The 66,749-nt window shown below is 51.1% G+C and overlaps 24 protein-coding genes across 24 annotated transcripts; 14 read left to right on the top strand and 10 right to left on the bottom strand.

Moving 5' to 3' along the window:
• Positions 1 to 69: 69 nt before the first annotated feature.
• COCVIDRAFT_15046 (hypothetical protein) lies at positions 70 to 921 on the bottom strand (the record flags this gene model as incomplete). Its single annotated transcript, XM_014702197.1, has 1 exon — positions 70 to 921. The coding sequence occupies one exon, from the start codon at positions 919 to 921 to the stop codon at positions 70 to 72; it is 852 nt and encodes a 283-aa protein (XP_014557683.1).
• A 748-nt stretch (positions 922 to 1,669) lies between these two features.
• Positions 1,670 to 5,008, top strand: COCVIDRAFT_96470 (hypothetical protein; the record flags this gene model as incomplete). Its single annotated transcript, XM_014702243.1, has 4 exons — positions 1,670 to 2,479; positions 2,534 to 4,314; positions 4,380 to 4,501; positions 4,638 to 5,008. 4 exons carry the CDS (start codon positions 1,670 to 1,672, stop codon positions 5,006 to 5,008), a joined length of 3,084 nt encoding a protein of 1,027 aa, XP_014557729.1.
• Positions 5,009 to 11,130: 6,122 nt separating this feature from the next.
• Positions 11,131 to 11,403, top strand: COCVIDRAFT_36799 (hypothetical protein; the record flags this gene model as incomplete). Its single annotated transcript, XM_014702242.1, has 1 exon — positions 11,131 to 11,403. One exon carries the CDS (start codon positions 11,131 to 11,133, stop codon positions 11,401 to 11,403), a length of 273 nt encoding a protein of 90 aa, XP_014557728.1.
• A 147-nt stretch (positions 11,404 to 11,550) lies between these two features.
• Positions 11,551 to 12,783, bottom strand: COCVIDRAFT_36798 (hypothetical protein; the record flags this gene model as incomplete). Its single annotated transcript, XM_014702241.1, has 1 exon — positions 11,551 to 12,783. The coding sequence occupies one exon, from the start codon at positions 12,781 to 12,783 to the stop codon at positions 11,551 to 11,553; it is 1,233 nt and encodes a 410-aa protein (XP_014557727.1).
• A 4,550-nt stretch (positions 12,784 to 17,333) lies between these two features.
• Positions 17,334 to 17,552, bottom strand: COCVIDRAFT_96446 (hypothetical protein; the record flags this gene model as incomplete). The annotated part of the gene is made up of 1 exon (XM_014702240.1): positions 17,334 to 17,552. A coding segment is annotated over one exon (219 nt), but the record flags the coding sequence as incomplete, so codon positions are not given.
• A 4,044-nt stretch (positions 17,553 to 21,596) lies between these two features.
• COCVIDRAFT_25662 (hypothetical protein) lies at positions 21,597 to 22,919 on the top strand (the record flags this gene model as incomplete). The annotated part of the gene is made up of 2 exons (XM_014702211.1): positions 21,597 to 22,181; positions 22,233 to 22,919. 2 exons carry the CDS (start codon positions 21,597 to 21,599, stop codon positions 22,917 to 22,919), a joined length of 1,272 nt encoding a protein of 423 aa, XP_014557697.1.
• A 2,014-nt stretch (positions 22,920 to 24,933) lies between these two features.
• On the top strand, positions 24,934 to 26,761 carry COCVIDRAFT_25661 (hypothetical protein; the record flags this gene model as incomplete). Its single annotated transcript, XM_014702210.1, has 3 exons — positions 24,934 to 25,059; positions 25,186 to 26,372; positions 26,425 to 26,761. 3 exons carry the CDS (start codon positions 24,934 to 24,936, stop codon positions 26,759 to 26,761), a joined length of 1,650 nt encoding a protein of 549 aa, XP_014557696.1.
• A 665-nt stretch (positions 26,762 to 27,426) lies between these two features.
• Positions 27,427 to 28,319, top strand: COCVIDRAFT_96250 (hypothetical protein; the record flags this gene model as incomplete). Its single annotated transcript, XM_014702239.1, has 2 exons — positions 27,427 to 27,450; positions 27,504 to 28,319. The coding sequence occupies 2 exons, from the start codon at positions 27,427 to 27,429 to the stop codon at positions 28,317 to 28,319; spliced, it is 840 nt and encodes a 279-aa protein (XP_014557725.1).
• Positions 28,320 to 28,987: 668 nt separating this feature from the next.
• COCVIDRAFT_15040 (hypothetical protein) lies at positions 28,988 to 32,459 on the top strand (the record flags this gene model as incomplete). The annotated part of the gene is made up of 5 exons (XM_014702196.1): positions 28,988 to 29,024; positions 29,105 to 29,179; positions 29,257 to 29,472; positions 29,523 to 32,270; positions 32,353 to 32,459. The coding sequence occupies 5 exons, from the start codon at positions 28,988 to 28,990 to the stop codon at positions 32,457 to 32,459; spliced, it is 3,183 nt and encodes a 1,060-aa protein (XP_014557682.1).
• A 4,153-nt stretch (positions 32,460 to 36,612) lies between these two features.
• On the bottom strand, positions 36,613 to 37,867 carry COCVIDRAFT_96230 (hypothetical protein; the record flags this gene model as incomplete). Its single annotated transcript, XM_014702238.1, has 2 exons — positions 36,613 to 37,332; positions 37,382 to 37,867. The coding sequence occupies 2 exons, from the start codon at positions 37,865 to 37,867 to the stop codon at positions 36,613 to 36,615; spliced, it is 1,206 nt and encodes a 401-aa protein (XP_014557724.1).
• Positions 37,868 to 39,228: 1,361 nt separating this feature from the next.
• COCVIDRAFT_96448 (hypothetical protein) lies at positions 39,229 to 41,709 on the top strand (the record flags this gene model as incomplete). Its single annotated transcript, XM_014702237.1, has 4 exons — positions 39,229 to 39,815; positions 40,080 to 40,336; positions 40,452 to 41,100; positions 41,151 to 41,709. The coding sequence occupies 4 exons, from the start codon at positions 39,229 to 39,231 to the stop codon at positions 41,707 to 41,709; spliced, it is 2,052 nt and encodes a 683-aa protein (XP_014557723.1).
• Positions 41,710 to 43,942: 2,233 nt separating this feature from the next.
• On the top strand, positions 43,943 to 45,674 carry COCVIDRAFT_96481 (hypothetical protein; the record flags this gene model as incomplete). The annotated part of the gene is made up of 3 exons (XM_014702236.1): positions 43,943 to 43,999; positions 44,048 to 44,638; positions 44,685 to 45,674. 3 exons carry the CDS (start codon positions 43,943 to 43,945, stop codon positions 45,672 to 45,674), a joined length of 1,638 nt encoding a protein of 545 aa, XP_014557722.1.
• Positions 45,675 to 45,864: 190 nt separating this feature from the next.
• Positions 45,865 to 46,951, bottom strand: COCVIDRAFT_15036 (hypothetical protein; the record flags this gene model as incomplete). The annotated part of the gene is made up of 2 exons (XM_014702195.1): positions 45,865 to 46,647; positions 46,724 to 46,951. The coding sequence occupies 2 exons, from the start codon at positions 46,949 to 46,951 to the stop codon at positions 45,865 to 45,867; spliced, it is 1,011 nt and encodes a 336-aa protein (XP_014557681.1).
• Positions 46,952 to 47,177: 226 nt separating this feature from the next.
• COCVIDRAFT_96271 (hypothetical protein) lies at positions 47,178 to 47,360 on the top strand (the record flags this gene model as incomplete). The annotated part of the gene is made up of 1 exon (XM_014702235.1): positions 47,178 to 47,360. The coding sequence occupies one exon, from the start codon at positions 47,178 to 47,180 to the stop codon at positions 47,358 to 47,360; it is 183 nt and encodes a 60-aa protein (XP_014557721.1).
• A 23-nt stretch (positions 47,361 to 47,383) lies between these two features.
• On the bottom strand, positions 47,384 to 48,845 carry COCVIDRAFT_96223 (hypothetical protein; the record flags this gene model as incomplete). Its single annotated transcript, XM_014702234.1, has 2 exons — positions 47,384 to 48,602; positions 48,652 to 48,845. The coding sequence occupies 2 exons, from the start codon at positions 48,843 to 48,845 to the stop codon at positions 47,384 to 47,386; spliced, it is 1,413 nt and encodes a 470-aa protein (XP_014557720.1).
• A 433-nt stretch (positions 48,846 to 49,278) lies between these two features.
• COCVIDRAFT_36788 (hypothetical protein) lies at positions 49,279 to 50,578 on the top strand (the record flags this gene model as incomplete). Its single annotated transcript, XM_014702233.1, has 3 exons — positions 49,279 to 49,301; positions 49,543 to 49,856; positions 49,914 to 50,578. 3 exons carry the CDS (start codon positions 49,279 to 49,281, stop codon positions 50,576 to 50,578), a joined length of 1,002 nt encoding a protein of 333 aa, XP_014557719.1.
• Positions 50,579 to 51,274: 696 nt separating this feature from the next.
• COCVIDRAFT_96243 (hypothetical protein) lies at positions 51,275 to 52,012 on the bottom strand (the record flags this gene model as incomplete). Its single annotated transcript, XM_014702232.1, has 4 exons — positions 51,275 to 51,367; positions 51,421 to 51,486; positions 51,551 to 51,795; positions 51,865 to 52,012. 4 exons carry the CDS (start codon positions 52,010 to 52,012, stop codon positions 51,275 to 51,277), a joined length of 552 nt encoding a protein of 183 aa, XP_014557718.1.
• Positions 52,013 to 53,107: 1,095 nt separating this feature from the next.
• COCVIDRAFT_36786 (hypothetical protein) lies at positions 53,108 to 53,725 on the bottom strand (the record flags this gene model as incomplete). The annotated part of the gene is made up of 3 exons (XM_014702231.1): positions 53,108 to 53,387; positions 53,453 to 53,600; positions 53,665 to 53,725. The coding sequence occupies 3 exons, from the start codon at positions 53,723 to 53,725 to the stop codon at positions 53,108 to 53,110; spliced, it is 489 nt and encodes a 162-aa protein (XP_014557717.1).
• Positions 53,726 to 54,103: 378 nt separating this feature from the next.
• Positions 54,104 to 55,774, bottom strand: COCVIDRAFT_96375 (hypothetical protein; the record flags this gene model as incomplete). The annotated part of the gene is made up of 3 exons (XM_014702230.1): positions 54,104 to 54,804; positions 54,857 to 55,490; positions 55,556 to 55,774. 3 exons carry the CDS (start codon positions 55,772 to 55,774, stop codon positions 54,104 to 54,106), a joined length of 1,554 nt encoding a protein of 517 aa, XP_014557716.1.
• A 691-nt stretch (positions 55,775 to 56,465) lies between these two features.
• On the bottom strand, positions 56,466 to 57,824 carry COCVIDRAFT_15031 (hypothetical protein; the record flags this gene model as incomplete). Its single annotated transcript, XM_014702194.1, has 2 exons — positions 56,466 to 56,815; positions 56,870 to 57,824. 2 exons carry the CDS (start codon positions 57,822 to 57,824, stop codon positions 56,466 to 56,468), a joined length of 1,305 nt encoding a protein of 434 aa, XP_014557680.1.
• A 634-nt stretch (positions 57,825 to 58,458) lies between these two features.
• On the top strand, positions 58,459 to 59,930 carry COCVIDRAFT_96423 (hypothetical protein; the record flags this gene model as incomplete). Its single annotated transcript, XM_014702229.1, has 2 exons — positions 58,459 to 58,526; positions 58,577 to 59,930. The coding sequence occupies 2 exons, from the start codon at positions 58,459 to 58,461 to the stop codon at positions 59,928 to 59,930; spliced, it is 1,422 nt and encodes a 473-aa protein (XP_014557715.1).
• Positions 59,931 to 60,503: 573 nt separating this feature from the next.
• COCVIDRAFT_96344 (hypothetical protein) lies at positions 60,504 to 61,915 on the top strand (the record flags this gene model as incomplete). The annotated part of the gene is made up of 2 exons (XM_014702228.1): positions 60,504 to 60,675; positions 60,738 to 61,915. The coding sequence occupies 2 exons, from the start codon at positions 60,504 to 60,506 to the stop codon at positions 61,913 to 61,915; spliced, it is 1,350 nt and encodes a 449-aa protein (XP_014557714.1).
• Positions 61,916 to 63,049: 1,134 nt separating this feature from the next.
• Positions 63,050 to 64,114, top strand: COCVIDRAFT_74268 (hypothetical protein; the record flags this gene model as incomplete). Its single annotated transcript, XM_014702227.1, has 1 exon — positions 63,050 to 64,114. A coding segment is annotated over one exon (1,065 nt), but the record flags the coding sequence as incomplete, so codon positions are not given.
• A 567-nt stretch (positions 64,115 to 64,681) lies between these two features.
• On the top strand, positions 64,682 to 64,993 carry COCVIDRAFT_70001 (hypothetical protein; the record flags this gene model as incomplete). Its single annotated transcript, XM_014702226.1, has 1 exon — positions 64,682 to 64,993. A coding segment is annotated over one exon (312 nt), but the record flags the coding sequence as incomplete, so codon positions are not given.
• Positions 64,994 to 66,749: the final 1,756 nt, after the last annotated feature.

Here is a 66,749-nt window from a genome sequence, read left to right as displayed (position 1 = left end):
AAATCATTTTCGATGCAGACTTCTTACTTAATGAAACAACAAATGTACAGCGCATTATCTTGGTTCCATTTATATTGAGCTGGCAAAGCTCGTCTTTGTGCTATCAGCCTGCAATTTTGCCTTTGCCTCTTCTATCCAAGTCTCGAATCTCAAGACGCCTAATTGCACACTGCGTATGGGCGTTACCTTTGCACCGCCCAAATCCCCTCCCTCCTTTCTTATCCGCCTGCCGCTCTCAAACTCTTCTTCCTCCAACTCTTCTCGGATGGTTGCCGTTCTGCCCGTCTTCTGTAGGCTGGGTTGGACTGGGATCCACGGCTGTGGGTGTCCGATTGGCGGATCTATATCACCTTCATCTTTGAGCTCCATGCTAATGTTGAAGGAACATTTGGGCGGTAGAGGAGCGAGCGTGGATGTGCGTGTGGTAAGGGCAATCAAGGCCGCGCGAAACTGCTCAGAGAGATTGACATGTACATCCGTATCCAACGCCTTTGTCTTTCCTCGCTTCAAGATGCCACTCTCGTCTTCATTATCGGACACATCAGGTGTTGTTCCTTGCCACTCAATTTCCATGTTGCGATCTCCCTTGTCCACGATTGGGAAGCTACTGACATCAAACATGTATCGCTCCATTATTTTTGCACTGCCCGCTGCACTTGCTTGATCGCCTTCATAGCTGAAAACTACAATAGCAATTCTAGCGACGCTGCCGTTCAAGAGCTCCTCGCCCACGGCGGCGATGGCGTCGGTTATCCATTCGCAGACGAGCGGATGCCGTGACTGGAAGACGGAGGTATTGTGGAAGCGCGATTGGACAAACGAGGCGCGCGGATAGAGGGTGCGTAGGTAGAGAAGCGTATGTGTGTAGGCTGTGAGGAAGGTGGTGAAGTGGTCGAGGGTCTCGAGATAAGTTGGGGCCATGGCGGGCTCGGATACGACAGGACAGGCAGTGTAACCACCACTCGACAGGGCGTTGTACACCTAGCAGGCGTTCCGACTTGTCTATCCCATATGTCTTGTAGTGGGGGTATAGTGGACAAAGGGCATGACGCAGACGCGTCTCGTCGCGTGTCAAGGCCGCTAGGCTATCGATAGGCGTCGGTAGGCGTGCATAGGCGGGCAGGGCTGGTAGTGCAGTGGCTGAACGGTATGGCGACTGTCGTGTGAATGCTGTGTCGAGAGCCCCTGGCACTGTTGGGGATAACAGCGTGGCAGGTAATACCTGGCCTTGGGTGATTGAGATGGGGAGAAGGAGACATCAAGTGCCTGGTTTCTACTCGCCCCGGAGGTGTCATGACGAATCTTCTGCACAGTGAGCCAGTGCAGGTGAAGCCATTGGTCGTCTTCCACCTCGCCACCACTCAATTCAGCCCTTATCCATATGCTCAGCCTTAATTTTCTCTATCCAGTCGTATTGTATTTACTCTCGAGGTGAAGGCGTCAAGACACTGCTCTCCCGCCACAGCAGCCGCTTGGCCACCCCGCTACACACAGATTCACGGAGCTGCCCCGCATCCCCGAGCGCGTTCTTTTTCCTCCGGTTCAGTCGCCCAGCAAACACCAACAACAAACGCGTCACCCGCCAAACAGTTCCTCTCGCCAACCGAGTTGGGCAACGCTAGACGTGCTGACTAGCTCTGTACGCGCATGCCCCACGTTGACCTTGACCATGGAGGACCAACTAGTGCAGCTGCTTTCCGCAACCCAGACGGCCCAAGAGGACACGCGCAAACAGGCTGAACAGCAGCTGCTCTCGCTCTATGGCCACCAGGAGCTCCCACTGGGCCTGATTGGCATATCCTGCCATGAGAGCGTGCCTCTCAACATCCGCCAGGCTGCCCTGCTGTATCTCAAGAACCTCGTCCTGGCAGGATGGAGTGACAGCCTCGAGGGCTGGAAGGGACAGGTCCTGATCACAGACGAGAACAAAGCTATATTACGACAGCAGCTGCTCGCCCTCGCCACGTCCGACCAGATCGACCGCAAGCTCAAGGCCGCCGCAGGCCTCGTCGTCAGCAAGATCGCAGCCGCCGACTACCCCATCGAATGGCCCGACCTGCTCGAAAACCTGCTCAATTTGATACCCAATGCGACGGAAGGCCAACTACACGGCGCCCTCAGGGTGCTTGGCGAGCTGGTTGAGGACTCGTTCAACGAGACTACCTTTTTCAGCGTGGCACCGCAGATGATCAAGATTCTATACGATGTGGCTACCAATGACCAGAGGAAGCCGACATTGAGGGCGCTAGCATGCAAGGTCTTTCACGGCTGCTTTGACATACTCGAGATGGTCATGGATGATCACAAGGCCATGGTCAAGAATTTTGCCGACGAGGTGCTCAAGGACTGGATGCCTTTCTTTATCAATGTCTTGAACACGAGGTTACCAGGTCCGCCTTCAATTGAGGAAGAAGAGCAAGATGCGCCCAATGCCACGCTGTACAAGGGTCAGATTGCTTTGAAGCTCCAAGTGGTCAAGGTACGTCATGGAGAATGAAGACCAGCGCCTGTCGCAATACTGAACATTCTACAGGTCCTCATGCGCATCCGTTCCATCTTCCCCGCTATTCTATCGCCTCAAAGTATCGTTCTCTTCCAAGCATGCTGGCAAGAACTTTCATTACTCGAACCCGCATACTCTCTCATGTACATACAAGAAGACCGCCAGAGCAGGCTGGAAGACGCCGATGGACTCCCGTACACCCTTGATTTCCTCATTCTCGAAGAGCTAGACTTTATGCAAGCATGCCTTCGCGCACCGCCAGTCCGCAGTCAGCTCGAACAGGAACTTCAGAACCAGGCACCCGAGAACTCTTGGGTTACTCAGGTCATGAAGCTGGCCGTGGCCTACGCACAAATCACTACCGAAGAGGAGGGACTGTGGGACGTCGATGTCAACATCTTCTTGAGTGAGGAGACTAGCGTTACAGCGAATTACACACCTCGAACGGCTTGTGGAGACCTCGTTATCAAGCTCGGTGAATGGCTGACAGAGCCTACGGTCAATGGCTTGTTGACCTACACCAGAGCGCTTTACTCCGAGTCAAAAGGCTGGAAAGCAGAAGAGGCCGCCCTGTACGTTCTCAACCAACTACTGGGCGACTTCCAGGACGTGGACAAGCAAATCAGCCCCGAGGCTGCGACTGGCTACGTAGATTTCATCCGTTACGCTATGCAGCAGCCTGATGCGTTCCTTCGAGCACGAGGCTACCTGGTCGCTGGAAGCTTGACAAGAACATCTGGAGACGCTCTCCAACAGCTAGCTACATCCTTCCTCGAGGCGAATCTGCAGGCTATTCCAAATGACGAGTCCGACGTTGTCCAGGTTTCTTGCATCCGAGCTCTACAACACTACCTCCAGGCACTCCCACACTCGGTTACTCAGCCCCTACAAAGCCCGATCATATTGGCGATTAGCAATTACCTTGCCGCACAGGACATGTCAGAACTCAACGACGGTGACGATATCATGATCACTTTGGTTGAGACCCTGAGAGACGCTATTCTCATCGACACTCGGATCTGCATCACGGACAACGGCCTCGATATGCTATTCCGAGTGGCTAGCCACCAAGCCTCCAACTTTCAGTTGACCATGCTGGTTGTTGAAGCGTTTGAGGAGGTTACAGAGACCATTGCTCGTATGGGAGGCGATGCGTATATTCAGCTTTGTGCAAGGGTTCTTCCATCACTCACAGGAGCTTTCGATGTTGGGAGCTTGACGGAAGAGAATGCTCTGTGCAACTTCGCTGCCGATCTCCTTGCTGTGCTTGCTGAACATGGACCTGAGCCGCTTCCTGCTGGTTTCGTTGCTACAACCATGCCAAAACTCACACGACTTCTTCTTGGATCCACTGACGAGGAGCTACTCAAGTCTGCTACAATTGCGGTCAAGAACATCATCTCGCACGATCACCACCAACTATTTGAGTGGAGAGACGACACCGGTAAGGCTGGTCTAGAGGTGGCTCTTATTATTGTCTCGCGCCTATTATCATCATGCAGTGACCACGCTGCTGGCGAGGTCGGTGCCCTTGCTGCTGAAGTGGTAGAAAAGGCTGGTCACGAACGACTTGGCCCTTACCTGGAACAGCTCTTACGGAGTGTCGCGGTGCGTCTGGCGCAAGCAAGTCAGGCGAACTTCATTCAGAGCCTGACACTTGTCTTTGCACGCTTGAGCTTGAACCATGCTTCTGAAGTAGTGGACTTCCTTGCTAGCCAAGACATCGACGGCGAGAATGGACTGCAAGTCGTGCTTGCAAAGTGGCTCGAGAACTCGATCAACTTTGCTGGCTACGATGAGATTAGGCAAAAGTACGTTAGGCTTCTTTCCCTACATCTAGTAGCCTTATGGGTGGTCACTGACTTTATCATTCTAGTGTTATTGCTCTCTCGAAACTATATGATCTAAAGGATCCTCGCGTTGCACAAGTCCAGGTACAGGGCGATTTGGTGCCGAACACCGATGGCCGTATTATGACTAGGAGTCGCGCCAAAGCTAGTAAGTATCTCTTACACCTTTGCTGCTTAGCCATTGTCATGTTGTGGAGAGTGTGTGTAGGCTGTTGCGCCACTATTGCAGAATTCAGTGCCGCAAATCCCTCCCGGGTCCGTCCACACACTGACAAGGAAATCAGATCCTGACAAGTATACAATAGTACCTGCGCCCCTCAAGATCCTCAAGGTTCTTATAGTAGAGCTCCAGTCGGCCTCTGGTGCAAATCTCGATGCAGCTGCTGCTGCAGACCTCGCAGAGGAAGGCTCAGACGATGGTGACTGGGAAGACGAGCCCAACCCATTTGTCGATCTTGGCAGTGGCTTCAGCAAAGAGCAACTCATGGCATTCGCTGCTGAGGAGCCTGGCGGTGGTGGTCGTCAACGCGACGACGAGACACAGAGTTTCCTCGTTGAATTCTTCAAGCGCGCTGCTACCTCACCGGGCTTCGCTGATGAATTCAACCAGCTCAACGAAGACGAGCGACAGCGATTGCGGGAAAGTGCTGCCTAAGCGTTGCTTTGATTGAGCATTTCCTATCAGGCATGGGAAGTGGCTTGAAGTGATTAACGGGCAGGAACTTCTCATTCAACATGGATATCGTATGTAGACTAATACGCCAGTCTGGGCACCCGTGGTGTCGCTCGTATAGGTACGACTCCCTTTTCTTTCTGGATTCAAGGTACATAGACGGTTGAAAGGGTGAATGATGGCAAGTCCACTATGTGGGGCGGAGGAAGCAATGAAAGCAAAAAGGTAGGATAAGTCGTTTAGGAAACTAGCATACTGCTGACGAGGATTATGAGGGAGGGAGTTCTTGTGGCGGCTATGTGTCTTTGAAATCAAAATCATACAATCCACTGGTTTTGTAGCCACGACTGCTTTGCTTGAGGTGTCGTGATTGTGTTGTGCTTGAATATCTTCGCTGGGTCCGTTGTATACGTATGCACGGAGTTGTACTACATGTATATTGGTGGTTTCTGCAAACGATTTACTTAGCAGCAAGAACAATCGATTGTGCATGGTGATTACTCTCGTTTTTCATCATGGGTTCAAGGATTCAAGGTGCGAGGTTATGCATTCACTTGGTAGTTGATGAGTGGTTGCAGAGTGAAGCAAAAGTGATGATTCATATGCCTCAGGTTGATGAATAATAGAGTTCTGGGTATGTGATCAGGTTGCTTGGAGGTTACTTCTCTCATATGGAGATGGAGTAGCGTGTGATTTACTTTCCTAAACGTATTGCTAGTATAAGGAGAAGTCGTGATAAAAAAGACTTCATTTATACTTTGTTTGATTGTGAGCAGTCTGGGGATAGGGACGCCAGTCTAATCTGTGATGATAAATTTTTTTGGATAATGTGTACTTCCTATGGGAATGTTGACATAGTAGTATGGTTACTGCCCCTGCAGGCGTGATGAAATAGTATCCTAATGGAAAGCGTAAAGCGTTGTTCTGAAGGATGTTCAGACAAATTCTATTCGTACATACGTAGTAGCTACTCCGAGAAACCAAACCAAACAATACCATATTTCCCAAACCCTATCCTCACACCTGACTACGTATATTATCCTAAACCCGTACACCCCGCCTTCCTTTCCCTTCTTGGAAAAAAAAACACTCAATACAATCTACAACCCTAGCTCGTAATCTACATCCCCAAAAAGTACATAGCAGCGAACCCACCCACCTACACCCTCCACGCAAAGTAACCCTCCCTCACAAGATCAGCCTCGTCCCCACCCCACCCCTCACGTGGGTATCGCGCACGTAATCCACGCATCAAGGCCCCGCCAAGCCGCCTAAGTGCCGACGCGAAGGAATTAGCTAGGTTGGAGAGTGTGTTAAACCGTAAACGAGAATAATGATGCACACCTTTACCCACCCTTAGCCCTATCTCTTGCCCCCCCCCCTCTTTTTTTTCTCTTATAAGCTGAGAGAGCTGAGAGGGGGTTAGGTTGGGAAGGAGAGTGGGGGAAAAAAGAGTGGTTAGGCGCTAGAAGGGGTGTTCGCATGCGGCCAAAGTTTGCATCATGCAGTTTTATTTATTACTAGTTAACTACTAGTTATAGTTACATGTTGTACGTATATATATGCTATGTAACCGTAACCGTACAGCTGCTGGAAATAGAAAAATGGCTTGTACAGTAAGTGTATGCTGTGTAATCTACGCTATACTGCTTCTTTGTAAGGGTGGATCCGGGTAAGCAGAAGATGTAGAGTGTTCTATTTTCTGTCGTAAGCCTTTTATCTTGCTAATTTCTTTTGGGGTTGTTTTGATGCAAGGCTGATTTTGCATCGTCCTTGGGTTGCATTCGAGTCCATCATAGAAGTATAGGTACAATGGGCAAGGAACATGATAGTAAGTATAGTAAGTGGCACGTTTTTTGGGGCTGAGTGATCGATTGAGGGGAGGGGTATGGGTGGAGGGGTCAATCATCCTCGCTCGGCGCTTATGCAGAGTGATTACAAGCGGGAAAGTTTTCTTGGACGCGAGCTAGCCTAGCGAGTCTCAGCACGTGGGTGAGGGAGGGGGGGGTGGAAGGAAGGAAGGGAAAGGGAAGCGGGATTTCCCTTGGCTTGCGCTGCGTGCCGGGCTACGGAAAACAAGGATGGTCGGGTTGCTTGGAATGGTTTGCGGTACAAACCCACACCTAGTGGTGTAGACGGTTCGGTGGACTAGGGGGTTAAGCGGGCCAGACTATTGTCAATTGTACCTGGTGACGTAGTAATTTTGAGTAAGGACTCGGATTGAACAGGGTTAGTGAGGTGGAACGCGCGACTTGGTAGTCAGTAGATGATTTAGACTTTTGAGATGCTGCAATCGCTATTCCCTGTTGAAACTTTCAACGTGACCCGTTATCGGGGGATGCCGAAAGTCTCTTTTGCGCGGTAAATGCTTAGTGCTAGGATATCGCGGATAGAGAGATGCGAGAAGGTCTATCGAATGGAATGCATGGCTAGACGCTTGCGAGAGGGGAATCTCCGGGGGAAAGCTGTCTTTCCCATCACCCCCTCCTTCTCAACAAGATTTACTACCAATGGATGGTTTGCTTTCTCGCAACTGCTGGCATTTTACACATACAAACTGTGATTTCTAGCAAGATAGACGAATCAAAGGCACGGCATACAGCGCGTAACGCTGTGGTTTGGCAGCCCGAGCACACCCTTCCAGCAAACAAGACGTGTCCTGCTGACCCCTCGCAACCAACTACGCACTTTCCAAGGACGTGCCCGTCGCCATTCGATCCAACCACCCCTCTCATCACACAGCGTGGCATCGGAATCGCCCGAGCAGGGAGGGCGAGAGAAGGCGCATGAGGAAGCAGGAAAGAAGGAACAAAAACGCGCAATCTCGATGGTGGCAGAGTATTGATCAGGTGTTGTGAATCGAGGATGTGGGGGGGGAGCTGGAGCAATGAAGCCATGGCCCATGGCATGACGTCTTGCAACAAGTTACCCCTCTCTCCCCTTGCGCAAGGCGCATGAATGTCGAGACTGGGCCAGCAAGCAGAACCACGTCGGATGAAAGAAGCATGACATGGGCGTAGGCACAGGCGGTTCACGCGGAGCGGGTCACTGTGTCGCAAGTATGGTAGCAGTAGCTAGGTAGGTCGACTGCGGGGTAATGGAGGAGACGAGAGTGGGTTCGGAGGTGGGTCATTGGGGCGTCATAGGGTGAGGAGGCGGCGGGCATTGGCCAGGGCGCGGGAGGTCGGTGGCCGGCCATGGAGGTTCGGCTTCGCTTGGGCTGCTGTGATGGGTTAAGGGAAGAAGAGGGGTCCAGCAGAGTGACGCGGACGGGGTTGGGGTTCATGCACGACAGGAAAAGCACCGGCCAAGCGTTTCGAAACACACCGTGCACCGGATGGCCTAGGCTTGCCAGTGAGCTGGTCTGGTCTGGTCTTGCGCTGGTAGACTTGAGCGTTGGGAACCGGCCAGAGTTTTGACATGTGTCTAGGTCGGTACGCTAGATGCGTTCGCATCTGGTGAGGCAGCCAGGGCATCAGCTATCTACCCTAGCCGCCCGTACTACCTACCCTATCGACATGTACCGTGCCGCGTATTGGCCGCGATGCAGACGTGTTGGTGGCACCAGACAACGAGCCGCCCGGGACATGGCGCTGCGACATGCGAGGATGGATGGACAAGGACGCGTTGCATAGGCTGCACAAGTCATCTGAGTGAGAGACCGTGGTGGGCGACGACCTTGGGTTGGCAGCAGCAGGGAAAGAGCATGGAAATGCGTTCCTGGGCATACGCCAATGGCATCATCACACTCAAGGTGCCACCACATCACACTCAGCCGCAGAGAGAGAGATAGAGCGAGAGCAACAGCATGAACAAGCAAGTTCAACATGTGCAAGGCCAACGGGCTTGCCATCGGCATGTGACACGCGCCATTCATCCGGACAGGAACGGAGCAACAGAGCCACTGCCGCGGCGTGTTCCAGTAGACGGATTGGGTGAAACCTTGCAAGACATCTTTGTCCCATCTTACACGCATCTCGTACCATTTCCCCGTCTTGATATGCGAGGAGCAACAAAAAAAACCAAAGACTCCATGCGACCCCCCCTCCCTCTGCTGCTGCTGTTGCTGTTGCTGCTCCTGTCAGTTCCGAAACAACAAACGCATGTTGTGACGCAGCGACTGCACAAAGCTGCAGCCTAGCATCTGGGGGGTACGTAAGGATGTCCTGGGAACAAAAGGGGTGCGGGCGGAAATATAACCAAGGAAAGCAGTAAATGCAATAGTTGGTTATCAACGGAGGGTTCCCGTGTCGGACCACTGTTAATCTGCATCCCCGATCCTTGCACTTGGCAAGGCAACAAGGGGGGGGGGATGGAGGATGATGGTGGTGGCAAGGAGGCTGAATAACCGCAAGGGAAGGACGCGCCGCATATGCGGCCGCGACCACGGTAAACCTTCTTTGATCCCTGGAAGACCAACGACGACTGCTTGGGGTAGGTATAGAGAGGACAGACAGGACCGTGGTGGCCTGTGGCGCCGCGCAAGTGGGTTTCAGTAGTAGGAGGCTACCAAACTTTGTTCGCGCACGTCGGCGTTGATGGAATCCTAGTCAGAGTCCTCTAGTAGAGAGAGAGTGTGTGTGTGTGAGAGCGAGTAAGGAATGCGGCCGTTTGGTATCGCACACCGAGGAGGGAGGGTGGGATTGGGCCCCAAGGACACAGTGTACACAAGCAAGCACACCACACGCACAAAGGACCCTTGGGCCTCGCCACACCCTCACACTCACACACACAGCCCGCTCCCCCCCCCCCAAAGCAGTTTTTGCTCCTCCCGCAAACAGAGAGCAATCAATCTTTTTTTACACCCCCGTCCCCGGGCACACAACTAATCACATTGAACAATCTCCCTCAGGCGGAAATGCGCAATCTTGTATTCCTTCTGATTGATGACATTTTGATTTCGTGATGGTGTATGAAATGTGCAAGGGTTAAAACGGTTTGCGATAGGCGGACAGTCGGGCACGCGGGCAGCAGGCAAAAAAGAGGACAAAAAGGACCAAGGCAGCAGCAGCAGCAGCAGCAGCCAAAAAAAGGGGGGTGAGGAGGAACCAACAGCAAGCAAACTACTGCTTGACTGCTTGATTGCTTGCGTTGCCATTTTTTGCTTTCCCTCACCGTTTATGCATTAGCCCATCAACTCTCTCTCTCTCTCTCTCGCTCTCTTGGTGCCCATTCCTTCCCGCCCCGCCTGCGCCAACCCGCCACAAAAGAGCAGCAGGCAGCCGAAAAAGAAAGAGCGGCAGGGCGGTAATGAGAGAGATGGATGGACGGCAAGGAAAGAGATCCAAAAAAGCAAATAACCACCAAACCCACCAAAACTATGTGTATGCTGCTTCTTTGGCCCAGCCCCCCCGCTCGCGGCTTGCAAGCCCATTTTTTTTCCCCATGCACGCCCGCTTTCCTTGAGGCTGAGAATTGGCGCTGACGGGGGGAGCTGGCAAAAGGGCCAATCACTGGGGCCATCAAGGCGCAACGGTTGACCGTGCAATCATGGCTTTGCTTACAGATGTGATTCATCTGGCTTGAGTGTGATGGGGGGTGCGAGTCATCATGGTGCGACAAAAGCCTATTTACGCCAGGCAACCCTTTTCTTTCAACTTTTCCCAAAAAAAAACAAGAGACAGATAGAGAGGGAGAGAGGGAGGGAGGGGTAAGGGTAGGGTAGAGTAGGTGTGCGTGCGTGCGTGCGTGTGTGTCTGAGTTTGTGCCACCGCACGGCTTTGCTGGACACGCAGCGACGAAAGAAAAAAAGCACGTGGCAGTCGACCGTTCGGGCGTGCCATAGGCTGCCTGGTGTCTCGCATTTGCTGTGCGTGCTGCATGCAGGGGCTGCCCATCTCCCAAAAAACTCACCTTTCACAACTTATCGCAACGGGTGGGAGGAATGCGACATTCACGGTTTGATTGGTCGCCACAACATGACTCACAGAGATTCACAAGTTGCAAGGGGGGACAATGACATGCAAAATACGGCTTTGGTAATGGGGAGAGTAAATAAAATTTGTTACATAACAATAGAGTGGTATGGCGGGTATCCTAGTTTTGACCGTGAGGCACCAGTCTCGTCATAGAGACTGTCTGAAGAAGAAATCTCCCAAATCTAGATGGTCCAACCTAGAAGACAAGACGTGGTAACCCAGTACCAAAAACACAACCTGAACACCTTGCAGAAAACCAAAACAATAAATGACAATACCCGGCTGAAAACTGAGAAGAGAGAGAAGGAAAAAAAGATACAAGAGAAGGGGGATATCATAGTAGAAAGCAGACTTTTTCCTGTGATTCGCCCAATGCGCAAAAGACCCAGTAGTGTTGTACAATGGCTGAAGCAAACGAAGAAACAAAACAAAAAAACGTGCAGCGAGATTAACAATTAGTAACAGCAAGAAAGGGTATCTCGCAGTAATGTCAAAGTGACGCGCAAAGCAGTGCCGGTAATCGAAGGGGGTATACCAAGACAGAAAAACGCCAGCGCAAAAGCGTCTAGGTATGAGAGTCAAAAGAAAATGGGGGGGGTATCGATCCTAGGCGGATGGGTATCGTAGGATGTCTTCGCAGTTGGCGTCGAAGCGCATCGACCAGAGACGCATTCCAGTCATGAGCTTCTCAGTCTTCTCGAGTTCTCGGTCGCGGCCAAAAATGGACTCGACAAACTCCTTGCCGCTGTTCTTGCCCATGGACACGGGCTTTTCCTTGCCACTCTCCTTCTTGGCCGCCTTCCACATGTAGTCCTCGCATACTTTGAGCAGCTTGGCGAAGCGAACCCATAGGCGCTCGCCACTCTCGAGAAAGTCTTCAACCATTTCGTGGTTCTCCTTCTTGCGGATCTTGGGCATCGTCTCGTCGGCCCTCTTGACCTTGCCAGCGAGCTGGATGAGGAGGAGCCACAGCTCACCTGCCATCTCCGCGAGAGGCGTGGCAGGACCGTAGTGGAAGACGGTCCAGTCGTAGATCCACTTGCCAAGCGAGTTTGCGTCGAACACGGACCCTAGCAGCATAATGGGCTCTTCGGTGGGGTCCCAGTTCTTGTACGAGTAGCCGGCGGGGATGCCAGCACGGCGCGCGTCTTCTTCGGTGGCCTTGGGGCTAGTCTTTGTTGGGGCTGGCTTCTTGGGCGAGGCTGCTGGCTGTCGTGTCGATGCAGAGGCTCGTCGGGGGCGGCTAGACTTTGGTTCTGGATCATAGATTGGGACCTGATCATAGTAATAGCGATCAGCATCCCCTCGGTACATGTCGTGGCGCGCGTACTGTTCGTACGGCGGCGGTGGGTAATCGTAGACGTCGTAGTCGCATTCGTAGCCGTAGCCTCGGTCGTCGTAGACAACTCTGGTGTGGACCTGACGCGCCGACTGCGACGGACGACGCTTCCTCTCGCGATGACTGCGCTTGAGAGGCGGGACGTCTGAGTCGCGGCGATGCCGACTTGGAAGAGTGTAACCGAAATAACTTACATATTCGGGGGTGCCTCGCGGCGTTGCGTGGGTGCGCGGGGCAGCAAACTCGGCAGCGCCATAGTGGGGCACGGCTCCTCCTCGGGGTGAGGCCGTGTATTGTTGGTATTGTGTCGATGGTACGGCGTGGGATGCCCGGCGCGAGTGGCCAGAGACCTTTGGGCTTGCTCGTGGTGTGGCCATCTGAGGAGCGTGGCGAGGCGAGTAGTAGTTGGTACCGGGGCCGGGGGACATGGGCGGCGTGGTGCGGTGGTAGTCGTAGGGCATGTAGCCCGGAGGAGGCGTGGGATACTGTGGTGCGTACATATTTGTAGAGGGTGTGGTGAGGGCGTCCAAGTCGTAACTGCGAGGCGGACGATGGGGGTGGTGGTTTGGGAGCGGGGTCGAGGGCTCAGGCCGGTGCCTGTTTCACCTGGGGATGTGCAGAGCAAACGAGGTTCTTCGCGCGCGGTGGTATAGTGCGGCGGAGGAGGAGGTTGCAGCGACGGAGGGGAGGAGAGGGGATATCCGGGTCGGCCTGCTGCACATTGGGTGTGGAATGGAGGGGATGCTAGAGTATGCCAGAAGGATCCAGAGAGCAGGATCCTGAAGAGTGGGCGTGTGTAGACGGGGTCGTCTGGAGTGCTTGGTAATGGGGTGGTGAATGTTCGGGTAGGCAAAAGAGGAAGCGGCGGCGGGCTCAGCCTGCTTTTCAAACCAGAGCCGTCACTCGCTCCTTCCGCGCGCGGACCTCAGCGGGCGCCCATCCACCCTAACGCAGCCCCCCTGTCGCGCCGTTCACCAGCTAGTGCAGGCCAAGGGCTCCCATGCTTTGGCCTTTCCCCCGTCGCCGGGTCAGATTGACATGCAGGCCTCGCCGCCGTACTTGGTCTAGCTGTGCCCACCAGTATAGTATTCTGGGAAACCGAGCCCCGAACCCTACACGTCCTCGCCCTCTCCCCAACCCAATCCAATCTCACACACGGCCCCTTTGCCCTCTGCCCCATCCATCCATTGCCGTGGCGCCAACCCACGGAATGGCTGTGCGAGAGAGAAAAGCCAGCCCGCCAGCCCGCCCGCCTGCCTGCCAGCCAGCCTACCCGCCCACGACGGCCACGGCGGCGGCGGCGGCGTTGCATTGCTGCCTAATGTGCACAGAGGTCTTAGTAGTAGGTAGAGTGGCGGCGGAGAGAGCGGGTGGCATTGCGCTCAGCCTGTTTTGAATTTGTTCTGTTTGGGGTGGGTAATATTGGAAACATACTACGTTGCTCGCACTACTATATATCCGTAATCCTGGACCGCCTCTGCCAAAGCCTGCCCACGACACATGCTGTGCGCCAGCAGCTCCTCCAGCTTCCAGCGCCCTCGACTCAGCCGGCCATGGGCTGCAGCAGTTCTTGTTTGCTGATGAGCTGACCTCCGCTGGTGCTCCTTGCACGCACTCACTCACTCACTCACTCCACCAGGCCAGTGCCCCCCCATCACAACAACAACCGCAACTACAGCAACAGCAAAGGCCCGCGTTGGGCTCGCTGCAGTGCGGATGGGATGTGATAGCACGGCCCATTCTGCCTGTGCCCTCTGGGTGGCCGGCCACGCCCTGGCACCGGCGCCCGTACTCCCACATGGTTGTCGTACGCAGCCAATTCCGCATTGACCGACCACCTCCCCGACCAGCATCATCTATCTACCGTTTCCCTCTGCGGCGCCACTCGATGCCTGTCAACCATTCTTTTCACTGTCCATCTTCTGGTACACCATCTCTTGCCTAGCACAAACGCTATCCTGTGCCCCTCGTCGCGGCACCCGGCTACTCATTCTCCAGTCCATCCATCCGAAACAACGGAAGGTCCACCAATTCAACGTCGTCCCGTGGCGCTTGGGGAAAAGCCTATCGCCTACTAGGGGAGGCCCTGTCGTCGCTTGAGAGCCGCACTCAGTCCTGCTCGCTCGGATCCCTTCTCGAACTTCCCTCGCACACTCTCCCAAGCCTAATTTCCCGCCCGTGAAAATTTTTTTCCCCAATGTCTCACAGCTCACCCCCCCCCCAAGTTGCTGGCTTGTGGCGCGCGTTGTTGTTTACCGCTACTTTCGACCTTACTGCACTCTCTTCCAAGGCATATATCCTACTCTATTCCATGGGCCCACTACGGCTGCATATCGCGCCAGCGGGGCCACAATGATTCGATGGCAATCCGTCAACAGCAAAGCAAATACTCGCGGCAGCATGGTTTGATCTCCCCGCGCACACTCACTACAGCTTGATAAAGCAAGTTCGCAGCGCAAGTACCTCCCACCTTGTCTGTGACTGGCTATTGCGGAACGCCTATATCCGTGGGGCGCATGAAGCCAACGCCCGGGTCGCACAATGCCTCGTTTCTCCCGTCAACATGCTCCTTGCAATTTCTCGGCACACAGTTCTCACTGGCATTTTTGCCTGAATTGTACGTCCCCATTGGACCGCATCGGCCCTTATCCTGGTGGCTCATCGGGTTGCCTCCCTACCGAGCCCGCACACACAGCATTTTTACATGTTCAAAATTCACGGGTCCCACTTGGCTATCAGACAACTCACCGTGCGTATTCCTTCGCATCCACCAGCATCATGCGTTGCTATGACTCCTCCTGACCTGCAGGAACTGTTCTACTCCGCTCTCGCATGTCGCCATCGTCATGGACTCGTCTCCAAGTGAAGCTGCCCCTCCAAGTGGACCTGCCTGCTGTATGCAGCGCAGCGCGCGAATAAATCCGTACACTTGTCGTCGTAAAAGACCCATCATCTCCCTAGCACCTCCCAAATACCGGGTGGGCTAGAAGCAACTGCGACACCCATCCATACTAACCATAAGCGCTATGACGCATCGCTCAGGTTTGCGCAGCCCTATCGTCTGCAGACATCACACAGCAACGTCGCACATTCGTTGGACGCCGACGTTAGTCTGCCACGACACTGCAGGCTGAGTGCAGCTGCCGCCTACCTGCGAGCTGTCTAGCTGCATAACGCACCACCCAAAATATCGCGTACGGCCCAACGAATTGCTCGCCCGTTCCGAATGCAATACACTGCTTGCGCAAGCTAGGTTTTTTGGTGGTGTGGCGGCGTGGCGGTGCACTCTCTTGGCATGGGCGCTCCGAGTCACATGCTCTCTCACCAGCTATGATACCATGATCTACCTTGCAGGGATGCCGCCGTAAGCGAGACTTCAATAACTTCTTCCCCTGTGGCGAAGCTTTGTCTCAACATCACGGACGAATTGATCCATGTAACGCGCAATACGTACGTACTCGTTTCTCGCCGACGACCCATGGCAGTCTTGGGCTGACGTCCGATGGCTGCCTTCACTCTGATCCTGGCTCCGCTTCGCCCCGCGCGTCGCCTCTATCGATCGGCCTTGTTACCGCCGGCCATTTATTGACACCCGATTTGACCGCCTGGACTGCATAGTTGAAACGCCTACAACTTGAACGACGATTCAAACGGTACAAAAACCCACAGTCAATCACGAGGCAAAATCAGCTGCTTTGTTGAGTCTGTAGATGTTGCCTCTAGCCACTAGAGCTTTTTCTGTAAATGCGCCCACTCACGAGTCGATCGCCGCCTGTTGGTCCAAAAAAATACCTTTTGAGCGGTGAGTCATGCTAAAGGGAACAAGCTTGTTCGTTTAGCGAGCACACGAGCAACAAGGCCCTCACCCACCAGCATTACGCATTGACAAGCAGTTTTACATCTTGACAGTTGGGACCTGTATCTGCGTCATAGCTTTTTCTTGTCCACCGCTATATTTGCAAGGTGCAAGGTTGAAGCATGCATGTTGCTCGAGTTTCTGCAAGCCACCAGTCCAAAATCAACACCATCCATTCGCTGAACATGTTGTTCCGGCAACGGGAGGACCCTCGGTTGCCGCGCTCAAATGTTGATTCTCTGAAAGACGGTGAGCAAAGTCAAGGTCCTCTGCATGTCGTTCGCTACTATCCGAGGCGGCGGTTCCCATTCCCTGTACCTGCTTCCACGCCAGTCAATCATGCCTTTTTCTTGCAAGAATTCCCACTTATATCTTCCAATAACTCAGCAAACTTGAATGAAGCGACAGAGATCTCCATGGCCCGCATCGACATGATACCCGCAGAGATGCGCACAACGGTCTTTCTTCCTTTTGCGGGAATTGAGCGGCACCAAAGCGACTGTGCTCCACGATGCCCGATTATACGTGCTGCCGGGAGCATCTTCCCAACATCCGGCCGCCAATAGCAACATGACTTGTGAGGATGGCGACAAGCTGAAAAAGATAAAACGCAACGGTCGACTACATATCTTTACCGCAAGATTGTATGGTGTAAATGGTGTTGGCGGCACGTGTCAAGCAACAACTTTGATATGAAGCTTGGCTGCCACTAAAAGCAGTCATTGATTACGTTTGGGTGTCCCAACACGCACAACAGGAGCTCATCAGCTCGACCTAAGCCGCCTCACCGATGTTTAGTCTTGGGTCCACCCGGTATAGCAGTGAGGCAATACTCAGCACCGCGTGATGTATGTACGGGCTTTCCTAGTCCAATGTGAGTATTCGGCATTTTACGGAACAGTGGTGACACTCCGACAAGAAACGGAATCTGATGGTCAAAGTTTCTGGGCTTGCGCCGAGCAAAATTCAAGGTTTTTGCTATCAAACAAAGTACCGAACTTGCATAGTAGGCTGCCTTAATTCCCTTCATTCTATTCCCTTTTCCGTCTAGGTAACAAGTACCCCGCACCCGAATCCATCCAGCCTCTCTTTTTTTTCTTCCTTCTTTGCGTTGGGCTATGTTATGCTGCTACTAGATTGCAGGTTTCGGCAGTCGATTTTGTCTATGCACCTTGGTTTTCTTTTTTGACTCCTTTATTTTCTGCGGTCCGGAAAAAGGCTACGGTACTGATCAGTGATAAGATCGACTTTTCCAAACTTTGACACATGTGTAGTATACACGGGCGCCAAAATTATGCAGGTGATCACGCGATACGGGGTGGAACTTTTGGGTGGAAATCGCGGTAGTGTGGGGAAATCGGCCTTACTCGCCTCGTCTTTTTCTGGTCGGGACATTTTTATTCTTCCTTCTTCGGTATCGGACCCCGAGATCGTCTGTGTGGTAGGATGGTTTTTTTGGGATGTTCATGCATGAAATATATACTACATTTTGGTAGTTTTACGTTATAGCATACATCTAGTTGTCTATCCTTAACATATGGTTGCGGTAGGATATCTCAAACGCAAATTCCTCTGATTCACAGATCTGCAAAGAGTTGGAATGCCCACTTGAAGTTTTCTTGGATTAACCCAGACCAAGTCTCCGCTTTTATGGATTATAATCCACTCGACATGTCATCTTGATCTGCAGTTTTTGTTGGAGCATCACTGTTTAGTTACATATATATGTGAGGCGCTCACCGCCGCAGCGGGCATCATGGCTAAACGCCGACAACAAAAGCCGGACTAAACACGCACACCGACAACACCCAGCATTGGGTCCTATTCACGTCTTTGCGTTATATAAGCGCATTATGCGAAGTTCGATAGCGATCAACTGGCTATAACAACGCTTGCTTCTCCATCTTGTTGATATATCAAGGTAGCGAGATAGCCGCTTCATATATCCTCTAACTTGAACATATACATCACATCGCAAACTACCAAACAAAGAACCCTTTTATTTCATGTCACCGTGCGAAGTACAAACTCCGTTTTTTACTTTCTTTCTTAAATACCCAGCAGAAGACTCGGTAATAAGAGACGAGTCAAGCTTGATGCTATAGGGTCGTTTTGAAACACGGTGCTTTTTGTTCCTATAGCATAAACACTGAACAGGTCTTATCTTTGCACTTATACCGAGTGACTTTTATCGTCTCTTTTATGAGAAACGGGATGAAACGCTTGGCTTGGTGCGAGTTTTTTTAGAGTGGGCTGTTTTTTTTGTAGGGGGGAATAAGCGCTTAGGTACTTTTTTTTTGTTGGGTCACTTGGTCTGTATAGAGAGTAGCAGCAGCTTAGAGTATAAATGTATATATATATATATGTAGGGTAGGGGATATGTGGCTTGAAGATGATGAGGAATCGGGTTGGAATAAAGGAAATAGAAAGTAACGACGTTTTTAAGTAGTATTTAAACCTGCGTGACAGGTATTCATATAGCATCGGCTATTTTCCAGAGCTTGTATGCGATTTTGCTGTTTTCTTGGTAGACTTGGCGGTGTAGGCACGACGTACAAAGTAAGTAGACAGTGAATTCTGGGTCTGAAGCTAGTGTTTGTGAGTATTGTTTAGTAGCACACTGGGTCATGTATTTAAGACTGAGGTATCGTGGGTTGCACACGAGTGCACATGCGGAGGTTCGTGACAACTCCGGGTTGAATACAACTACTATTGCCATTTGCAGTGAAATTTTGGGGGGTTAGAGATGGTGAGGTGGAGTGTAGCGCAGTAGCTTGGATGGTTTTGCTACTACTGGTATGTATATAGAAGAGGGTTTGGAGGAGAGGCTGCTGCGGAAAAGAGAGGAAGATATGTGAGGAAGATGGACAAGAAGTAAGGTATTCTAGCACATTTCTCGGGTTCGGATGAGTACTTTGAGAATTACACACTACTGAAGAATTGGTTTCAAGAAACGAGGTGATTGAATTGGAAGATTGATCAGGTGCACTTGCTCCGTGTATCTCTACGTTGCTTAAGCGAAGTAGGGGGGGTCTATAGGATAAACAGAGCTAATCGTTGTTGTATATGCACGATGTCTAAAATGCCTACATATTCTTCCGCTCATATATCTTGCTTTATTATGTATGTTTGTTGCTGTCGCTAACTGACTTTAAAGTGCTGCTAGTTGTTCACATCGCTTCACCAAGTCTCTCATACTGGCTTATACGAGCTTTGATAAGTTCATACAGATTGAAAACGAATGGGTTAGAGATTTTAGTATAGGGTTTTGCTACTCACAATTGCTATCCTAGACGTTACGTCCACATCGGAAACAAAATCTCATGTTTGATTGAGACGATTGCTCATTGCTGTGTAGCAGTTAGGAGGGCAGGAAGTGGTGTTAGTTGCTTCGGGTTAGTGCTTTTGTATTGATTGGGTAAATTCTAGGTAAAATAGAATTTAAAGTGGATATATTGATGCTATCTTTGTGTTTCTTCTTATGTTAGTAGACTGGTTTGGTGCATAAGGGGGTCAAAGTGATTCGTACATGAGCGGGCAAGAATAATTTGAAGATTGTTGGCATGCGTTCATCTTGGAGGAGGAATTGAACGATTGACTTAAGGCTAAGTTCATGGTAAGTTAATCAAGAATTCCTTAGAATCCCATTGAAGTCGAGTTATATAAGCGGGGTGGAGAGTGACACTCGATCAGAATGCCATATTTTGTATGGCCTCGTTGCTTGTCGTCGAAGAGATTTGGTTGAATAATGCTTACACCTCTCGTTTTCAGCACGATATCTGGAAGAATATATACCGTCTCCATAGTTCTTTCAGGCTTTTGCTTTCAGCGCATGAGGGTATGACCCAACCCTCAAATAATTGATGTCACGTCCTGTACAACGGACCCTTCACGTCACATTACGGTCTTTGTACCCAAGAGAGCTTGAGTGAAGTATTTTTCGTGGATATTAAGAATATTGAGGAATGCGGCATAGTATGTACCCTACCCTACCGGTAGAAGGTAAGTATATAGAATTCACCGAAGCTACGAGAGCAGTGGCATGGATTGGGAGTTTGAGTACCTTGTGGAGCCGCTCACCCGATTCTGAAAACCTTCCATCGTGGTTTCCAGAGCGGTCAAACATAGTCTCTTTGTGATTTGCTGAAAAAAAGGTCACATGTGGAAGATCTATAACGGATATATGCTTGACAAAAAGAGGATGCAAAGTTACATGACTGACGGCTCGACATTACTCTAGACTTTAGGTGGCGTGATTTAAGGTGGTAAACATGTAGTCTGAGGTATGTGGCATCGGCAATGGAACCGAGATGGTTGTCACATAAGAAGTTAGTCCCAAGTTGTGCTTCTCGGACTCGCTTTAGCTAGACATCTCCGACAGTTCGAGATGAGGCAATTTTTTGTCACATCTACAGGCCATTTAAACTGGAATGGCGTAGTCGTGGAATTTGGACCATCGGTGTATCAATTCTGTGGCACGCGGACATGTTGCTTTATTGAGGTAGAGGAAGGAGTGCATGGTATGGTTAGCCTGGCGGACATGTCCCATTTGGAGTAGTATGACGAGGTTAATTCACCAAAAGAGCCTTACCATGATGCAATCTCTTTGATATGCGCCATTTCTGTTCACAAAATAAGGTTACTTTGTATTCCTTACCGAATTGGCAGCCACAGTGGTACTTTTCGAGTCTGGATAGTGAGGGAATAATGCACATCCCCCGCAGACACCTAGATGGACAGGTAAGTAGACATGATTCATGTATGATACCTCAATCATGACCCCTGACTCGAGCACGTGCCCGTGTCTGGGGTTGAAATGTCACGCCCCAATGGTGGGGCGATTGTCGTCGCGGTCCGCCAACACCAGGAACTCAGGGTTCAATGTTGATCACCGTCTTCACATGCTATCGAGTCCACGAGCCCTTAATGTGTCCTATCTATCCGATAATAGGCATTATGGGATGATTTCATCGATTCTTCCGGGTAATTCTCTTGTCTGCACACCAAAACGCTCGCCCGACTGGCAAACGGGCGGCTGGCGGAGGGGAAAGGCGAGCACGTGCTCAAGGTTGAGGTTGAGCATCAGCAACGCTGGCTGCAACTCGTCCATGTCTGCCGTTAGGCCCACTCGTTGTAGAGAATGCGGTCTTGCAGAGGCCTACGGACGATGATTACGACGCCCACGCTCCCGTTGTGACGCTCTCATTCGAGGTGAGATGACCGGCGCCATCGATTGACCTATCTGGCCAGCCAATCACGAGGGGGCAGGACACCGCGTGGTCGTGCTTGTTCAAGCTGCGACACAAAAGAGCCCACGCGACACCCCCCGACTGTGATAATGCGCGCCGTACATTGTTTTTATCGCCTTGTCCCCCCTCACAGCCACTCTCCGAGCTTCCTATTCCCCTCGATGCATCCTGGACACGTCCCGTGAGCGAGCCTCTCTCCACTCCAATCATGCCTCGCCCAAACCTCCCGCCTACTCCACAGCCGTCGACCGACATTACAGGCAAAAATGCCGCCAATGCCCCTCAATTGGAGAGCAGCTTCGACTTACCGCCTGCGGCCCTGGCTGGTAGAGGCAGTGTAGCTAGCTCCTCGGGTCCCTCCGAAAATGCCTCAGACTCCTCATACAGGCCGCCGTCGCCATCGTCCCCGGTAGCGACGTCCAAGTCGAGCCATTCGCGCAAGCGTTCCAGCAACGCAGCCCAGCACAGCGTTGTCACCAAGGACGACTATTCTCTTCCTCCTCCGCCTACTCGGTCGCGAAAGATCATCCAGATGAAGCCCAAGGATACTCAAGAGTCACCCAAGGGTTCAGTGCAATCGCAGAATGTAAAGGCGACAAGCGCAACTGCCAATGGCGGCAAGAAGAAGCAGGCGAGCAATACCACTGCCGCTGGGCGTAAAATTGCACGAAAAACGGCACATAGCTTGATTGAGCGAAGGAGACGGTCCAAGATGAATGAAGAATTCGGCGTGTTGAAAGACATGATCCCGGCTTGTAGGGGCCAGGAAATGCACAAGCTTGCCATTCTGCAGGTGTGTATTTGTATTCCATAGTATGTGTTGACATGCGCTAACAGCTCCAAGGCATCGATTGAGTACATGCGCTATCTGGAGCAGTGTGTCTCGGATCTCAAGACTGCAAACTCACGGCGCGACTCTCCATCATCCACTACATCTTCACTGCCCCCGCCGCCTATTAGACGAATTCAAGACGAGGATGAAGACGACCGGGAGCAGGACGAAGAAATGGAAGACGCTGTATCGCCTACCTACGTGGAGCAGCCCTCTCAGTCCAGGTACTCTTTCGCAAATGCCTCGCCTGCAATCTGCCCATCAGATCGAAGCGTATATACCCACTCCACCACCACATCTCCGGCGATCATGCCCCACGATCACAACGGGCACTACTCGGCAAACCCCTCCCCCGCGTTGCGACCATCCGACCCACACCATTACTCGCTTGCCCCATCGTCCAGTCGCTCCACTGTAACTTCGCCGACTATTCACCCTTCGCCTGCGTTTAGTGCTCATACGCCAACTGCCACATACTTCAGCAATCCATTTCATACCGGCCCTCCCAGTACGGGGCCAGTCGCTGCTCCGGGCTCTTCACACGGATCGGCCCATTTCTCCCTCACATCACCAGCACTCAAGCCGCAAGCCGACCGGGAAGATCAAGAAGCTACCGAAGCCCTGATGATGCTAAACACGGATCGCCGAAGTTGGAGCGGCGCAAGGGGTATGAGTGTGAAAGACCTTCTTAGCGGATAGGACTCGCTTGCACAAGATATGCAAGGCCTACCTTGATCTCCTATGTACAGGGTTAATAAAAATGGGCGGCGCCAGAATGGTTTAGGGCGGATGACTGATTGCTTGTTTGGCGCTGTTGGTATACTGTGTTTTTTTCAGCTCCTTGGAGCTTTTTTTATCCAAAGTATTGTATGTACGTTAGTGTCATGGATGTCGGATGAATATGGTCGGAGACAATGTCGGTGTGGATAGGCATGTTCCGAGCTGCACGTGGCAAAAAAGTTCAATCAACACATCTGCAACGTTTAAGGCTCCGTGAAGTGATGGGAATCGTCTGGGTCTGGGCAGATACCAAACGCTAACAGTATCGTTAGACGACTGTCATCCTAGGGTGTTGGCCTTCTAGAACCACAGAAGGTAAGCACTAAGCAACTGCCAAGCAGTAGTTGCTGCAGGCAAAACAAGCGATTCGCGGAAAAGACTATCCTCTTTTCCCCATCCATGTGGAGATGCGGTTTCCTCATGTATCGGACATGCCACAGAGCCTCGATGTTGATACTTGACATGTGTGTGTTGCAAACCAGCCTTGAGACGTGTCACGAACAACCCTGAACAAAGGGGAGAAGAGCCTTCGACACTTGACGTGCACTTTAAGTTTTATTCGCCACCTGACATGAACAGCCGCAAAGCCTTCCAGACAACAAAAAAGAAAAGGTCGAAGGGGGTGTGAGAGGGGAGTCCGTGCATACTCGTTCACGCCAAGTTTGTACTAACGTTTCTTCCTTAGCTTCACCAGTATTTCCCCCCTTCCCTTGCTCTCTCGCGATCTTGGAGCCGCCACGCTAGAGAAAAAAAACCTACGAATCAGGAAGTTTTCAATAGTTCCATCGTAATAAATATAAAAAGAAAAGGAGAGTTTGTCGAATGTATGTTCGCAAAGAAAAGAGAGTTTGGATACAAGTCTCTACTCCTCCCTTTTCTCTTTGGCGTCTTTCTCTTAGGTCCACGATACGGCGAAATAGAGCAAAAGACAATGGGAATCGGAGAAGCAGAAAGGTCTGTGTGTGTTTGTGGCTTTGCGGGCCAGGGAATAAGAAGTGTGGCACGGACATGGGCAAAATAAACCCGTGTGTTTGGGTACATTGTACTAGACAAGGTCCCCTTAAACTTTGGCTCCGCCACATCCGGGACGGTGGCCCCGTAATCGCTGGCTATGTATGGGTGGAAAGCTGGGGGAGGTGCCACCGCACAACCAGTAAGCGGGCTATTTCTAGATCTGTTGACTATTGTATGGGTGGGGTTTTTTATCCGATGGGGAATGTCGGGGTCTGGATCGTGGAGTGATGAATGGGGTTTTTGTGAATCCTTGCTCGCCACTTGTAGCGGTTGTGTGTAGCATGTCACTTGCTGTTCTAGGCCCCAGGGAACCCGTTCTTTTTCATACTAGAGTACGTTTCGTGTGTGTGACTTGGTGAGACTAGATGGGTTGTTGCTCGTGCACGAGTGCCAGCGGATTACATGGCCGTGTATCCTAGTGGTATCGTGAGCCTTTCGCCTCTCTCACTCACGGTCGGAGGTGAGACCCATTCGTTGTGAAAGTGTACGAGATCCTGGTCGTTCGTTTCTCTGCATGGATGAATATGTGGGTTGTGTCGAGATGTTGAACGTGCGTTCATGGGTTCGGTGCGTCCGTGATGATAGCTGGTTGATGCGAACGACCATGCTTCGGTGCGTCCGTGATACCAGCCTGGTTCTGGCAATACTTCCCATGTTCTCGGTACTTTCTGGGATGCTCTCTGTGAGATGGCATATTGTATACCGTGTCTTGATGCAGCAAGAAAGGCCACTGCTTGACGGGGGGGTTTGGTTACCATATAAAATGGTCTTGACACTGAGAATACATTGCTTTTCTATTCTTCACTGCATCTTTCACTGCTTGTGACTGTTGTTTCAAAGCAATTGTGCCAAGAAGCTTGTTTCCAAAAGATTTGATACCCAAAATACCGTAGCGAGAGCTATAGTTGGGGCTGTCGAGATGGCTGCTTTACCAGAAGAGAATCGACCACACTCTAGCAGTGGCTCAGATACAGCGGTATCGTCGACATATAGTTCGGATACGTACATCTCGGACTCGGAGAGGGAAGCTGAAGTGACCGAAAAGGTATGCGGACCACCCAAGATCCATCAATTAGTACTTCAGTGCCAGCATGACGAAGATTGGATATCTTTATCCAAATTCGCTATCAGCCATCTCTCCAAAGCAAAATAGAGCTAATAAATACCCCAGGAAGTTCAGCAAGTCGAAAGCGATGCAAGCAAAGACATTGAAAAAGGGTCCTCACAAGAGGTGGACATTACGCAAAACGAAATCTTCATTGAAAAGTACCCTCTCTCAGACCTCGACAACAACCTCGTCGGCTGGGACTTCCAAGACGACCCTAAGAATCCCCGAAACTTCTCCACGGGAAAGAAGTGGCTGCTACTAATCCTAGTAACATGCTTAACAACCCTCAGCCCCATTTCCTCATCTATTCTCGCACCTGCCACACCCTTCATCGACGCAGAATTCGGCAACACATCACAGATACTAGCCTCTCTGACCGTCAGTGTGTACGTTCTCGGATTCTCAGTCGGCGTCTTATCCCTCAGCCCGCTCTCCGAGCTCTACGGACGCTACTGGGTGCTCAACTGCTCGAGCGTCGCCTGGTGCGGCTTTACCTTGGGATGCGCACTCGCACCAAATCTCAGTAGTCTCATCGCCATGCGGTTTCTCGCCGGTGTAGGTGGGAGTCCGTGTCTCACCATTGGGACGGGTGTTATTGCGGATGTCTTTGTGACTGCGAAGCGCGGACTCGCGGTATCCATTTTATCCCTGGCTATCCTCTTTGGCCCGATTATCGGTCCCATCTGCGGAGGCTTCATTGCCCAGTGCATCGGGTGGCGCTGGAACATGTGGATTATTCTCATTGCGGGATGCGTCTTGACGGGCAGTCTCTTCGCTTTCAGCTCTGAGACGTACCACCCTATTCTCCTGCAGCGCAAGACGCTGCGGCTCCGGAAAGAGCTGAATCGGCCTGAGCTCCAGAATATCATGATGTACAAGAAGGGTGTGGAAGTAATGAGTGTCAAGCGCAGTCTTTGCAACAGCGTCACCCGCACGGTGCAGATGCTTGTCAAGTCACCGATTGTGCTATTCTGCTCCCTCTACATATCTTTTGTATTCGGCCTCCTCATGATGCTCTTCACGAGTCTCACTCCCGTCTTCATCGATACATATGGCTGGTCTCCTGAAATGACGGGTCTCGCATACCTGGGCATCGGCGTCGGAAATTGCTTTGGTGTCGCATTCGTTGCTAGGACTAGCGACGCAACGATTATCCGGCTTACGAAGAAGAATAAGGGCGTTTACGAGCCGGAAATGCGGTTGCCGGCTGGTGTATTCTTTGGTCTTATGATCCCAATATCGTTCTTCTTGTATGATTCTCTTTGCTCACGTCTCGATTCGAATACTAACATATATACATAGGCATGGCTGGACGGCTCAATATCACGTCCACTGGATCGTTCCAATTGCATCACTCATCCCATTCGGTTTCGGTCTCATGGGTCTCTACGCTCCACTTCAAACCTACATGATTGACTGTTTTCCACAGTACGCTGCGTCGGCTGTGGCCGCTATGTCGTTTCTCCGCTGTCTCATGGGTGCTGTCCTGCCGCTCAGCGGGCCGCTAATGTACGAGAAGTTGGGTCTGGGATGGAGAAATAGCATATTGGGGTTTATTGCTGTAGCATTTATCCCCATCCCTGCGCTGCTATATCGATATGGCAAGGTGGTACGGGAGAGGTATCCTGTAAAGTTTTGATTTTAAGGAAAGTAATTGATAGCCAATGATAACAAAATAGACATTTGGATAGAGGGGCGTATTAGACGTTTTTCTCCATTACTTCGTCGGTATGAGCTTTATAGATTGGAAGTAAAATGATGAACTGGAATGCATTTATTGGTATGACAACGGTATGGAGAGTGCTATGAATATTTGCTATACGTGTATACATCAACCTTGGAGTGCAAGTTGTGCTCGTTGGGCAATTGTTCCATGAGTGCATTGTGTCGTGTCAACACTAGTTTCGACAAGGTGCTCATTAAGGTGCTAGTTCTCTGCAATTGGTGCTGACTGAAAGGCGTACTCTTCCTGAAAGGCTGAACTTAAACCAGCACTTTGTGTGATACCTCCGCTGCTACATATCGATGCTGATTTCATGCCTGCCGTAATATTTGATTTACTGAATTCAAATTAGAAAAGCAGCCTCATTTTGATATTGAGCTAAAGTGACATTAAGCTCGTAAACAGGGATGATACAAGAGTCATCAGAGTATGCAATAAATAGATGTCACTCGGACATGGTGAAATGTCATCATGGACAGTGCGCCCCCATGTTGCGGAGCGGACCACCGAGCCTGGTCCGTGCACTGAAACTCAAGCTCCGACGACTTCGTGATGTCGCAGTCTCCACTCGACACTTCATCATGGCCGAGTATTGGAAGTCAACAGTGAGTATAACAAAACCATCTTACTTGTATATCGGCGACTAACAATATTGTAGCCAAAATACTGGTGCAAGTTCTGTTCCACTTATGTAAAAGACACAAAGTTTGAACGCGCGCAGCACGAAGCGACCGGCCGCCACCAAGGCAACATCCAGCGCAGTCTCAAAGGACTACATCGCGAGCAGGAAAATGAGAAGCGCAACCAAGCGCGCGCGCAGGCTGAAGTCGCGCGGCTGAATGGTTTGGTATCTTCTTCATCGGGCCCCTCGGTCGCGACTGGCGTAGGCGGCAAGCCCACGTTCGAGAAGCGACCGGAGAAGAAGGCAACGTTAGAAGACAGAAAAAGACAATGGGAGGAACTGGCGGCTATGGGTGTTGCGATACCTACAGCCGCTCGTGGTGACCTAGCGATGGCGGGAGAGTGGAAGACAGTATCGGAGGAAGTGGTTGGAGAAGTGAATGAGGACGGTGAATTTAAGGCGACATCTCTAAACAAGGGTGTACGAAAGAGACAGCTCGATGAGGACGAAGAAGAGCAAAAGGCCGCTGGAGAGCTGATCACTAAGAAAAAAGGCTGGGGAAACACTTTCAAGAACTTTCCAGGCAGCAAGGGAGGCGATGACGATATTGAGAGTTTGTTTGGAAAGAGGGAGAAGTCAGGTGTGGAGGCACAGCCTGAGGTGAAGAAGGAGGAGCCAGATGATGGTGTGAAAGCAGAGGTGGAAGATGATGCTGACACGAAAACACTAAAGGACATACCTACCGCAGAAGAGGCCGCAGCCAAAGCTGCTGAAGTGGTAGTCAAGAAGGAGGAGGGGGATGCGCCGGCAGTACCAGCTGTTGTCTTCAAGAAGAGGAAGAAGGCGAAATGAAGGCCTTGGCCATCAACCTGTAGTGCAGGCTGATGGGTCAAAGTTGGGTCCCCTACTGTAGCTGGCATAAGCCCTGTACGTTGCACGCTCAGTTTCTCTTAGAGCGCCTAATGATCATGATACAAGGGGCGCGCGTTCCACAGGGATATGGACGGGAAGTACTGGCTTCTCATATGCTATGGGAAATGTGGGCGACGAAACCATAGATATGGTAAGAGGATTGGGTTGGGCCGCGAGAGAAAGCGTCTGGGGGTGGTGTCGCTTGCTTGGCATCAAGACCAGAACGTACGATGGCCAATAAGACGATTGGAGAAGGAGAGCGTACATGTCGCGCTCAGCCGAGGAACGTGTACCTATAAGACCTTGAGATAGGCATGGTAGTCATGGTATTACATAGTTTGTACAATATCCAGCGCTAGTACAAATATGATGGTCTACTATTGCAACTTTCCCGCCGCTCGTTTAGTTTAACACCCGCTTTTCGATCGACGCATGCACCTAAACCTTAAACCCCTGCCCAAACGTCTGCCAAGTAGCGTCGACTGCGAGTTCGCGTCGCCAGCGCTAGACAACTGTCGCGGTCCACCACCACGCCCTCGCTGTCCGCATCATATCTTTTCATGGTCGCGTAGGAGCATGCCCGAGCTGTCAGCAATCTTGACGCGACCATGCATCTCATCAAGCCACAGTGGTTGACACATCCCGGTGCGTCCATCTCTGCCCATGCTCGCTGTTGTGCACTTCGCATTCTGCTCTTATCTTGCTGACATTGGCTCTCATTCCAGGTGAACAGAAGGACTTTGAAGTATACAGCTGCCACGTCTCCCCCGATGGGTCGCGCCTGGCTACTGCTGCCGGAGGTTCGTTCATCCATCCCCCGGCCTAACCTACGCGATGCGCTGCTCTCCAACACACAGCTAACATACACATCACGTAGATGGATACGTACGCGTGTGGTCTACCGAAGCCATCCTCAAATCCAACGATCCCACATATACCAAGCCCAAGCAGCTCGCGGCCGTAAGCCATCATTCAGGCACCATCCATGCCGTTCGCTTCTCATCCAACGGCAAATACTTGGCATCCGGCGCAGACGACAAGATAGTATGTGTCTATGCGCTTGATAAGAATGCGCCCACACACGCGGCATTCGGTGGGTACACATGGCAGACAGGAGAGGAGCAATTGCTGATGGACTCGCAGGATCAAACGAACCCCCGCCCGTTGAGAACTGGCGCGTCATCCGCCGCCTCATAGGACACGATAACGACGTGCAGGATCTGGGCTGGTCATTCGATTCCTCGATATTAGTCTCCGTGGGGCTGGACTCCAAGGTGGTTGTCTGGTCAGGCCATTCGTTCGAGAAGCTCAAGACGCTATCCAACCATCAAAGTCACGTCAAGGGCATAACATTCGACCCGGCTAATAAGTACTTTGCGACTGCAAGCGACGACCGAACTATCAAAATCTACCGATTCAACTCCCCGCCGCCCAATGCATCTCAGCAGGACCAGGTCAACAACTTTGTCTTGGACCATACAATTACCGCCCCCTTTCAAACCTCCCCTCTTACCACATACTTTCGCCGATGCTCGTGGTCGCCAGACGGTGCACATATTGCCGCCGCGAACGCTACAAACGGACCGGTCAGCTCAGTCGCCATTCTTTCGCGTGGATCGTGGGATGGAGATATTAGTCTTGTTGGCCATGAAGGGCCTGTCGAGGTCACTTCGTTCTCCCCACGATTGTTCTACAGGGATCCGCCACGCCCAGAAAAAGATGGAACCATCACACAACCGACCGTGACCATTGTCGCATGCGCCGGGCAGGATAAATGCCTGAGTGTTTGGAATACGAGCTTTCCCAGGCCATTCATGATTTCGCAGGAGCTGGCAGGAAAGTCGATATCTGACTTGGCATGGTCACCCGACGGAGAGACACTGTACGCGACTAGCTTAGACGGCAGCATCATGACACTCGTATTTGAGACGGGCGAGCTTGGATATCCTGCCACGCTTGCAGAGAATGAGAAGACGCTTGCCAAGTTTGGTGCTGGTAGAAGAGTCGGTATCATTGAGGGTACAGATGCGCTACTCCTAGAAGAGAGCAGCAAGAGCGGGGAATTGAAAGGTGTTCAGGGCAGGATGGGTGCATTGATGGGTGATGGCGGTGCAGTCCAACCTCCTACAATCACAAACGGAACGAATGGCACTACCCCCTCGACGACGACAACGACAACCCAGACCAACGGATCCTCCGCCGCCGCCACTACCCCAGCGCAACCGCCAGCCCCCGTTGAGCCCCCTCCGGATCAGAGAGTAGAAAAGCTAAAGCAACGAGTGACAGTCACAAAAGATGGAAAGAAGCGAATAGCGCCAATGTTGATGTCATCTTCGTCAGGTGTGGGGGAGTCTTCCTTGCCAAAGACACAGCTCCTCTCCGCGACAACAACATCTGGTGGTAGGAGTGACAACCCACACAACATCCTCGATCTATCAAAACCGTACGATGGGTTCCCGAAAGGCGGCCTTGCTACTTTGCTTATTGGTAACAAGAGAAAGTTTGCTGAGATTGAAGGAGACGAAGATAAGCAGGTCGAACGGAGATTGGCTGCTTCTGTAAACCCCGGAGGTGCTGCGATAGTACTCAATAGCGAGAATGGCCTCATTCCACCTGCTGCTGCGCCGCCAAAGAACAACGAAGCGCATGATCCACCCAAAGTACTCAGGCCAGCTATTGTCAACCCATCGCTTAGTTTGGCCCAGGTGCGATTGGCGGTGCCGAAAGTCAGGAGTGTCATCGTGCGAACTATGGATGGCAGTGAGCCACTGCAGAGTGGTGTCGATGCCAACACGGGCAAAGCAGATATACCAGACACTGTCATACTGGAAGCACGCAACGCCAGCGGTCCATCGCGGACTGGACGACCGCAAGATCATGATCCAACAAGATTGACCTGTACTAGTAAAGGACAGTCACTATGGCAGGACTTTTTGCCAAAAGCTGTGTTGCTGGTAACTGGCAACACAAACTTTTTCGCTGCAGCATGCGAGGATGGTTCGGTGTACGCATGGACACCCGCAGGCCGGCGGACACTAAACGCCATGATTCTCGAGGCTCAACCTGTCATCATGGACTGTCGAGGCTGGTGGCTAATGTGTATAACAGCAGTTGGCATGTGCTACATCTGGAACCTGAAGAGCATGTCCTCGCCTCACCCACCTGTTTCACTGGCCCCTATCCTCGACATAGCAGCGTATGCCCAAGGACCGCACCTTACTCGATCACCCGGTATCGTGTTTGCACGCTTGAATTCAGCTGGTCGGATAACGGTGGCCATGTCTAACGGTGAAGGATACGCATATAATCCCGATATGTACATCTGGCAGCGCTTGTCGGAGCCATGGTGGGGCGTTACCAGTCAGTACTGGAATTCTACGGACTCTTCCGTTGGCAACATCCGCTCGTCGCAAGACAAGGCCGTGGTAAAAGAAAAGGACGACCAGGTTTCTCCAGAAAATATTTCAGCAGGTATCATACCCGCTCTCGAGCGCAACACGACGAACCAATCCCTGCTACAAGGTCGCGCCTTCCACCTCCAGCGACTGATCAAGATACTGGTCTCCGCAGAAGGCTACGAGACGTTTGAGAGCAGTGCCAGTGTAGCACATCTTGAGAACCGTGTCGCTGCCGCCCGTACCTTGGGCGCAAAGGAAGAGTATAAGATCTACTTTACCATGTATGTCAAGCGACTTGGCGCCGAAGGCCTCAAGGGCAAGATTGAAGAGCTGCTGCGAGGTCTGATGGGCAATCTTATTACCGCTGGCGACGAGGATGGCGATGACAACAACGATGAAGAACAACAAGGCGCCAACGAAGCGACCAAGGAGCCCTCTGGAATTTGCGGCTGGAAGAAAGAGGACTTGTTGAAGGAAGCTGTTTTGATTCTTGGTAAGTTTTCTTCTTTGCGATTATGTTTCTGGATATACTCCAGATACAAAAATGCACCCACTTGCTAACACTCATGATCCAGGTAAACACCGCGATCTACAGCGCATTACCGTACCGTACGCGCGTCTCCTTGACATTGTAACCGAGGGTCAGCGCCAGGACGATCAAGCTATGATTACGGATATGTAGTATATACCCTCTCCCTATTGTTCCTTTTTTGGGGTTGTTTCCAAACACTCTCTGTGTCTATCTCTCTCTTACCATCTAACTGTCCATCCTTTCACCATTTCCTTTTACCTTCTACTTTGTATTAGACACAGAAGCAGATCAAAAACCGTAGCTTGGTAGCTGGCCTTGGACATTATTTTTTAAGTCTTGGTCTCTAGAGCACATGCAGAGACAGGACACAGCAGGTCCTTGGTAATAGGAACATGGGCGGGGGCGTACTTTGGATTTGTTTGTGGGCTTGGGCGGCTTTTTTATGCGCAGTTACCTTTTTGCTCATAAGGCGATTTGCTTTTTTTCATATTGTGCTAGATTTTTTGAGCCCAAAGTGTACGTGTGTAATTGTAAATTATCTTGCCCCCAACTGAATAAAGGTGGGGGAGATGAGCGTGGAGGTAGTTTTTGCTTTTTTGAATAAAGAAAAAAGAAAGATGATTTGTAGTGTAGGCTGGGGATGGGGGTTGGGGGATGGAGAGATCACACACAGATCTGAGATGTGGATAGCACTTTAGCTGAGTGAATACAGCAGTAGCATCTAAATCCTTTCAACTGAAATTCACACGAAGTTTTGAATGGGAGATGTGAGTTAATACTGGTATCATCACGTGGACCCTATCTTATAAAATCATAAAATAGAGCAGAGAGTTCATGATATTATTGTTTATCCTCTTATCAACCCCGAGACAAAAATAAACTAAAAAATATTATTCTATAGAATGATTTTTCAGGGTTCGAGCAAAGGTGTCGCTGACACTCACCCGAACCCTTTTATTTTGACTGCAAAGTCGATTTTTTTAATACCTGATTGCGGCAGGTTGGAGTGTGGCCTGCCAATCTTTTCTGAGACAATTGATATGGTGCGCTATATAGCCAACAGAGACAAAATTTTCAAGTCACAGAATTAGCTCTTGGGAGCTGATTTTCGAACTGAGTTAAAGGGTACTAACGTCTACAACATGTGTGACTGAAACACCAAGACGACCCCCGCTAAGCTTTGTTAGTTCTAGAATTTGTCAAAGGTAATGCATCACAAGTGGGGGGGAGGGGACCAGAGTCGTTTGTGAGTTAGCAGGATAATAGAAAGGAGATAATGTTTTGCATACCACTTAAGAAAAAGAGTGTATATAAACATATCATCTCCGTATGCTCTACAAATTCCAAACACAATTCAATCCATTCTACCATCCTAACCAAAAATACCCGCCTTTTTTAACTATTCCACACGAATAACAATCTCTCCAAGATGCATCCTCAAACCTTTCTCGCATGCCTCCTCATCAGCTTCGCAACTGCCGCTCCTGCTCTCGATGCTCTTGAAGGCCAAGCAGTCGAGGCGCGCCAGAATACCATTACACCAACGGTATGCGGAACTTGCTGTACACCGGATGGTACCCGACGACAGAATACGTGCTGCACCAATGCCCCTGGGACGATTATAAGCTGTATTCCTCAGTGCACTTCTGGTCAGGTAAGCTTTTTTTTGATTCATGTCGTTAAGAAAAGAAAAAGAAAAAATAAAGCTAATGTACGCGAAAAAAAATACAGAGACTCTGCTAAAGTGGTAAAACGAGCTGGGCATGAATCTCAACATGAATCCGGTGGTGTCTTTGTTAAGCGCCCACCAGAAAGATATCATGTATAGGTCACGTGGGTTTACTTATGCAGGAAGATGGGGGACGGGGGACGGGGGGGGGGGGGGTTTCAAGTTTTGGTGCCGAAGAAGCTTTCTTGTCATCTCCTCTTTTCTTTTACTACTGCACTCAGAAATTCTGAGCCCAAAAAAAGCTACTTTATCTAGCTTACGACAGGAGAGAAACTACATGGTGAATATAATCATTGTCACTACGTCTTTGTTGGTCTCTTTGTATATAACCAGAGAGAAGTGCAGAGGACCCTTATTTCCCACCCTTGTTTTACGCTGCCCGTCCACATTGTCTCATTTGTGGTCGTAGTGGTTTGATGTGCTTGGAGACTTGGCATGGTAACTGACGCTATTGGAAATTGTTGCAGATTGCGCAGCTGTCGGAAGCGTGATCTGTGTTAGTGACACTTACGTACCGAGTGACCTTAGGTTGACCGATAGCCTCTATATAGTTTGAAGGTGATTTTGAAATTGGGTTTGGAATCTTAGTCACTGGCGATTGGAAGTAGAGTGCCGTCTCTTAGTTGAGTGTGTACAGGTCGCTTTGCAGAACGTCGCTAAACATATCACAACCCGAATCGCATACGACGCGACACTCAATGCCTTCATGATAAGACTTGCAGTTTGCCTCATGTTGATTTTTTTTATCAGCTGTATTCTTTGGATTGAGGCATAAGAAATTGTCACTGATTTTTTTGTTGTGTAATCTCTTAGAATTATACTCATGTATTCTTGAATATATTGTTTAACATTATTCCATACTCTCTTTTCTTCGAGACATCGTCAAGTAGTATACTAGGATGGTATTGTACTACTTAAGCAAGTCTTCGCAATCTACTCTATAAGATCTTATTACGACTGTGTTAGTTATCTCATGTCCCCATATAAAACCGAAGTATACTGTGGTGTTGTGATGCATGATCAGGCTATAGATATATATTGGGATTTATTTTTGGAGTAGATATACTACCTGCTTCACTCAAGACACCATAGCGATTGGGCCTCAGCTTTGTTCTGCCAGCTCGATTACGGGTTGCCCGTCGATATTTGAGCTCGATCTTGCATCATGCCATGAGACTTTGGATGAGGATCTAACATAAAGCTCCAAGAGGAACAATATCGTGCAACACACACATATGTATCGAATACTCCAATGCAGAAACTATTTGGACTGGCTCAAGTCATGGAATGTATGCATCGAGCACCCAGGCATATGGAAGTGATGATATTCTGAGATATGCGTAACAGCTTGATGTGCAGACGACGACTTCGTCCATGTTTTACCTCAACCTCTCCACCTGCTGGAACAGTTGATGCATTGTATCATGTGTGAGAAACACTGGATATCTTGATGCCTTTTGTGCATATTCTCGCTGACTCCATTGCACATGTGAGCGGCCTCGCCTTCTCCTTTATCAATGGAAGACAGGTCCTTGGATAGGAAGACCGAACATGTGAACTTTTTGATACACGGACATGACTAGATGCTATCAAGCAACCCGATTATTGCATGTCATCCAATAGGTGGACAAAATCATTCCCAAAACAAAGCTGCATGCACAAATTCCCTACACAATGCAATTATGCTTGCACTCAACCACAACACCCACTCTTTTCCATCATCAACTGAGGTACGCCGATTTTGCACCCAAGACCAACCAACCACACTATCCAAATGCGACAATTCCTCGGTACGCTCAGCGCAGCATCTCGGAGCTCAGAGTCGGAGCAGGACACAGTGTGGCACGTGAGTTTGCAATTGGCAAACTCTTCGCATGGGCGGCTGCAGAGTCTGCACTGCAAACGGGTCGAGTGGAGTTCATCCTCACCTTCACCACTCTTTCATACCAATTCATGACCAATCACTCACGCTCACCCGCGGTCAAGAGTCGGCAAAACAGTGGGCCGCCAGTCTTGGCAAACAAATTTTCGCTGATCTTCACTCACCGTGCACGAGCCTCTTCGACGCACGAGCCACCAGCGCGAGCTTAAATACTGCACTTCGCCTATCATTTGCAAGTCAGACCATGTTCGCATTTCCCCCTCCCCCCCTACATTTTACAACCACTAACAACGCCGCAGACTTCATAGAATCATTTCTAATAGTATGCATCTCTCTCTGAGTTACTCTAAGTAGCCACAGAATCTCCAACCTGGTTGATGACTGAGAGCCTCGATGTCCCGGAGTGAGGCCTTGTTTACGATTGCTTCGGCAAGCGTGGCGATGATCTTCAGCTGACTGGCTGTGTACTTCGGTCACACTGGAAAGCAGGACGTTGATGGCAATCTGACAGGCTTTTTGTTTTTTCATTGATGCTTCTGGGCTAGTCCAGTTCATTGAGGAAGGAACACATGGCGATGGCGATGGAATACTTGTGGAAAACAACGCGTAGAAATATTACGGTACAGCTCTATCAACAATGCCCTGCTCGCCGTGCTTGCGCATCCAATCTAGTATGCTGCAACGTGCATGGTTCAGCACCACGCGTATTTCTCGTTGGCTACCCAGTCCATCTTATCCGCTACCGGGCCTTGGTGCTCCGGAAACCACCTGAGGCTTGGGACACTATCGACGTCCCTATGAACAACATTGGCACTTGGATGCAGCTTCCTCGCAGCTGCAAGCGCCGTGGCTGAAGGCGACCACATCTCTACCTTCTCCATCTTCCACTCCTCTGCTTCTCGCTGCGCCATGGCCAGCAAGGCTGCAACGGCATCTTCGTGGCTATCATCTCGAGCTGTACCATTGCCATGGCTCGACGAACCCTCCCAACCACCATCTTCAATCACCAATCGCAGAATGTACAGCGTGTTGCCCTTTGTATCTGCCGGGTCCTGATTATACCACATGCGCGTCCAGTAGCACCATACGCGCTTGCCCTTTTCCGTGCCTACAACGGCGCCCTTGATCTGGGGCTTCTTGCTATGAAGCTCATTCCCCACAAATTCTTCGCGCGCATGGTGCCAGCGGATCGTCTCGATATTGGGAATCAGAGCGACAGCTGCATTACTTCCTTTTGGCCGCGACTCTAGGTCTCGGCGGACAAGAGCCACGTCAGTCTCGCACAGGTCTTGCAGATCTTGTGCATAGAGCGGTCGCGCTGTGGGCAGGCTGCTGGTGCCTTGGCTAACGGTACCGGGAATGGAGACGTGCGATGATGAGAAGGGCTCCCAGCCAAAGGTGTTGTAGAATTTCTACCGTCGTTAGCTGCTGACGAGTTTGCCTAGCAACAAGTACACTCACCTTTCCGATATCCGAATAGAGTACCGAGAACAAGCACTCTGTGCCGTCTTCTGTCTGATATGTTTTCAATATCTCACCCAGCTCGGTCATCATCCTCTGTGCATAACCACGCTTTCGCAGGTGGTTGGCGCAGAACACGCTTCCGACACCGTGACAGATGACTTCCTTGAGCGTGCCCTCTTGCCATACCCACGCCTTCTTTCGGTATGTTTCACAACTCGCCAGTGGTAACCTGGTCCGCGACTGTGGATCGAGCGGATTGTTGGGCAATGAAGTGTCGACTAGGATCCAGTACGAGAGGCCGCCATCACGCGTCATCTCAGTCGCCGCGAGGACATCTTCACGGCGGAGATAGGCTGGCACCTTGAGAGCACCGCACCATTCTTCCGCGTTGAGCTTGAATTGGAGCAATTTCTCCGCATCACTAGGGTGGACGAGTGCCAGGGAGGGAGAGTCGCTTTTGGGGAGGTTATCGGTGATGGCCATGGTTGCTAGTATATTGTTTTGCAAAAAGGACCGAGTTGTGATATGGCCTTGTTCTTTATAACCTTCACTCGTCCAGCTTCCGCTGCCTACTTGTCAAGCTGTCGTAGGGCGTCGTAGGCATGCACTCGGCCCAGTTCCCATGCACGCTCGAAGCAGGGACGATACCGTACGGAGTAAGCAGTGGGCCCCCGGGTGCGACAGATTGGCTATGTCGGTATCAAATGACGGAGTGCTAGGCAGGAAAAGGAACTCGTTGTCGGTGGGTCTCTGTTTAGTCCAGAACACCCCGCGTCCCCGTGGCTCCATTCCGCCTTGCTTCTCCGTGCAAACTTATAGCCAACCCCGGATTCTCACAAAGACACTCGGACGGGTACGTGACGTTGGGCGGCCCGTTGTATGCCGTGGCAAAGCGAGTTCGGATGTCACTGCTTGCCATGGGTCATGTGCAGCCGTCCGATTGGCGAGTAGCATCGCATCTTGCATGGAGCCGGTCGTCTGCTCACCGAGAGTTACGGGCTAGTGTCCGCATTCATTGTTTATTCATTACCATCATGGCCATGACTGGCAGTTGAGCATTGCTTCTCATCGGTCCAGTACAACGCGAGCGCAGGCTTGTGACAATGCCTCGTCATTAGCGGCAGTTCAGCCTCGCTAGCCTACTACTGTGCCAGCCTCAAACCATCTGCGCCATCGCCAAACCAAAACCGCCGTCTCTTGACCATCACCGTTGTACCATTGCTCAAAGTCGGCATGTTTTGTCTGTCGCGCTGAGCGCTGGCTGTGCTGTAATAGCCGTGCATTCAAATGTGCTGTCGTGGCACGTAGCTCTTGCTTCAACTCACCTTTCGGTGGTACCATTGCCCGCTTCCGCTGTCCCTTCCGCGATAGCCCCCCTAACCCCAGGCCAGCTTACATCTAGAATATTCGCACCACTGCACACTGCATCTCAACCCGAACCTTGCGCTCGCTCTCGTCGTTTTTTTCTTTTTTTTTCTTCTTCCTCACATTCACTGCACACTGGCTGTGGAAGACGCTGAGGGTCGCCAAGGTGCCTGACAAAGGCGTCCGACAAGGCTGCCTCCAAGTGAAATTGAACTGGTCTTGTTCACGTAAACGCTACGCACATATGCCCCTCGCGGTCATTTCCCTTCACCAGACCACGTAGATAAGTACATATCAATGTCTATCACTTGGTCCTCTCCTGAGACCTTATACACGGATTCGCTGTCGCTCAATCTGAGCACTGCTCTGGTAACTACACATTGCGAGTTCAGCCTTTAGATCCACCACCACATCACCCAATCTCTCCTATATGCGAAAAAAAAACCAGACTCCTTTGAGATTTGAGATTTGAGATTTCAATGGCTCCACCTGGTTTTCGCATGAGTCGAGAAATCGTCGTCCTCTCTGATAGTGAAACAGAAGATGAGGACCACACAAAGCAGGAGTCGGGGGATCTCATTGCAAGACCGACGGCAGGGCCCGCGCAGAACAACCCGCACATTGACGGAAATATTGCAGAACCCCGTGGAGGCGTACCAGTCATTGATCCCGAGATGATCGACTTGACTGCCATCCCAGATATTGATGTTCCGCCGTCAGATCCCGTCGGGTTACAGGGCAATGTACCGCAGCCCGATGGCCAAGCTTCTGACCAGAATGAACATAGCCGTATGCTTACCGAGACTGCCTATCTGCAAATGATTCTCGGCGTATTACCGGACATTTCGGTTGAGTATGTGCTCAAGCTCATCAAGGAGAAGACAACAGACGCCACACGAACAACGGCCCGATGCGAGCATCTCATCGCCGAGCTTCTAGAAGGCGAACCATACCCAAAAGAAGCAAATGAAAAGAAGAGAAAGCGAGAAGACGACGCCGATCATGAGCTGAGCAGCTATGAAAAAGGCGAGCGTGACCCACAGGCTCATGGTTATGAGCACGACGCGTAAGTACCCATTCACAGCTGCTTTAGTGCAAGTAGTATGCATACCTACATGTAAGATCCGATTCAAGAAGTGCGACGTTGCTTCTAGACAGGGCTTCAAGCGCGCTTTTTGTAGCAATACATGGAATCATGAAATAATCACTGTAGACACTGCACTCTAGTCATGGAACAGCGCAAGACTGGCACTTTGAAGAGAGAAGAAGCAGTGCTTTGATAGCGCAATGCTACTTCGTTGCTTCGTCATACTGACAACACACTCTGCAGCATAGAGCTCCTCAAGGATGAATTTCCCAACGTACCTGTACGACATATTACGATCGTTTTGCAAGAAAAAAAGACACTTTACAAAGCTTACTTAGTTATCGAGAAACAAGTGCGCGACTACGGACTCATTGCTGGGCCATTTACTAGAATCACCAAATCCCGTAGCAAGCGCGGCACCGAATTTATGTTGATCGAGAAGGGCAGCCAACTACCCAAGGAACTTCACGCAGCAAAGAAGAAGATTGAGTTTGAAGCTGGTGAGTGCTTTTTGCAAAACCAACCAACAAGTAGATCATGCCTAGGAGTAAAATCACAAATGTTTAGTTCCTGGTGTGGTGTCCAAGACCATATTCTCTGGCTAACAACTGCCAGCAAAACGCCGCAAAGTACAGGAAGCAGAACAGGCGGAAGAGGCCAACCTACTCGACGCACAGATGAACAACCTGATGGGCGAGTGCGCGTGCTGTTTCGACGATGTACCTCTGAACCGCATGATCGGCTGCAGTGGCGACATGGTGCACTTTTATTGCAAAAGGTGCGTATGTCGACAGATCGAAACGCAAATGGGACAATCGCGTTGTAGACCAAATTGCTTTGGGGTCGATGACTGCGACGGGACTTTCTTACGCAGGCAATTACAAGATGTGTTGAGCGAAAAGACATTTGAACGACTAGAGCACATGCAGCAGATGGAAGACCTGAAAGCGGCCGGCCTGGACTTTCTTTCTGAATGTCCGTTTTGCGATTTCAAAATGGAATGTCCGCCCGTTGACGTCGACAAGGAGTTTCGTTGCCAAAACACCAAGTGTGGAAAGACAAGCTGCCGCCTCTGCCAAAAGGAATCCCATATCCCACTCACTTGCGACGAGTTCAAGAAAGACGGTCAGATTACGCTAAGACACATAGTTGAAGAAGCCATGTCGGCAGCCTTGATCCGTCATTGCAACAGGTGCAAGCATCCATTTATCAAGGAACAAGGGTGTAACAAGATGACGTGCACGCATTGTAGGAATCTGCAGTGGTGAGTTGGAGCTCTGGATTCTCAACAAGAACGTACTGACATTGCTTCAGCTACGTTTGCTCTCAAAACGTGACCGACTATAGACACTTTGGTGATGGCCAGACAGGCAAGTGTCCTCTGCATGAAAATGTCGAAGAACGTCATGAACAGGAAGTCAAAAGAGCAGCTGACGAAGCTATGGCCAAAGTCCGAGCTGAAAATCCAGGCTTTTCAGATGCAGATCTCATGATCAAGGTATCCGACCAGGTCAAGCAAGCAGAGGAGACACGCAGAGGTCGAGTGCGAGCCGAGGCACACGCATTTCCTTATCATATGGTTGGTGACCAGCTCCACCGTGTTCCACGTGCTGGTCAAGCAGGTGCACCGCGACCTCTAGTTCCAGTCCAACAGATACCTCCACCACAGCCAGCACCTCAGTACGTACACCCCCGCCCACCCGTTTTCCATGCTCCTATTATTCGACAGCCGGAACAGCCAATTCCATATCAACCCATCAACTTCTACGGTGCTGTTCCACCGCGGCAACCATATGAATTTCAGTTCTACCACCCTTTCTTACCACAGTGTCGGCGCTGTCATCTGAATCATCCCCCTGACCAGCATTGTTAGACCTCAAGCTTACGTTGCCCTTCGGAACTTGTTACACGATCGTGTCGTTCCGGATGCAGTTGGGCATGTCCAACCAGGATACGATATAGCTCGTTTGCAGGCACATATATATGAGCTTCGTCGGGCGACCGAACTAGCGCGACGGGCACATGCGGTCGAGTTGAACGATTTCATGGAGCAGTTGGCGCAGAGGCGCCGCAGAGCATCTCTTGAAGGAAATGCGCGGAGATAGCATGGTTTGCGATGCGGGATACTTTTTTTTTAATTTGCATTGGGGGATATTTTCAGTATACCGATTAGCAGCATAGTTTATTTGAGTTTGAACCTACATAGCATCAATACTCAACACTTACACATTGCTTCTTACTAACCGCACTACATTACCTGAACATCCATTTTCTTGTTGCCAATAGCCTCTATCATGCTGCAGCAAAACCCATGCCACGTGATCCAGCAAAAATAATCCAAAAGATGCAAAAACATACGACAGCGGGGATTCGCTAGTGGTCACCCACCTAACTACTAATCCGCCGGTAAACTGCTTATATATGCCAGATCGGACGGGATGGCTAGCTCTCAGTTTCCAATGGTCGTATGTGCCAGAAAAAATAGGATAGGTTTATCTTATTTGCGAGTAACTCGTTTTTCTGTACTTGGGAAACCAATTTCCACCAAGACTACTAGCTCACAGCTAGCTCCTAGTACAACTTCGCACAAATCGAGTAGCCATGTAGTATACAAGGTTCTGTAGACGTTTAGCCATTCACGAGAGAGAAACGGAGAAACTTCAAATTCGAAAAAAACAGCATGAATTACTCCATATACGTACTTCCACATCACTCCCCATAATCCGGACGCCAGCGGAAATCCCCCCTCCATCACGTGAACATTACGCCCCGCGCTGCTTACTATTGGCACCCATGACTTCAAATGGAACAGCCAAACATGCTCCCTTTGCCGTCTTTTCCGCTACCTACTATCCGTTCTCTCGAGTAAAAATCAATCATCATAATATCTCACATGTTAGCTACCATCTCCCCCAACCTCGCCCGTTGCCTCTTCCACTACCCACCCGTGTGGGGCTTCCGCATAGCGTTTCGTCTTGGCATTACAGCGGGATATCTTGGGCGTAGTAGTCTGCGCACTGGGTTTAATGGGTACTTTGAACTTTGCCGGTTTTCGCGTTTGAGACTGGGGAGAAGGCGGGGTTGAGATGGAGGGGAGTCTTGTGTCAAGCGTGTAGGTGTGGGACGCGATTGCTTTTTTGTGAAGGAGTTCTGCGAGGCTGCGAAGGGCTGCAATTGTTCGAGTGTGCGTTCGACTGGCGGGTTTGGCTGGGTGGCTTCATATTACTCTTGGGTGTTGGTGTTGCTTGAGGGTGATGCTTATGGACTTTTAGGCTGGGCTTGATTGCAGTTGCGAATGGAGGATTATGTTGGTGCTTGGTGTTGTTGGTGTTACATCTTTCAATAAACATGGAGTTGGGAAGCATGCTGAATATACTGCTTTCAGATATTGCAGTGCTGTTAGTGCTTGCCCATTGGTAGAGAACCCGCCGACGGCAGGCAGGGTCATGGCTTGCATGGAATTGGATGGTTGGCTGAGGAGAACACCCTTCCTATTGATAATTTCGACAAACACATGTTCGCTAGAGTGATGGACGTCCAAATCTGTCAATTCGATTAAGCCATAGACTGAGTACTACAGTGAATTCCTGTGACGACTTCACACACACATTACCCCACCATGGCAAACATAGGCTCAAAGAGTCACCCGCAATAGTCCACCGACTGTTGAACAGGTTGTCCAGTAAAACTTGCGGTGCTGGCGAGCATATTCTCTTCCCTGTTGGGATGGAGTGATTGCGCCGACATCGCCGCATGATGCAGGAACGGAGGTGGCGGGGGGCTTGGTTTGCGCGTGGCGGGGCAACGGAATGACTGCGGCTGCCTGTGATTTGAGCGCAAAGGCCCTGGAAACACAGTCCTTGTTCGTTCAGAAGAGGCGATGGGGGCAAGTAAAGAAACTTTCCATCATGCATCAGCCTAGACGCCTCGTGCATGCGTTCTGGAAGCTGACGGGACGGGGGCATTTGAGTGGTTGAGTCAGTCAGCGATTCCGGAGCTACAACAACAATTTTCCCCATGGGGACCATGACTCTACATTGTCCCCAAGTCAACATCTTGACTTTTTTACTTTTGGTTTTGTTGGACGACTGCATATATTTAATACCATGTCTTCACATACAGCATCGCAGCGCTACCTGAGCACCCGTGGTGGCTCCTACGACGTAAGGTCAGCGCAAACCGTGGGCGCACTCGCATGCTAACATGTGCAGTTCTCATTTGAGGATGTTGTTCTCAAGGGCCTCGCTGCAGACGGCGGTCTGTTCATCCCTGAAGAAATCCCAACGCTTCCCGAAGACTGGGCGTCCAAATGGAAAGATCTATCCTTCGAAGACCTCGCCTTTGAAATCTTCTCCCTCTACATCTCCCCCTCAGAGATCCCCTCCGCAGACCTGAAAGACATCATCCGCCGCAGCTACTCCACGTTCCGCGCAAAAGACGTCGTCCCAACAGTCACACTCGACAAGGAGAAGAACATACATTTGCTTGAGTTGTTCCACGGGCCTACATTCGCCTTCAAGGATGTTGCTCTGCAGTTTCTCGGTAATCTGTTCGAATACTTCCTCGTGCGCAAGAACCAGGGCAAGGAGGGCCGCGATAGGGAACATCTGACGGTCATTGGCGCTACAAGTGGTGACACTGGTTCAGCCGCCATCTACGGTCTGCGTGGAAAGAAGGATGTATCCATCTTCATCATGTTCCCGCATGGCAAGGTCAGCCCTATCCAGGAAGCACAGATGACGACCGTCATTGACGCCAATGTTCACAATTTGGCCGTAGACGGCACTTTCGATGATTGCCAGGTATGTACAGAAATTCCGAAATACACAACACTACTAACAATATCAGGACTTTGTAAAGGCCCTCTTCGCCGACCCAGAAATCAACAAGACGCACCGCCTCGCCGCTGTAAACTCCATCAACTGGGCCCGCATTCTTGCGCAAATCACCTACTACTTCTACGCCTACTTTGACCTCATCAAGAAACCCTCCTTCCTCCCCGCCTCCACCGTCCGCTTCGTTGTACCAACCGGCAACTTTGGCGACATTCTCGCTGGCTTCTTCGCGAAGCGCATGGGCCTGCCTGCTGAAAAGCTCGTTATCGCAACCAACGAGAACGATATCTTACACCGTTTCTGGGAAACCGGCAAGTACGAGAAGCACCCTGTGCACGGCAAGGAGGCCGAGGGCGGCATCCCAGCAGACGGTGCGAAGGCGCACGAAGGCGGAGTCAAGGAGACGCTGAGCCCAGCCATGGACATTCTCGTCTCATCAAACTTTGAGCGTCTGCTGTGGTTCCTCTCGTACGATGTCTACAGCACAAATTCGGATGCTGTATCACAAAGGAGAAGTCAAGCAGGCGATCATGTACGGAATTGGCTCAACGAGCTCAAGTCTCAGGATGGTTTTGCAGTAGACAAGCAGATTCTAGAGGCTGCCAAGGCTGACTTTTCCTCGTACCGTGTTAGCGATGAGGAGACCATTGAGACCATCAAGTACGTCTTTAACGCGGAGTCGTCTAAGAACTACGTCCTTGATCCCCACTCGGCTATTGGTATTGCGGCGACGCTGCGCTCGGTACAAGTGTCGAAGCCTCCTAGCACACACCACATCGCGCTTGCGACTGCGCACCCGGCCAAGTTTGCCAATGCGGTTGAGCTCGCACTGCCGGATCAGAAGGAGTACTTCCAGGCCAAGGTACTGCCGGATGAGTTTAAGGGACTTGAAGACAAGCCCAGGCGAGTCAGCCATGTCAAGAAGGCTGAAGGGTGGCAAGGCGTACGCAAGGTTGTTATTGCAGAAGTAGAGGCGGAGCGACGGGCTGCTGAGGGCGTGTAGTAGAGACATATAAGAGGTTGTGGTTTTACATGGACGGAGATTATACTTGGATAGACTAAATACTGGACACTGGATACTGAGTACAGAAATGGAGTTGGTACACGCTTTCATCATACTAGTCACTGCTGAGGTTATCATTGTTACATGGCTATTAAGCGTATTCCACTTCTATCCTTTTCATTTTCAGTACCTATTTCCGCAGCGCATCCTCTAACTCCTTTCCCTCCTCCTCTACCCCATCCCTCCGTCTAACAACCTCACTCTCAAACCCCAACCTAGCCCTCTGCCTCAAAACCCCATACACCGCACTACTATCCGCCCTCCTCCCCCTCTCCTCCGCATACCCCCTCGCCCCCTCCGCAGCCTCAAGATACATCTCCCCTATCTTCAATTCCACACCCCTTTCCCTCGCAATCGCAACCCCATGTCCCACATCTTTAATCCCGAGCTCCAGCCCCGACGCCGGCGCCTGCCCCACGGCAGGGAGGTAAGATCCAGAAGTTAAGCGGCGCGACACGCCGAGTGCATACGCGCCAAAGTTTTCTTCGATAAGGGATTCGAGGGTGGATGAGGGGAGTCCAGATGACTCGGCTAGAACGTGGGCTTCGGAGAGCAAGGTCATGAGGCCTGCGGTGATGAAGTTGCTGGTGGTTTTGAGGAGCATGGCTTGTGAGGCTTCGTCGCCGACGTGGAGTACGCGGCGTGCCAGGACGCCTTTGAGTAGTGGTGTTACACGGGTGATTGCTTGGGGCGGTCCGGCTACGGCGACGAGGAGCTGGCCTGCGATTGCGACGGGAGTGGCGCCGAAGACGGGGGCGGAGATGTATGAAGCATTTTTCTGGGCGAAGGAAGTGGAGATAGTAGTTGTGGTGGAGGGATGCACCGTGGTTGTGTCAATGATAACTTTTTGGGAGAGAGGGCCGCTGGATTGGATGATGGCTGCAAGGGTTATTAGGGCCGTGTCGTCGCTGACCTGGGGATTTTCAGTTATATTCTTGTACGGAAGATGAGTACTCCCTATAGAGGAGAGTGAAATGGGTACTATGTACAGATATGAAAATGACATTGCAGGTTTGGACTAGATCGGCCACTGTGGCACACGCCGTGGCACCAAGCTCTTCCAACGGTTTGCCTCGTGAGAGTGTTCGATTCCAGTATTTTAGCGGCGGATAAGCGTCTGGATGCTGTTGTATGTGTTTTTGGATGTTGGTTGCCATGGCCAGACCCATTGACCCTAGGCCTATCCAGCCCACCCGCAGTTGTTCTAACGATTCCATCTTGAAAGAAAATGGGTTGGTAAATCTGGCTCGAGTCTTCCCTTCACAAGTCTTTGAAAAAGGTAGTCAGTGGAATGGTAAGGTGACTCAACTATGGTATACATACTCATGAGTTAGTGCATTGCACTAGTGTGCATCAGGCAAGAGTAAAACGGATATCCGACGAGACTCGATCCTTCCGACCCATCTTTGAAAGAGTCAGTAAAACATTACTCCGGAAAGCAACATGACTCGGCTACTAAACATTTCAATTTCTCTAGCCAAAAAATACTTTGTAAGACTAAAGGTATTATACACCAAAGACAAACTCAAACTCCGGGCTATGCTGGTATCCAATAATTTTGAAAGCCAGATACGGAACCAACTGAGTAATGATACTATGCTCTGGCTCTGGCTCTGGCATACATGATATAATCGCCTCAAAGGAACATCCTACTCCTCATCTTCGTCATCATCAACCACACGTCTCCGCTTTGTCCGGCTAACCACGACTTCGTCATCGTCATCGTCGTCGTCTGCTGCAACAGCCCCGCCCCTGGCTCTCTTCGGACTTGGCGCAATGCCTTCATCTGGGTCGTCGTCGTCCTCGACAATCTCCGGCTCCTCGTCGCTGGCAGCGATAAAGTCATCCTCCTCGTCATAGTCGTCCTCGCGATTCCTCCGAGGGCCACCATAGTCTTCATCGTCGCTCCAGTCACGCCGTAAGCCACCACCCTTTCTCTGTTGCTGTTTCCTAGGAGCGCGGTCTTCCAGTCCATCAACATCGAGTCCGCCTCCTGATGCTCGTCCGCTGCTGCGGCCCATGGTGCGGTTGGCGCGCTCGGCCTGGCGCGCTTCGTGCTTCTCGCGGGCGCGCAGTTGCCGCTGCTTCTCTTTGAATGTGGCTTCTTCGCGTTGTCGGCGTAGCTCGGGATCTTCGTCTACGTTGATAAAGGAAATAGCCTGGTCGGCGTCGTCTCGGCCCTTGGATGCCACCTTTGCAAGATCGTTTTGCAGCTTCTCCAGCGCAGCATCTTTTGTGTTTGCAGCGGGAACCACATTTAGGGATGCAGTGAGCTTGTTGGTCACACGCATAACATTGGCCTCTTCGTAAGGGGCCACGAGATATGTGTAACTCTCCTTCTTCGCGCTCGTCTTGGCGCCGGTTTTGTCTTCCCTGATTGCTGTGGGGGTGGGAATCTTCGGGTTTATCTGCGGTGGTGCAAGCGTGTTGGCGTCGATGTCGAACTGCACGGTAGGGTCGCTGGCGAGTTGCAGGGTAAGAGAACCGTCGGACCACCTCAGGATGCGAGCATTCGACTGCAAGACAGCGTTGTTCGAGGGTGAGCGCCGCCATCGGATGGTGGTCATGGCAGTGTGGTAAGCAGAAAAGTGTTCAGACGCGCCGACCTTGGAATGGTGATCGGTGGTTGGTGGTTGGAATGTCCTATGGTCAAAGGCCTTGTCCTCGAAGGAAAGGAAGCGCGGGACCTTGAGCAGGTAGAGTTCATTGTCGGTGGGCTCGGGGACTGCATGGCGCGCCAGGTCTGCGTCCATGTATGCAAATGTCTGTTGCTCGACTTCCTCCACAGCCTCTGCCTGCCTGACGCGATCGTTGCGTCCTTCGTCGTCGCCGGAGTCGAGTTCGGCATCGTCGAGCTTGCGCTGCTCACTGTGACACGTCAATTGGATGTCGCATACTATTCTCTACCGCGACGTACGCTTGCGCATCGTGTGCGTCTTCCTCGGCGTCATCGTCTGCGCCGCCGTCGCCAAAGAGGTCATCGTCGTCGTCGTCAAGGCCATTATCCTCGACGGTATTCAGCGGCGTGCCTCCCTCGCCATCGTCGGCAGGAGTAGCATGGCCATTGGCCTCGTCGTCGGACAGGGTTGGATCGTGGCCCGCGTCGGACATGGTCGCGACAGATGGCGGAGGCTGCGTTGCTTGCGAGGCGCAGAAAGACGGGCGTGTCGGGACGTGTCGGGGCGTGTCAAGGCGACGGTGAAGGACAAGCCGAGCAAATGCCACACGTGATGATGGTTCAGCAAAAAACGGCGGAGGACTGGAACGCAGCAGCTGCACGGCTTCAAAGTTCCCAGCGACGCCAGCAGCAGGCCGTGTACTGGGCGCTATACCGGATGCAGCAGTAGCGCCCCGCCCCTTCTCGACGCAGGCCCAAGGGAGTGTCGAGTGGGCCCAAAAAGCGTGCCCGCTTGAGACGTATCACCACCTCCTCCCCTTCAATTCTCTTGCATACTCCTCAAGCCGGCCCTCTCTAGGTGCATCTATAGCTCCCGTCTCGCCGCTTGCAGCCCCTGCACGCCCACAGCCAGGACCCCGCAAACAAATGGCTTCTTTCTTCGCAAACGTGTAAGTTGCTTGGCACTTGCTCGCCCTCGCTCGAGTGCTCTCTCCCCTTCCCTCTAGTACAGTCCAAACACTCCCCCTCCCTGGTATGTTTCAGGCAAATCTGCTGCATATCCTCGTCCGGCTTCAATCTCGCCATCTCCACCTCACTCTGGGAAGCTGCAACTTGGTCACTTTTGGCCTCCCAATTCCCGCCCGCCGAGGCTCCAAAGGTGTTTCCGTCTTCTAACAACTTCACCGATAGTCGCCAAGGACTGGCCGGCCGCTCCAGCAAAGGCCAGCAAGGCAAAGGCGGCTCTTCGTCACCAACGGCTTCATACTCTGCTTCGCCAACTTCTCAGCACGCCCCAAACCAACCGCCTATGCCTGGTTCGCCTGCTCTGTCGTCCAACATGTCGTTCGAAGGCCCGCCATCCGAGGGGTCCGTGCCATCTGGCTCTCGCAGACCGCCTTTCTTTTTCCGCGAGGAGTACTCCAACTTGATTGTCAAGGGTAATTTCATGACGCTGGCTGCAAAGCCCAAGCTTGTTGAGGAGGGCGAATGGCTCGCTCATCAAGGTAAGCTTTGCCACGTGTGAGGTTCGGCCGGAAATGGCGCTAAAAGCATGTGACTAGTTGTCGAGCAGTACAGACTACTGGAGCAAATGATTGAAGTCATCAAGGTAGTCGACGACCGGACAGGCAAACCCATCTGTAACCCAGATGTCTGTCCCACCATGTCTGCCAGTGGTCACACATATACCTGGCTTGACAACAACAAAAAGCCCATCAAGATCCCCGCCATCCAGTACATCAACCTTGTACAAAAGTGGATCGTGGGCAAGATCAATGACCCGAACATCTTCCCTACAGACACCACCGCCATCTCAATTGGAACGACAACCTATGCCTCTGGATCCCTTACTCCCAACTCGACACCGCAGCCTCTGGGACCTACGTCCCTCAACCAGCCCGTATCCCAGCTGGCCGGACGCGAGTGGCTCGGCAAGTCATCTGGCTTCCCCGAAACCTTCGAGGGCGACATCAAGAGTATCTACCGCCAGATGATGCGGTGCTACGCCCACATTTACCACGGCCACTGGCTGGAACCCTTCTGGAACGTGAGTGCATACAAGGAACTCAACACGTGCTTCATCCACTTCATCAACGTCGGCAAGCTGTTCAACCTCATTGGCGACAAGGAGATTGAGCCCATGCAGCCGCTGGTCGACCTCTGGGCGGAGAAGGGGCTGCTTCCTCCGATTACTGCTGCCAAGGAGAATGCTCCACCTGCGTCTTGAAGATAGTTCTGTCTACTACTACTACTACAATTACTTTTTTTGAATTCGTCAATCGACCAAAGAATAAGCATGTGGGTAGCCCCATTTGACATGGAGGCCCCTCACCCCAAAAATGTACACGAGGCCGTCCATATCTCTGCATTGTACATGTAGTGCGAAAACCGAGTCAAAGGCGAGGATGATGATGATGACAATGATTGGCGTTCTGGCATGTCTTACCTTACCATTTCCGCAATGTGAGCCTTGGAAATAGCATAGAGCAAATGAAACTTTTTTTGTCATACTCATCCATCTTCATCTTCATCTTTTGATACAATCAATATCAGGTCACACGACACATGCAAGGCACAACGACAACGAGGACGACTTAGTAAGAAGAGGTTCAAATTTGATAGTACCACGCAAAAGCAACCAAACAACTCTTGTCCCCCAACCATAACCCCTCCTAGAAACGCAATGTCATAGCCCCATTCCACACACGCACTCACAAAACTCCAATAGTGACACAGACCAGAGAAACCCATTGTCTCCACTCCGCTCCACCATTTCCATTTGACATTTTCATCACCAATGCAAATAACACTTCATGGGTCCGTGGCATGCGGGACGCGCGTTCGTTATGGAGATGCCTGGGCAGGGACAGGCACTTGACATTTTTCGTGACTCGCTACATTACAGCTCGCCCCAGCGGCGAACTTACTGGTGACCGGCCTTGCGGAGGGAGTTGCTCAACCACTCGAGACCCTCGTACAGACCGTCACCAGACGTGGCGCAAGTCGACTGGATGTACTGCATCGGGTTAGTGGGGACGCCCTAACAAAGTGGGTCTACTTGCAACTTACCCAGGCACGTTGTCGGAGGCTGTGGAGACCAAGCTTGTCGGTGATTTCAGCAGCGTTCATGGCGTTCTGTCACGAAAAGGTTAGCCATTGTGCAATTGCGAGACTTGCGAGCGATGATGGAAGGGCTTACAGGCAAATCCTGCTTGTTGGCAAAGACAAGGAGAAGAGCATCCCTGAGCTCGTCCTCGTTCAGCATGCGCTGGAGCTCCTCGCGCGCCTCGACAACACGGTCGCGATCGTTGCTGTCGACGACGAAGATGATACCCTGGGTGTTTTGGAAGTAATGCCTCCACAGAGGACGGATCTTGTCCTGACCGCCGACATCCCACACGGTGAACTGGATGTTCTTGTACTCGACAGTCTCGACGTTGAAACCTGGAAAAAGGGGGCACAAAAGTCAGCGCACTACCCTTCGCAACGGTGGCCGTATGCAGCGCAACATACCAATGGTTGGGATGGTGGTGACGATTTCACCCAACTTGAGCTTGTAGAGAATCGTGGTCTTTCCGGCAGCGTCGAGACCGACCATGAGAATACGCATCTCCTTCTTTCCCCATAGCTTGTCGAAGAGCTTGGAGAATGTGAGACCCATGACTGCGGTGGGTGGATGTGCGAGTGTGAGGAGGGTGAGTGGGAAGGCGGTGTATAGACTCTCGAACCTGTGGCGCTAATTGTCAGGACGGTATTGAGAAGAAAGCGATGGCGTCATGGGCGGAAAGGACATGGCACGACGGGCGTGGACCTCGCTGGCGCAGAGAGGCACTGGGGGAGCGTGGCCTGTTGCCAACCCCAAGTCGCAGCCCGGAGGAAAGCTGGCCTCGGAAGAGGCGACGTAGGGGTAGAACAAAGCAATCACAGGAAAAAACAAGGCGGCGAGGGACGACTTACGGCTATGTTCTTGAGAGTCGGTGGTATTCGGGGATGGGGCGGGTGGATGTGGATGTACTCTAATTGATGCACAGGAAGGGCTGCGTTGAAGAGATGTGGTGGAAAGCGCGGCGAATGCTGGGCACTGTTCGTAAGCTGGTAAGTGCCACTACCGCCGGCACGTGACAACTATCAGCGATCGCTTATCTGCGCGTGTTCAAGGACTTGCGGTGAGAGGCGAGCGTCTCCTTTACATTCTTGGAACTGCTCTTATGCACCTGCTCGCATCTTGACACGTTTTGGCTTTCCTGAATGTCCAGAGCGGGAATTCAGGCAGCCATTGGCCTCCGCTTGGCCGATCTCCTCAGCCGCCCCAGGATTGCGTGAACTCCAGGACCCACACCTATCCGCACTACACTATATTCATTGACGGGGCATTCCTGTCCTCGAGAGCGCTGCATGGCGACGATGCATATTGCAACCCTTTTTGACGGCCTCGTTGTTTCCATGCCCGCCCTGGCAGACTTGTTACCGAGCCCGCCAAACCTGTCCCACCAGTTTCGCCGGCTGCATGGCGCTATTGTGAAACCACCTGCCGCTACCCAAGACGACAAAAACATCCGAAAATTGTCCATTTGTAGCAACGTCGCACAGTCGCCTTAGGCAACAATGTTTTGTGCAAGACAACATCAGTGCATCGTCAACTGGACACGGTTGTCATTGTTCCAAGGCAGACATAATTGACACCACTGCTGTTCCGGGTTTCCCCATGTTCTCTTCTCCCACCATGCGCACCATCTCCCTGTCTGCTTGTTCCACCTCACATCGCCCTGTGCACCTCTTTTGCCTTCCTGTCACTCATAACCACTGCAGCTTGAATGAAGACAGGCAAGCACATCGAAACACCCATAACCCAGAGCCCGCCGCGAACAACTGAAGTCACCGAAGTAACCGCGAGCAAACAACTCACTGTACAAGCAAGTCGAACAGCAAGAACCGAAACTGCAAAGGCGTTGAGCACGTCCTGTGCCAGTCCAGCCATGTTGCCCACCACCACTGCTGTAACGAAAAGGGGGAAATTCTGCCACCTCATTAGATGACTGACAACCCCTATTCAAAACTTCGTTCAAGACTTGCCTCCATCCCGGCGTGATAGCACCCACACATACGCATGTACCTGGCAAACGACTCTGGAGGAACACGCTGCTTCAACTGCACTTTGGTATCCTGAGCATGTAGATTGCTGCTGTTTTCGGTAGGTAGCCTACCTCTAGCAGAGATGGCGCGAGCAACAGTGTGAGGCATCATCGAGACTGCGAGTATCAGCATCGTAATAATGGAAGTCAAGTATGTATGTGAGAGGGGGCGTATGCTTACTCATGAAGTGAACCGGGATAGCTAGGATGGACATGTTGTAGCCGTTAAGGTGGGGCAACATTTTGCCTGGCCAGTTGTCGTTGTCGATTCGGTGTTCAGTGGAAGAAGAAGAAGAAGAAGAAGAAGAAGAAGAAGAAGAAGAAGAGGATGAAAATTGCTTTGTAGAATGTTTGCCTATTTGAATCACCTAGAGCCTCCTTCCTGGTACGGCGGGTGACTTGTGTAAACAACATTGCGTGTGAGAGCGAGAAGTGACGAGGGAGTCGTGCTTTCCAAAGAGAATGCGGTAGTAGCAGTACGCTCCAAGACACAAAAACACAACAAGACACGGTGAACCTGACTACATTCAAGTCTCTCAAGGTAAATGTTTAAATGACAAGCGATCCAAAACTTCATACATCCTATCATCACCACCAAATTCCATGCACCTCCACTCCACCTACTTCAAATCCTTTGTCCTCTCCTCACTCTCTCTGATCCACTTATCCAACAACTCCCTATTCCTCGGCTTAAACCCCACCTTAAAATACTTGGGCTCCATCGTCAAACTCGTCGGAAGCGCATTCGCCTCCAGACAATCCAGAACAGGCTCATCTCGCGGATCAACCGGGGGCGTAAATTCAAATGCAGAAATTAGTCTGACAAATGCAGTAAACAGCTCGCGGTTCGCCAAGTGAGAGCCTACGCACATGCGTGAGCCGGCGCCGTACCCGTAGTGCGGTGTTCCGGCGCCGTCGGGAACGTTGAGGTAGCGCTCTGGATCGAAAGTCTCGGGGTTGGTGAAGTGAGACGGGTCGTAGTTGCCGGCGTAGGCGTTCATGTAGAAGGTAGTTCCTGCAGGTATGACGGTGCCGTTCCACTCGATGTCTTTGATTGAGACGCGGGGCAGGGAGATGGGGATGACGATCCAGTAGCGTAGGATTTCTTTGTACAAGGCCGTGATGTAGGGCACGCGTTCTTCGTCGAGGCAGCGCACCCAGGCATCGTTGTCGGGGTACACTTTCATGATTTCCTCGTACGCGCGTTGTTGGATCTTTTGGCCTTTGGGGGTCGCTAGGTAGGCGATGCCCATGATTAGGTTGCCGGGGACCGTGTCGAGGCCTGCGGAGACCATGGAGAGACCGATGGAGGTGATTTCGGCTAGTGGGTGTGTTAGTGAATGCCTGGTGTGGAGAAATAGAAAAGGGCTTACCTCTGTTTAGCTTTGCTTCGGGGTCTTTAAGGATGTTGCCGGTAATGCATGGTTTGTCTGTGCCGTTCTCGATCTTCTCTTCCAATATGCTGAGTAGCTTGTCCATGTATACGTCTCGCCTCTTTCGGAAGTGCTCAGCCTCATTGTTTTTACTTGGAAGCAGCCTTAGCAACGGGATGTAGTCTTGCCAGTTGTTGCTTGTCGACCTGAGTGATCCTATGCCCCTCTCGACATCGACAATCTCCTTGAGCAGCGGTGCGTTCTTGTTGCCATCAATACGGTATCCGTAGTTCAGTGTCAAAGATGTGTTCAAAGCGTATCGCTGCCAGTATGCTCGGGGATCGAGATCGACTTCTCCCCCTTTACTGTCTTGGAGAAGTTCCTTGATAGAGACGGTCGATTCGAGGTCGATGAGGGGCATATATGACTGTACAGCAGGTCGGTTCAGGGCCGTCGCAGCTGCCTTACGGCGGGCTTTACAGGAGTCATCCCATGGGGAAGTTCCAATTGTGAAACCTTGTGAGGAGGAGACGACTTTATGGAAGGTATGGAGCATAGGCCGTGAAATCATGGCTGCTTGGTTTACGATCCAGAGATGACGGATGGAGTCGAACGAGTTTGCAAAGACGATTCTCTGGGTCTTCGTCAGGCTCTCTACTCTTGAGACGAATGGTGATCATGCTAAGGACCAGTACTTACCTTGTTTCCCATCCTCACCTGGAAGACAGGGCCATATTTCTTCGCCCATTGTTGTGCTACCTTTGGATGGTTGGTGCCAAGTTCGTACAAGCTTCCAACAAGAGGAAGTCCAGGGACTTCGGGTAAGCCTTTGATGTGTGGTTTGTCGGTTCCATAGAATAGTCTCCACAAGAAGTATCCCAGCACTGCAATGCCGGCTGCGTAGATAGGGATCGTCATGGTTGTAGCCAAGCTCAACGTGTGAGAGGAATAGAATAGAAAAAGAAGGGAACTCGCGAAATCTGTGAGACGAAGGACATGAAATATAGCTTGCAGCAATACCTATAAGATGGAGCTTGCCGATATCCAGCGAGGCTTCGCAAAACTCAGGCTTGGAGAAGACCACACCTTAGCCTCGGTAACATAATCCCTCGTCTGACTGGACAAGATTTTTAGTTTAGTTACGCTCCAGTAGTCCACCAAAATGGAGTTGTTACACCAATTGTCAAGTCAGGCAGATGATCGTGTTCAGTCAAGGCGGAATAGGGCCGCACTTTCCGTGCGGGGAGGCGCGATGTAGGGTGAGGTCATCGTGTACTAACTAAATCAGGAAGATTTCCTGAACACATCTTGCCGACAAGTATTGGAGGCTAATGCTTAGCAGATTGACACATCATGTTTGGGACAACTGCCAAGAAGGGAACTCGTATATGCCTGTACGTACAACGACTTGACGAACGCACCATGCACGATTTACAACATCCCTGCTTAGGTGCGGTACACCGCTTACTCATGCATACGCTCTGTTCAAGTATGTTTAGAAAAAGATAGATATGGAAGGTTCCCTTATGCGCAGACCGCGCAATGGCTCTACTGGTTGAAGACAGGGACAGGTAATGCATGGAACATAAGCTATATCCCCCGAAAGAGCCTACGCAAACTCCAATTTCAAGGCAGGTTCAATGCGGCCCACGCATTCGCCAAACCCAACAAGAGCTTCTTCATCATTGCCGCACACACCTCGAATAGTAACCTCATCACCATCCTCGAGGAATGTTCTCTTCTCTCCTTGAACTGCGATAGAATCTTTGCCGTTGTTGCTCTGCTCTAGGAAGCTTCCATATTCAGCTGGAGTAGTACCACTAATGGTGCCAGAGCCCAGCAAATCACCGGGCTGAAAGGGGCATCCGTTGACGGTGTGGTGTGTCAACATTTGTGGGAAGGACCAAAGTAAGTTTCGACCATTGACTCTGGAAACCGTAGCATTGCTGCCAGAGGATGCTGCTACGTGTTAGCCAAGTTTGGTCTCAGGGGGCTCAGGAGTGATAGACATACTCTTGAGATCGATTTGAAGATTAATATCGTAGACAGTCTTGTCGTTCTTCTCTCTTAAATAGGGCAGTACTTCAGTATCATTCTCGAGGCCTTTTGTCTTGAATGGCTCCAATGCATCAGCGAGTACAACCCACGTACTGATGGTTGTGCCAAAGTTCTTTGCATTGAAAGGTCCCAACGGCACGTACTCCCATGCCTGGATGTCTCTGGCTGACCAGTCGTTCATGAGAACTACACCGAACAAGTTTTCTTCGGCCTTTTCAATTGGTATTGGCGTCCCTTGCTCGTTTGAGCCACATACAAAAGCTCCGAGCTCGAGCTCCATATCCAGTTTCTTACACGGGCTGAATGTAGGTACCCGTTTCTCCGCAGTAGGATCCAATAATATCTGGCCATTGGGTCGTCGAATTGGGGTGCCCGAAGGTACGACTGAGGATGCTCGGCCATGATAACCGACTGGCAGGTGCTTGTAGTTTGGTTGCAGAGCCTCTTTTGGGCCTCGGAAAATAACACCGCAGTTGTAGGCATGGTTCAGACCCGCAAAGAAGTCGGTGTAGTCGCCAATTTTGAAGGGGAGATGGGCACGAACGTCTTTGAGGGGTAACAGAGCCTGCTTTTGAAGAGCAGAGTTGTTCTGAAGGACATCTGGGTAGGTGGTGTCCTTGGAAAACACGCTTTGTATGTACTTGCGAACGACGGAATGGACGGGGCGGCCGAGTGCAGCGAATGCATTCAGTGAGGGCTCTGAGAAGACGGCTTGATGAGGCTGAATGAGGGAGAGGGCCGAGAAGCCATTGCCGGCTGCAAAGGCCTCGAGATCTAGGGCATGGTCTCCAATGGCAACTGCGACTCGTGGTTTTGTGGACGAGGCTGTTGAAATGACGCCAAACGGAATGTTGGCTAGTGAAAAGTGCGAGCCGCGAGGTATGGCAAACCAAGATCGCAGTGAAGCCATTGCAAGATGTGTGGTATGGTGTTTTGTTCGGGTAGCGGGGATGATTGAATGCAGTACACTACATGCAGTGCTGACTACTCTACAGGTCAGCTCCAATGCGTCGATGTAGTACCGTACTGCCTCGAGAGCCTCGCGAGGATGATATGCAATTGAGCTGTCGGAGTTTCCATTATCAGGCGCGCAAGGATTCCTTGCATACTGACAAAGTCATAATGTCAGCCGCATGAAGACCCTCTTGGTGGATGCCGTGCTTGTGGTCCGCTGTCGGCTTGTGACGGATCGGGATGGAGGCGGACAGGCGGGCCCGGAAAGATTCCGTCATTTGCCTGCGGATCGCCAGGTTGGATGCCCCGCCGCCCGTGGGCTGTGGGGTAAGCCGATGTGAAGGCTCACCACTACTCCGCTTTGATCTTCTGATGCCATAGACAGCGGAACCAAAAGCCGTTCATTGCCGCATCGTGCAGCGCAGCCATGGCCGAGGGGCAGCTTGATGCTTCCTTCACTAATGCCGTGGGGCCGTTGTACATAGATTCAAGAAGACCGCAGTGGTAGCGTGCCGCCGGGTCGACGCGTACATACGTAGTCTTTTACTTTCCGACAGAAGCAAAGTTGAACAATTGACCCGCCTCTCACAATGCCGTCTACACAGTTCGCTTTCAAGGAAAAGTACCGGTACCAGAACGGCTTCAACTCGTACCATGAGTACGGACTCCCAGTGCTGCCCCGCTTAGTACAAGCTAACGGCATCCCAGGTCCGAAGCAGTACAGGGCGCCCTCCCTATCGGTGCAAACTCACCACAAAAGCCCCCGTACGGCCTCTACGCCGAGAAGCTTTCTGGAACCGCCTTCACAGCCCCTAGGCACGAGAACCAGCAAACATGGCTCTACCGTATCTTGCCATCTTGCGGCCACAGTAATTTTGAGCCCCGTGAATCCACGACATTCAACACAAACCCCGAGAACAAGCCATGGGAACGGATACACTATATCCCAAACCAGCTCCGATGGGATCCTTTCGACCTCGACGAGACAGTAGACTGGGTGCACTCTCTGCACCTGGTGGCTGGTGCCGGTGACCCCACAATGAAGTCGGGAGTCGGATACTTTATATACGCTGCAGGAAAGGACATGGAGGCCAATGAAGCATTCTACTCGGCTGATGGTGATTTTCTCATTGTCGCCCAGCACGGTGTGCTGGATATTCAGACCGAACTGGGCCGCCTTATTGTACGCCCCAACGAGATCTGTGTCATACCGCGTGGTATTCGATACCGTGTCACACTTCCTCAAGGCCCTGTGCGAGGATACATTCTAGAGCTATATCAGGGACACTTCACCCTCCCCGAGCTTGGGCCTATAGGCTCCAATTGCCTTGCGAATGCGCGTGATTTCCAGGCGCCAGTGGCCGACTTTGACGAAGACACAGAGACAGAGTGGCAAATCCTTGCAAAGTTTGCTGGCCACCTTTATGCTGCGAAACAAAAGCATACGCCATTCGATGTCGTGGCGTGGCATGGCCTTTACTATCCATACAAGTACGACCTCGGTCGCTTCAGCACAATAGGGAGCATTTCTTTCGATCACCCAGATCCATCCATCTTCACTGTTCTTACCGCGCCTTCAGACCACGCAGGAACCGCAGTTGCGGACTTTGTAATCTTCCCGCCTCGGTGGTTGGTTGCTGAAAATACGTTCCGACCGCCATGGTACCACCGAAACACCATGTCGGAGTTTATGGGCCTTATTGGCGGCCAGTACGATGCCAAGACTGGAGGAGGTTTCCAGCCAGCCGGCGCATCTCTACATAATGTCATGTCGGGCCACGGCCCTGACGCTGCTACTCACGAGAAAGCATCAAATGTTGAGCTGCAGCCGAATAAAGTCGGCGAGGGTAGCATGGCGTTTATGTTCGAGAGCTGCCTGATGATTGGCGTAACCGACTGGGGCCTAAAGAAGTGCCGAAAGATTCAGGAAGGTTACAACGCGGAGAGCTGGGAGCCGCTGAAGCCGCACTTCAAAATGCCTGGCAAGAAGATTGACAATGGCGTCTCGCCGCTGGCGGCAGGATCAGAGGGCGACAAGGGACAAGTGCCTCACTACACGTGAGTGGAATGAGTGGCTAGTTGTACCTGTAGCGACAAAATGGAGAGTACTGATGGATCTCCTACCGAATTCAGTACAGTAGTGTCGGTGAGATTCGGTCCTAGTGAGGATGCTTACTGCATTAGTCTAGAGCATGGCGCGTCGGCGGTGTTGGACCAAGTGGGCGCGGTTTCATGCCCCGCAGCGAACAGAGTGCAGCTTGCCCGCGCGCGCTGCTCGGAGTTTATGAGGATATTTTGTTCATGGATAGGGCGTTTAGATACTGAATTGACATGATTCATGCACAGCACCTGTATGGTCAGACGTGCATACTAGCAGATTTGCGCCTATCGACAGTGGAGGGGTCGACGTGTCGCAAGCTCGTCCAACTCCATGTGCCGATACAGCGCAGTCCAAGGGTCCACTAGCGTCAACAGGTGTTAGAGCGCGGGGCTATCTTCTCCCACTTTTCTCCTCCTCGACGCCGCTCTCTTATTCTCTTCATCTTCTCTCATCCCTTCTCTCCCTCCCTCTCTCTTCTCTTTACCCTTTTCTTCTCAATTTCCCCCCCTCAATTCACCACACACAACCTTCATCATGTCTGCCCCCGCCCACAAGTTCAAGGTTGCTGACATCAGTCTCGCGGCCTTCGGTCGCCGTGAGATTGAGCTCGCCGAGAACGAGATGCCTGGTCTGATGGAGACCCGCCGCAAGTACGCTGAGGACCAGCCCTTGAAGGGTGCCCGCATTGCTGGATGTCTGCACATGAGTAGGTTGCCTCTGCACATTTGCCACAACCAAAGGAAATTTTCTTGCTAACACGCATTGCAGCCATCCAGACTGCCGTCCTCATCGAGACTCTCAAGTTCCTCGGTGCTGAGCTCACCTGGACTTCGTGCAACATTTTCTCCACCCAGGACCACGCCGCTGCCGCCATTGCCGCCGCCGGTGTGCCCGTCTTCGCCTGGAAGGGCGAGACTGAGGAGGAGTATGAGTGGTGCCTTGAGCAGCAACTCACCGCTTTCAAGGATGGCAAGAGCCTGAACTTGATCCTCGACGACGGTGGTGACCTTACCGCCCTTGTCCACAAGAAGTACCCTGAGATGCTCAAGGACTGCTACGGTGTCTCCGAGGAGACCACCACCGGTGTCCACCACCTCTACCGCATGCTCAAGGGCAACGGTCTCCTTGTCCCCGCCATCAACGTCAACGACTCCGTCACAAAGTCCAAGTTCGACAACTTGTATGGTTGCCGTGAGTCGCTTGTCGACGGTATCAAGCGTGCCACCGATGTCATGATTGCTGGCAAGGTCGCCGTTGTTGCCGGTTTCGGTGATGTCGGCAAGGGTTGTGCCCAGGCTCTCCACAGCATGGGTGCCCGTGTCATCGTCACTGAGATTGACCCCATCAACGCCCTCCAGGCTGCCGTCTCCGGCTTCCAGGTCACCACAATGGAGAAGGCTGCTCCTCAGGGTCAAATTTTCGTCACCACCACTGGTTGCCGTGACATTCTGACTGGTGCTCACTTTGAGGTTATGCCCAACGACGCCATTGTCTGCAACATTGGTCACTTCGATATCGAAATCGATGTTGCCTGGCTCAAGGCCAACGCCAAATCAGTCACCAGCATCAAGCCCCAGGTTGACCGCTACCTGATGAAGAACGGACGCCACATCATCCTCCTCGCTGAGGGTCGTCTCGTCAACTTGGGATGCGCCACTGGCCACTCTTCTTTCGTCATGTCCTGCTCTTTCACCAACCAGGTCCTCGCCCAGATCATGCTTTACAAGGCATCCGACGAGGCTTTTGGTAACAAGTACGTCGAGTTCGGCAAGACCGGCAAGCTCGACGTCGGTGTCTACGTTCTGCCCAAGATCCTCGACGAGCAGGTTGCTCTTCTTCACTTGGCACACGTCAACGTCGAGCTCTCCAAGCTCACTGACGTTCAGGCCGAGTACCTCGGTCTCCCTGTCGAGGGTCCTTTCAAGAGCGACATCTACCGCTACTAGATTTCTTTTTGTTCCGCGTTTAGGAAGTTTCAACACGACGTTATGATACCACTTCGAAAAAAAGTTATTTGTCTTCAACGGCATAGCATCGAGCCTGGGGCTCGACGGGGTCCGGTTGTTCAAAAGGCGTTGTTTTGCATATCATCTACTTGACCCTTCAACCATGGTCAGGATGAGGATGATACCCAGTGTAAGAGTGTGATATGGAGATGATGAGTTGCGTTTCTGCACGCAGCCTAAGATTAGTTAACAAGTCTACCCGTTCAAACGGAGACTACATAATTCAGAGTAACGACGGGCCTCCATACCCGCCTCTGGCTTATACTTTGTTCCTTTCAATGTGCTTGTAATGTGATGTGTGCTGGCTCAGATGTTGTGGGTACGTGCGCAGATTCGAAGCATGCCTCACCGATACGCACCAGGCCGTTTGTGCAAGCTGGCATGTGCAACCAGCCTCTAACACAGCTATCATGCAAATCCGAGGCATAGTGCAATAAACAACTGCAGCTAATGCAAAAATGTATATATTGTAGAGACAGACCGTTGCGCCGCCTTCTAACCAGCCCCACAGTCCCGCCTTTGATTCCTCATCCGACCTGCTACATCCTTGTATCCCTCGATCACGTTGCAACTAATACATGCACTAAGCAGTATCTAGATATTACCTTAGCTTATTGAATGTGAAGTGTTTTGCAGATAGGCACAGAATATATCACTTCGAGTAAATTGAGTCGAATCCTAGGGAAGTTACCCAAAGGTGCGGATGGAACTATACACTCTATACATGTGACTGTGGCTTGATTGCCCCTGCGGGTACCCGATGGATCTCCGAGGGTTAGCCTTTCTCGGCCTCCAGTTCAGAGCATCGTGACATTGAAGAAGAACATGATAACTCATGTGGCGTCTAAAGGAAAAGATGGGCAGGTCTCACACGGTGGGCATGGCATGATACAGAGTGCCAAGATCCGAGTCGAGGCTTTGGCGATCTGAATGTGTTGCAGAGATTTAGCCTTGCACTGCCACATTTAGTAGCTGAAGCCTTCACTTCTGCTATCAGGGCCAGGTAGCCTAGCCTCCAACATCTTAGCCTTAGACCCTCTAGCTAATGACAGGACACTCTAGTCGAAGGTACAGATGGACATCTACATCTACGAACCGATCGATCTCGAGCGTCCTGCATTTCGACTTCTACAGTTACTTCGAGGCAAAGGGCCAGCCATCGAGTGCATACTGTATCAGGCCTATCTTGATGGCACCGATACCGTTCCGTACGATGCTTTATCGTATACCTGGGGCGGCACGAACAAGGCATCGACTGTGACAGTCAGTGGGAAGACACTTGGTGTTACTAAAAATCTGCACTCAGCCTTGCAACATTTTCGTTCGGAAGATGTAGATAGGGTACTCTGGGTTGATGCTATTTGTATCGATCAAGGCAACGAAAAAGAGCGAGGACATCAAGTTCAGCAAATGTGCAAGATTTATTCGCACGCGGAAGAGGTAATTATCTGGCTAGGTCAACCCACTGCGGAAACCAATGTTCTCATGGACTCTCTTCGGGAACTAGAAGGATACAGCTTAGCGCATGCACATAGACACTGGGATCTAGCAAAGTGGACCGAATTCTGGCGATTGGTTCCTCAGAGTTCAAGTTTTGAGGTACTGGAAGGCCTATACCTGCTCTTAAAGAGACCGTGGTTTAGAAGAGTCTGGATTTTACAGGAAATAGCCAACGCGAAGAAAGCAAGTGTCCGGTGTGGCATCAAGTCTGTCAAAGCACATACCTTTGCCCTTGCTCCGTCGCTCGTAGGCATCAAACCAGAACGACATTGTCAAGCTGTTTTGGATATTATGCCTGGACACTTGCGGGAAAAGACCTGGTGGGGTGAAAGCAGAGACTTGTACAACCTTTTACTAAAGTTCAGAGAAAGCAATGCGAGCGACCCACGAGACAAAGTCTATGCCTTGCTAGGTATATCTTCAGACGCTTACGACAGCGATAGCCTACGTCCAGTCTATACGAAAGACCTCCAGGCAGTCATTCGCGATACTTCGTTGTTCTTATTCAGACAGTCAGATGATTCTTATGAGACGATGCCAGAGTTCTTAGAGGACCTTACGTTTCGGAATTCTACATTCTTCTCAGAGCTTGTCCGAACGTCCAACGCAAGGGCAGTTGAACGTTTCCTAATGCGGAGAGGACTTGAGGTATCACTATCAGAGGATATGATCAAAGCTGCGGCAGAAAATCAGGAAAACGGGCGAGAAATCATAAGCTTTCTCATTCAGGAACGTGGAAGTGAAATCATAATCACAGATAGAGTGATTCGAGCCGCTGCAAGAAACAAGGCAGGTGGAAGAGACATCATGATCCTTCTTTTCCAAAGACGCGAAGGGGAATTCATACTCAAAAAGGAGGCGTTGAAGGTGATACATGACGTTTTCAGTAGGGACTACGGGGAGATGTTGAAAAGTTTGCTAGAAGGAATTTCCACCGTGGAAATGTGGAATACAGACTTCGACAGATTACTATACGCTATGTCAGCGAGAGGCTATGAGGCAGCAGTGAAACTGTTACTCGACAAAGGCGTAAACCCTGACGCCCAAAAAGGAGGCTATGAGAAAGCATTTCAGGTGTCGCACAAAGGCCACAGAGCAGTAGTACAGCTGCTACTAGACAACAACGCCAAGTTCAATAGGACGAGTAGAACTGATAGTACCGCACTCTACGCAGCTTCAGCTGGAGGTCACGAGGCAGTAGTGAAGCTACTGCTAGACAAGGGCGCCTACGTCAACACGTCGGATGACCACCATAATACCGCACTCTGTGTAGCTTCAGCTGGAGGTCACGAGGCAGTAGTGAAGCTACTGCTAGACAAGGGCGCCCACGTCAACACGTCGAATAAATACTATAGCGACGCACTCTGTGTAGCTTCAGTTGGAGGCCACGAGGCAGTGGTGAAGCTACTACTAGATAAAGGCGCTGACGTTTACGCAGGGGGTAGACCCTATGATAACGCACTCTACGCGGCTTCAGCTAGAGGCTACGAGGCGATAGTAAAGCTGCTACTAGATAAAGACACCAATGCTAAAGTGGAGGGTAGATTTCTCAACGCCGCACTCCACGTAGCTTCAGATAGGAATTTCAAGGCGGTGGTGGAGCTGCTGCGTAGCAAGCAACAGGAATAGCCAGTTTGACAATTAAGAATACTTGCCGCTCAACGTAGCGTTCGACAGTGACCATCTCGCCGTTCCGAGTCTTCAAATAGAACAAGGGGTATACTACGGCTTGCAATGCTAATATATACTAGTTACGACCCTATTTCAAACCACCCTGTTTACCACGTTCATTCGTACCTCTTACTTCTCTCTTATAAGCAGCGCCATAATGATGCACATTTTACACAGGTTGATAGTCGAGCCCGTCTTTATCTTACTGCAAGAGGCATCAACAGTCCAAACTCCATGTGACCTGCAAAAACGATACTACAGAAAAGAATCTGAACTCAATACTACTATACATGCATATACTTGCCTCTTTGGCACATGTACTAGTAATTGTTTCCTTAGATATGAGAGAATTCATATTTGTAACTTGCACACTACGTGGTCACAGACAAACGTATGCACGGCATATATGGGGCGGGAAGTATACAGCATGGCGTGCATGCATGCGTGTAGCACGTTGTACGTTGTACTGCATAAATGAAACAGCGGGAAGAAGTGTCAATACGTTGGCTGTGCGTCAATGATGCAGGTAAGAGTGTGCAGACACTTTTTTCTCGACTTATGTGTGTGGGGGCTTTGTGGCGTGGGGGGAGTGTCACTGAACAGTGAAACATTGATTAATGGGTTGGGTGTATATCAAGATCTTCTTGAGTGGAGAGTTGTTTGAAGATTATAGCTAATATGCTAATTTGTATTTAGTCCAGATAGACGAACAATACTATTTTTTGAGATACGTAAATCCTTTAGTAGGATACCATTACACCTCTTCCTCCCACAACACACCACGGAAGAAAACTTACCACTCCCCATTCTACCTAAATCCTTAATCACCATCTCCTCTCCTTCTCCCCTTTTTCTCCGCAAAGAAAAAGCAAAAAAGTACAACGCTTGAAACTAGTAAGTGTCACGTTTACATCACGTGTCACACCATCTTACACCTATCATGCATGCCCCCCCCCCTGCCCCTCTCTTATTACCCCCATACCCCCTGTCTCACGCAAACAAGCCCGACCATGCAATGCAAGGTACGCGAAAACCAACACACCGAACAAGGACGCACACATAGAAAAAAGAAAAGAAAAGAAAAGGCCAGCAAAGCCGATTTACCTTTTTTCTTTTCTCACCATCACATGCATACTTTCAGCCTCAATCATGCCATGTCATGCGTCCACGTCCATCCCCATATGCATATACCCCACGCCACAAACGCCCTATACGTTGCCAAAAAGCAAAAAAGAAAGAAAGATGAGAAAACAGGAACAGGAACACGACAGCACATCGTCCCCCTTACGTGGCACGTACACATTGACATTCAATCTGTGTTTTCCCTCCCAAAAAAAACAACAACAACCACCATGATTACAATTTCTATTCTCCTAACCCTAGACCCTATCCTTCCCTATCCTTTCCCATCTCTCAATTAACCAAACCCACACAACGTCTTCCTTCTAGCCCAGAGCAAAAAAACAAACAAAAATATTATATACGAACTGACTCATGTATATATATATATATACTTTGCGTGTGAGGAAAGAAGGAAAAGAAAGAAGAGGATATGATCACTTCGAACCCCCCTCCCCCTCCCCACCTCCCATCGCGCTTTATC

The sequence above is a fragment of the Bipolaris victoriae genome (genome assembly GCF_000527765.1).
Source record: "Bipolaris victoriae FI3 unplaced genomic scaffold scaffold_32, whole genome shotgun sequence".
In the NCBI taxonomy this organism is placed as follows: domain Eukaryota; kingdom Fungi; phylum Ascomycota; class Dothideomycetes; order Pleosporales; family Pleosporaceae; genus Bipolaris; species Bipolaris victoriae.
Note: the sequence above shows the minus strand (reverse complement) of the source record. Positions and strands in the feature narration are given on the sequence as shown.